At 51.5% G+C, this 71147-nt stretch overlaps 1 protein-coding gene across 1 annotated transcript; it reads left to right on the forward strand.

The window, feature by feature from the left end:
* The first annotated feature begins 20940 nt into the window (after positions 1–20940).
* LOC100192965 (Queuine tRNA-ribosyltransferase subunit qtrtd1) lies at positions 20941–33445 on the forward strand. The gene is made up of 10 exons (NM_001358514.1): positions 20941–21414; positions 21594–21768; positions 21858–22016; positions 22281–22377; positions 22570–22640; positions 23218–23269; positions 23630–23678; positions 32015–32152; positions 32961–33080; positions 33164–33445. Exons 1-10 carry the CDS (start codon positions 21209–21211, stop codon positions 33291–33293), a joined length of 1197 nt encoding a protein of 398 aa, NP_001345443.1. The 5' UTR covers positions 20941–21208; the 3' UTR covers positions 33294–33445.
* Positions 33446–71147: the final 37702 nt, after the last annotated feature.

The raw sequence follows: 71147 nt of genomic DNA on the forward strand, positions 1-71147 counted from the left end.
CATAGCACAAAGGCCAGCTTCGAGCTTCGGGAAACCCATACTTCTGGCCATCTCCCGGCAGATGGATAATTCTTTGTTGTAAGGGAGACAATACAAGAAATCATCTTCATCTGTACCATTAAATACTAAGGCCCCCTTTGGGTACTTCAGTTCTCGAGCATAGTGTTTAGCTTCAAAATTTTCTTCCTCAGATAATCTTTTTCCCGAAGCATGTCGAATGACATAATCAAGGTCCTCGAAAGGTACTTCGGGAGTAAGGGATTCGGCTTCTTTGGCCGCACTTCTCTCAAAAGCTATATCAGTATTTGGAGGTGCTTCTTCGGCTCCTCGCTCGGTTGTGGCAAGCTTCGTCTCAACAGGCACTATGGGCTCGACCTCGGCTCTAGCCTCAATTATTGCAACTTTACCTTTTATTTGCCTAGTATCAGCTTCAGTCTGCGCTTTGGCAGTTTTGACAACCTTCTCTATGGAAGAGCGGCGTTTGGAATCTGTTGTTTCTACGGAAGCTTCAGTTTCGGTTGGCTTTGTCTCAGCTTCGGCTTGCATTTTTGAAGCCTCGGGAATCTTCCCTGAAGGAGTAGAGCTTAAAGCCTTTATTGTCTCTAGCACGTCCAGTACATTTACCATCCTTTTTCTTTTCGGGGTTGCCGCAAGACTTTTTTGTGTCTTCGGTACTGTTATTTCCGCCGAAGGACTTAAAATTTCTAACTTTTTTGTTTCTTCAGTTTTTGGCTCTTCGGCCTTATCTCTATCAGCCTTTGACTCAGCTAGCTCGGCTGAGGACGTCTTCGGCATGGCAGTCGGTTCTTCAGCCTTTTGCGTAGGATGAATGGGCTCCTTTGGTTTAGCAACTAAAGAGGTCTCTCCACCAAACTCACGCACCACGGCCGGCTCAATATAGCATGGCCGATGGGTAAGAACCTTCAACTTCTTGCTCTTCGGCGCAGGTTCATCTAAAGTGGCCAAAGCAGCAGTCTTGGCCGGAGCAGCAGCCTTGGTACAAGCAGCAGTTTTCCTCTTCTTTCCCCGTCCCCGCAGCGGATAGGAGTAGTCAGGGTACACAAATCCAATAGCATCAAAAACCCTATTTAATCTTTTCTTTTTTCGGCTCCCGAAGGCCGCAGATAGTGTGTTATCTTCGGACTTGGAATATGCTCCAAGTAACTCATCGCTAGTATTTTCAATACACTTCAGCCAGTCATCATCTGGTTCGACAAACTTGTCCCCAAACCTGAAGGTGTATTTTAATCGAACCAGGCCGCCTTCGCTAGGGTTAGTGATGGTTTCCTTCGGCATTTCCCAGCTATCTATAAGTGGCCATATCTTGTAGGCTATATGTTCTTGAAGTAGGTCTCTTGTCCCAATAAAGGAGCAAAACGTGTTGAAGGCCCTTCAGCATGCTTCGGCTGCCTCATCAATTTCTACCTTCAGCTTTCGGAGGCCGAAGCGGGACCAGATGGGGCGCATGATGATCTCTTTAATGTCTTCTCTCGCTTTCAAATCATTTTTCACATAAAACCACTCCTCCATCCAAGCCTTAGGCCATCTCTTCCGAAACGTTGGCACTGGGTAGCTTGCGCCAGAGCGAGCAACAAAGCTATAGCAACCAAAATTGTTATGATATTGTTCTTTCCCCCAGGGCTTCGTCTCATACAAAAGTTCGTGCATACTGCAAAAACATCTTGCACTTGGCTCTAGACCTTGATTTCTCACATCCCAGACGAAGATCCCCATTCTAATAACTGCTTCGGGAGTGATCTGGTGAAGGAAAATCTGGTATGCCTTTAAAACTTGAACAACAAATCTGCTCAACGGAAACCGAAGTCCAGCTTTGAAAAAGCTTCGGAAGATCACAACTTCGTTTTCTTCGAGAGCAGGAACGACCCTGTCTACGTCAACCCTCACAATAGACATATCTCGAAAATACCTTCCTCTCATATTATCAAGATGACTCTGTTTGATAGTCGATTTCCCGAAGATTGCATGACTTGGTCGCCAAGGCCGATCTTCAGAGTCTTCGCCTCCACTCTCCACATCATAGCTGTCGCTATCATCAGTATCTTCAGACAAGCCTTCCAGTATCTCTTTAGTAATCTTCTCTGTATTTGTTTTTGCTATTGACTCAACAAATCCAGCAGTCTTCTCCTCAAGGAGCTTCTCCTCTTTGGTTAGTGTCGGTGTTTCGACCCCGGGGGGTCCCTGGACCGACGAGTAAATTGTCGCTGCGTGTCCCAGCCCAGATGGGTCGGCGCGAGACGGAACACAAAGGGGGGGAAAACAATAAGGGGAAACCGTGGCCTTCGTGTTGTCCTGCGCCCAGGGCGGATGCGCTTGAAGTAGGGGGTTACAAGCGTTCGCGTGGGAGAGAGAGAGAGCGAGAGCCTTGTGCGTCGGCCCGTTCTCCCGCGCGGCCAACCTTCCCGTACGAGAGCCCTTGACCTTACTTTTATAGGCGTAAGGAGAGGGCCCAGGTGTACAATGGGGGGTGTAGCAATGTGCTATCGTGTCTAGCAGAGAGGAGCCAGAGCCCTAAGTACATGCCGTCGTGGCTGTCGGAGAGGTTTTGGCGCCCTGTTCATGTGATGTCGTGGCCGTCGGAGGAGCGCTTGAGCCCCATGGAAGTACAGCTGTCGGGGTTGTCGGATCCTTGCTGACGTCTCCTTGCTTCCGTAAGGGGCTGAGAGCCACCGTCGTCATGGAGCACACGGGGTGCCATCATTACTTGTTTACCGGGGCGAGCCAGATGGGACGTCGGTCTTGTTCTCCGTAGCCTGAGCTAGCTGGGAGTAGGGTAATGATGGCTCCCCCTGTGTCGCGGTCGGTCCGAGCCCGAGGTCGGGCGAGGCGGAGGCTCCTCCGAGGTCGAGGCTGAGTACGGGCCCGGGGGTCGGGCGAGGCGGAGACCGTCTTCCGAGGTCGAGGTTGAGTCCGAGCCCTGGGGTCGGGCGAGGCGGAGTCTGTCATCCGAGGTCGAGGTTGAGTCCGAGCCCTAGGGTCGGGTGAGGCGGAGTCTATCGTCCGAGGTCGATGCTGAGTCCAAGCCCTGGGGTCGGGCGAGGCGGAGTCCGTCGTCCGGCGTCGAGGTTGAGCCCGAGGTATGGGGTCGGGCGAGGCGGAGCTTCCTATAGCGCCCGAGGCTGGACTTAGCTGCTGTCAGCCTCACTCTGTCAAGTGGCACAGCAGTCATAGCAGGGCAGGCGGCGCTGTTTTCTGTTAGGTCGGTCAGTGGAGCGACGAAGTGACTGCGGTCACTTTGGCCCTGTCGACTGAGGAGCGCGCGTCAGGATAAGGTGTCAGTCGATCCTTGCATTAAATGCTCCTGCGATACGGTCGGTTGGCGTGGCGATCTGACCAAGGTTGCTTCTCCGCGAAGCCTGGGCCTCGGGCGAGCCGAAGGTGCATCTGTTGCTTAAGGGGACCCTCGGGCGAGACGTGAATCCTCCTGGGTCGGCTGCCTTTTCCCGAGGCTGGGCTCTGGCGAGGCGGGATTGTGTCCCTTGAGTGGACAGAGTCTTGACCTGAATCGCGCCCATCAGGCCTTTGCAGCTTTGTGCTGATGGGGGTTACCAGCTGAGATTAGGAGTCTTGGGGGTACCCCTAATTATGGTCCCCGACAGTAGCCCCTGAGCCTCGAAGGGAGTGTTGGTACTCGCTTGGAGGCTTTTGTCGCACTTTTTTGCAAGGGGACCGGCCTTTCTCAGTTGCGTTTCGTTCCGGTGGGTGCGCGCGAGCGCACCCGCCGGGTGTAGCCCCCCGAGGCCTCGGAGGAGTGGTTTGACTCCTTCGAGGTCTAAGCGCGTTTCGTGATGCTTCGGCCGGTCTGGTTGTTCCCTCATGCGAACTGGCCGTAGCCCGGGTGCATAGTCAGGTTCCAAGTTCTCGGGCTGGTATGTTGACGCTGTCAACGGTTTGGCTGGAGCCAGGTTTGTGAGAGCAGCCCCCGAGCCTCCGCACAGAGCGAGAGGACGGTCAAGGACTGACTCGGCTTTTTTTCATACGCCTCTGCGTCGCCTTTCCGCAAGGAGGAGGGGGGAAAGCGCCATGTTTCCCTCGGAGGGCGCCGAACATGGTGTCTCCAGTGAGTTGCTAACGGGTGATCCGAGTGGACGCCCGTGCCCCGTTCGATAAGGGTCGGCTAGTGGCCCAGAGGCGCGCTCCAAAAGTACCTGCAGGTGATTTGCTGGACCCGGTCCCGTTTGATAGGGTCCGAGGGCTCGATGCCTCCCTCTGATGGGATTCCATTACAGAATCGCTCCTGCTGGTCTCGGAAATGTCCTAGGGTACCTCGGGAGCGTAGCCCGAGCCTCGGCCATGTATCGGACGTACCCAGAGTCATCCCTCGGCGTGCTCTGAGGTGGCTGTCGAACCCTTCGGGGGCCAACCTACGAACCCCTGATCAGTAGTGGGCGCGAAGCCCGAGTGGCCTGAGGCGGCTGTCGAACCCTTCCGAGGGGCCAGCCTTTAAACCTCTGACCAGTAGTGGGTGTGGAGCCTGAGTGCTTTAAGGCGGCTGTCGAACCCTTCTGAGGGGCCAGCCTTCGAACCTCTGATCAGTAGGGGGGCTCGGGGCCCGCTTCCTTCGTGGAGAAGGATCCCTTTCGGAGTATCCCCTTTCCCGGTCACTGTAGCAAGAGAGAGAAAGGGGAAGAAAAGGGATATGAAATCGAACGACGTGGCGTACCTTTTTTGACGCGGTCATCACGGCGGAGGTGAAGCGTCGCCTGCTTCGCCTGCCAAAGGTGCCACCTGTCCTGCCGCAGAGTTAATGCGACGGGACGAGTGGTTCGCGGGGCAACCGTTGTGCGTGTGCGAGCCGTTCGAGGAACGGGCGTCTCGCCTTCGAGTTTTGAATTTCGCGGTGGGTTCGGGCGAAGTGTTGAACGGGTCTCGCCTGGGCCTTTATATATTCGGGAGAGGGACCGGTGACGGTTCTTTACTCCGCTGCTCGTCTCCCGCTTAGGTTTTCGCAACCTGAGGGAATAGCCAGAGAAAGAAAACCGCGCACCTTGTCCGCTCCGCCGCCACCTTCTTTGCTTGGTGATGGCTGACCGGGTGGCCGTTATTCCGTCGCGCGACCCGTGGCCTTTCTCTACCGTCACGGTGGACGATTTGGAGGCCCTTGTTGTCGATGGCTTGCTTCGTCCCCTCTCTGGTGACCCGCAACCGGAGTGGATTGCTCCCCCGAGCAGAGCCGCCCCATCCCCGCCGCCAGGGCATGTGCTGAGTTTCGTCTCTTTCCACGAGCGGGGGTTCGGAGTGCCGGCGAGTCGTTTCATGCGGGCGATCCTGCATTTCTACGGGGTGGAGCTGTGTTTCTTCCTCATTTCGAGCACTAGGACTCGCCTGTCGTCTAGCTGAACCGCTTAACCAAGTGTGAGTTGCCTCGTGCGGAAGGTGACGAGTGAGGTATCCGTATCCTGGAGGCGTAGGAGTCCCTCGGCTCGGTCGGCCTTGCCGCCCGAGGCTTCTCTTGCCTAGTTAAAGAAACCTTCGGGCGCTCTGCGATGAGCTAGAGCCGGAGGCAGCGGTGCCAGCACGGACAAAGGCAGAGTTGGCTCGAAAAGAAGCTTCGTCGGCTGGAGCCTGGTCGGGCCGTCCACTGGCGGGACCGACGCCGGAGTCGGGTTGCCGAGGCCATGAGTCGGGCTGATGTCCTCTAGGGACAGCTGGCTGAGGCTTCGGAGCGGCCAGTCGAGCCATCTGCTCGGGCCGGGTTCCCGGAGGAGACCCTAGCGGCGATGGCCCAGGCGTGGTGCCGACAGGTTCCTTCGAGGTGGAGATCCTCCGACCGTGTTGCCGTCCGAGGCCGGGTTGGATTCCGCCGAAGGTGGAGTCGACGCCGAGGGTGTTGCTGCTCCCCCACTGATGTTTGATCCTGCAGGAACAGTTTATCTGTAGTGTGCGTATGTTTTTTGCGACCGCCGAGGCCCAAACATATCGTCGTCGTGTTGTAAAGCTGCATTTCTTTTCCCCTTGTCTCTAGTATCAGGACTTATTTGCCGGTAATAGAATTATTTGTCCGAGCGAGAGTTACTTTTCACGGAAGGTGATGAGTGAGGTATCCGTATCCCGGAGGCGTAGGAGTCCCTCGGCTCGGTCGGCCTTGCCGCTTACGTGTACTCTTACTCGTCCGTAGGATTCTGTTATCGATATAGTCGAGAAGGCACGAAAAATCATTTCGGCAGAAAAGTTTTCGAGCATTAAGACTTGTTCAATCAGCGGAATCACTTATCCGAGCGTGAGTTACTTATCGCAGAAGGTGATGAGTGAGGTATCCGTATCCCGGAGGCGTAGGAGTCCCTCGGCTCGGTCGGCCTTGCCTGCTTACGTGTACTCCATCGTTTTCAGGATCCCACTTTCGAAGTAGTCGAAAAGCACGAAAGATGTTCTGGCAGAAAGACTTTTTCCGAGGAAAATTTTGACGTAGAGGGGGTGCCCCCATTCTAGCCCCCGAGGGAGGGTCGGGCTTTGCCGAGGCAAGGCTGACCCTTCCTTGATGGTTAGACTTTGTTGGCGTATGTGGACGAGGTATGTGAACGACTTGAAAACATCTTAAGGGTAGAAGCGACGTAGCTATCGGATGTTCCAAGCGTTGCTGTAGACCTCGCCTTGACTGTTGGCCAGCTTGTATGTTCCGGGCTTCAAAATCTTGGCGATGATGAATGGCCCTTCCCAGGGAGGCGTGAGCTTGTGGCGCCCTCGGGCGTCTTGTCGTAGCCGAAGCACCAAGTCGCCCACCTGGAGGTCTCAGGACCGAACCCCTCGGGCGTGGTAGCGTCGTAGGGAGTGCTGATACCGCGCCGAGTGTAGTAAGGCCATGTCCCGAGCCTCTTCCAGCTGGTCTAGTGAGTCTTCTCGGTTGGTTTGATTGCTTCGGTCGTCGTACGCCCTCGTCCTCGGGGATCCGTATTCCAAATCTGTGGGCAAGATGGCTTCGACCCCATAGACTAGAAAAAAACGGCGTGAAGCCCGTGGCTCGGCTTGGCGTCGTTCTCAGACTCTAGACCACCGAGGGGAGTTCCTTCATCCACCGCCTGCTGAACTTGTTGAGGTCGTTGTAGATCCGTGGCTTGAGTCCTTGCAGAATCATGTCGTTGGCACGCTCTACTTGCCCATTCATCATGGGGTGAGCTACGGTGGCCCAGTCCACCCGGATGTGGTGATCCTCGCAGAAGTCCAGGAACTTTCTGCCGGTGAACTGGGTGCCGTTGTCGGTGATGATGGAGTTCGGGACCCCAAAGCGATGGATGATGTTGGTGAAGAACGCCACCGCCTGTTCGGACCTGATGTTGTTTAGGGGTCGGACCTCGATCCACTTGGAGAATTTGTCGATAGCGACCAGCAGGTGCGTGTAGCCCCCGGGTGCCTTCTGCAAGGGACCGACGAGGTCCAGACCCCACACAGCAAACGACCAGACGATGGGTATTGTTTGCAGAGCCTGAGCGGGCAGGTGGGTCTGCTTTGCGTAGAATTGACACCCTTGGCAGGTGCGTACAATCCTAGTGGCGTCGGCCACCGCGATTGGCTAGTAGAAACCCTGTCGGAAGGCATTTCCAACGAGGGCTCGAGATGCTGTGTGGTGACCGCAAGCCCTCGAGTGTATTTCTTGTAATAACTCCTGACCTTCGGCGGTGGATATGCATCACTGGAGGATGCCTGAGGGACTGCGGTGGTAGAGCTCCTTCCCGTCACCCATCAAGACGAACGACTTGGCGCGCCGCGCCAGTCGCCGAGCTTCGGCTCTGTCGAGGGGTAGCTCTCCTCGGTGGAGATATTGCAGGTACGGGGTCTGCCAGTTTCGATTAGGCGGGACCCCATTCTGCTCTTCCTCGACGCGCAGTGCCTCACCCTCGGGGGCCAAGGGTGCCTCGGGCTGAGCCGAGGGTGCCTTAGGCTGAGCGGAGGGCGCCTCGGGCAGGGCCGAGGCCTTCTCGGGCTCGGGCGTGTCGTCGGTCTTGACTGAGGGTTGATGTAGGTCTCGGGAGAGGACGTCCGGGGGAACCGTTGTCCGCCCTAAGGCTATCTTAGCCAGCTCGTCCGCAGTCTCGTTGTATCGTCAGGCGATGTGGTTGAGCTCGAGCCCGTAGAACTTGTCCTCCAGGCGCCGAACCTCATCGCAGTAGGCTTCCATCTTCGGGTCGCGGCAATGGGAGTTCTTCATGACTTGGTCGATGACAAGTTGTGAGTCGCCACGAGCGCCGAGGCGTCGGACCCCTAGCTCGATGGCGATGCGCAACCCGTTAACTAGAGCCTCGTACTCGGCCACGTTGTTGGACGCTGGGAAATGGAGGCGCAGCACGTAGCGGAGGTGCTTCCCGAGGGGTGAGATGAAGAGCAAGCCCGCACCCGCTCCTGTTTTCATCAATGACCCGTCGAAAAACATGGTCCAGAGTTCCGGTTGGATCGGAGCTGCTAGAAGCTGGGTGTCGACCCATTCAGCCACAAAGTCCGCCAAGACTTGGGACTTGATGGCCTTCCGAGGGGCGAACGAGATTGTCTCGCCCATGATCTCCACCGCCCACTTCGCGATCCTACCCGAGGCCTCTCGGCACTGGATGATCTCTCCCAGGGGGAAGGATGACACCACAGTCACCGGATGAGACTCGAAGTAGTGTTTGAACTTTTGTCGCGTCAGAATTACCGCGTACAGTAGCTTCTGGATTTGCGGGTAGCGGATTTTGGTCTCGGACAGTACTTCACTGATGAAGTAGACCGGCCTCTGGACGGGCAATGCTTGCCCCTCTTCTCGTCTCTCGACCACGATCGCGGCGCTGACCACCTGAGTGGTAGCGGCGACGTAGATCAAGAGGGCTTCTCCGGCAGCGGGGGGCACCAGGATGGGCGCGCTGTTAAGGAGCGCCTTTAGGTTCCCGAGGGCTTCCTCGGCCTCAGGGGTCCAAGTGAAGCGCTCAGTCTTCCTTAAGAGGTGGTACAGAGGTAGGCCTCTTTCGCCGAGGCGTGAGATGAAATGGCTCAGAGCCGCAAGGCATCCCATGAGCCTCTGTACCCCTTTCAAGTCCTTGATGGGCCCCATGTTGGTGATGGCCGTGATTTTCTCCGGGTTGGCCTCGATGCCCCGCTCGGAGACGATGAACCCCAGGAGCATGCCTTGGGGGACTCCGAAGACACACTTCTCAGGATTGAGTTTTACGCCTTTCGCCTTGAGACACTTGAATGTCGTTTCAAGGTCGGAGAGGAGGTCAGAGGCTTTCCTCATCTTGACTACGATGTCATCGACGTAAGCCTCGACCATCCGGCCAATGTGTTCTCTGAACACGTGGTTCATGCACCTTTGGTATGTCGCACCCGCATTCCTCAAACCGAATGGCATAGTAACGTAGCAGTATATGCCAAAGGGTGTGATGAAAGAAGTCGCGAGCTAGTTGGACTCTTTCATCCTGATTTGGTGATACCCTGAGTAGGCATCGAGGAAAGACAGGGTTTCGCACCTAGCAGTGGAATCCACGATTTGATCGATTCGAGGCAGAGGGTAGGGAACTTTCGGACATGCTTTGTTTAGACCAGTATAGTCTACACACATCCGCCATTTCTCTCCTTTCTTTCTCACAAGCACAGGGTTGGCAAGCCATTCGGGATGGAATACCTCTTTGATGAACCCTGCAACCATCAGCTTGTGGATCTCCTCGCCTATGGCTCTGCGCTTTTCTTCGTCGAATCGGCGCAGAGGCTGCTTCACGGGTCGGGCTCCAGCTCGGGTATCTAGCGAGTGCTCGGCGACATCCCTCGGTATGCCAGGCATGTCCGAGGGACTCAACGCAAAAACCTCGACGTTCGCACGGAGAAAGTCGACGAGCACTGCTTCCTATTTGGGGTCGAGCTCGGAGCCGATCCGGATCTGCTTGGAGGCATCGTTGCTGGGGTCGAGAGGGACAGACTTAACCGTCTCAGCTGGCTCGAAGTTGCCGGCGTGGCGCTTCGCATCTAGCGCCTCCTTGGAGAGGCTCTCCAGGTCGGCGATGAGGGCCTTGGATTCGGCGAGGGCCTCGGCGTACTCCACGCACTCCACGTCGCATTCGTACGCGTGTCGGTACGTGGAGCCGACGGTGATGACCCCGTTGGGGCCCGACATCTTGAGCTTGAGGTAGGTGTAGTTGAGGACGGCCATGAACTTGGCGTAGCATGGTCTCCCCAGTACTGCGTGGTAGGTTCCTCGGAACCCGACCACCTCGAACGTGAGGGTTTCCTTTCAGAAGTTGGAGGGAGTCCCGAAGCAGACGGGTAGATCGAGTTGTCCGAGGGGTTGGACGCGTTTACCGGGGATGATCCCGTGAAAGGGTGTCGCGCCGGCCCGGATCGAGGACATATCGATCTACAGAGCCCGAGGGTCTCGGCGTAGATGATGTTGAGGCTGCTGCCTCCATCCATGAGGACCTTGGTAAGCCTGATGTTGCCGATGACGGGATCGACAACGAGCGGGTACTTTCCCGGGCTCAGCACGCGGTCGGGGTGGTCACCCTGGTCGAAGGTGATGGGCTTGTCGGACCAGTCTAGGTAGACTGGCGCCGCCACCTTTACCGAGCAGACCTCCCGGCGCTCTTGCTTGTGGTGCCGAGCCGAGGCATTCACCACATGCCCACCGTAGATCATGAAGCAGTCGTGGACCTTGGGGAACTCCTCTGCCTTGTGGCCCTCCTTCTTGTCGTTGTCGTGGGCTCTACCACCTTCCGCCGGTGGCCCGGCCTTGTGGAAGTAGCGCCGAAGCATGACGCATTCCTCAAGGGTGTGCTTGATGGGACCCTGATGACAGGGGCACGACTCCTTGAGCATCTTGTCGAACAGGTTGGCGCCTCCGGGAGGCTTCCGAGGGTTCCTATGCTCGGCGGCGGTGACAAGGTTCGCGTCGGCGGCGTCGCGTTTCGCTTGCGACTTCTTCTTGCCCTTCTTCTTGGTGCCGCGCTGAGCGGACGCCTCGGGGATGTCTTCCGTCTGGCGCCCCTGAGACTGCTTGTCCTTCCGGAAGATGGCCTCGACCGCCTCCTGACCAGAGGCGAACTTGGTGGCAATGTCCATCAGCTCGCTCGCCCTGGTGGGAGTCTTGCGACCCAGCTTGCTCATCAGGTCGCGGCAAGTGGTGCCGGCGAGGAAAGCGTCGATGACATCCGAGTCGGTGATGTTGGGCAGCTCGGTGCGCTGCTTTGAAAATCGCCGGATGTAGTCCCGGAGGGATTCTCCCGGCTGCTGGCGACAGCTTCGGAGATCCTAGGAGTTCCTAGGGCGCATGTATGTGCCCTGGAAGTTGCCGGCGAAAGCTTTGACCAGGTCATCCCAGTTGGAGATCTGCGCAGGAGGCAGATGCTCCAGCCAGGCTCGGTTGGCGTCGGAGAGGAACAGGGGAAGGTTGCGGATGATGAGATTGTCATCGTCCGTCCCACCCAGCTGGCAGGCCAGCCGGTAGTCCGTGAGCCACAGTTCCGACTTTGACTCCCCCGAGTACTTGGTGATGGTAGTCGGGGTTCGGAACCAAGTCGAGAACGGTGCCCGTCGTATGGCCTGGCTGAAAGCTCGTGGACCCGGTGGTTCGGGCGAGGGGCTCCGATCCTCCCCGCTGTCGTAGCGTCCCCCACGCTTGGGGTGGTAGCCTCGGCGCACCTTCTCGTCGAGGTGGGCTCGACGGTCGCGACGGTGGTGCTCGTTGCCGAGGCGACCCGGGCCTGCAGGCGCTGTGTTCCGCGTTCGCCCGGTGTGGACCGAGGCTTCCCGCACGAATCGGGAAGTCGCGGCGCGATGCTCCGGGGGGTACCCCTGCCTTCGGGAGGCAGAGCTCTCGGCCCGTCGGACCGCGGCATCCTCCAGGAGATTCTTGAGCTCTCCTTGGATACGTCGCCCCTCAGTGGTGGATGGTTCCGGCATTGCTCGGAGTAGTATCGCTGTTGCTGCCATGTTCTGGCCGACCCCACTGGAGGCTGGGGGCAGCCTTGCCCTGGCATCATCGGCGATGCGGTGTAGGTCATCCTGGGCCAGATGACGCGCTTCTCCGGCCGGTGCTCGACCTCCCCACTCCTGCCCGATATTTTGCCGAAGCTGCACAAGTTGTCCTGCTTCCTCGTCGAGCCTGGCATGTACCTCGCGGATTTGCTCGAGCTGTGCGTCCTGACCCCCCGCAGGGACTGGGACCACAGCTAGCTCCCGAAGGATGTCAACGCGAGGCGCATGCCTAGGGGGATCACCGTCCTCCAACATACCAAGATGGTTGCCTTCGTCGAGACCCCCTAGATCGACGTGGAAGCATTCGCGACTTGGGCCACAGTCCTCGTCGCCGAGGCTGTGGCTGCTATCGGAGCAATCAGAGAGGCAGTAGTCACATGCGGTCATGAAGTCCCGCATGGCACTGGGGTTATCGAGCCCGGAGAAATCCCAACCAGAGTCGGGCTCGTCATCTTCCTCGGAACCATGAGGCCCGTAGGTCGAGACGGCCGTCAGTCGGTCCTAGGTTGACCGCATATGTTACCTCGGCGGGTTTGGATATGCCTTTATGAAAGCATCCACCGAAGCGAGGTCGCTTGGTGGGTCGCAGCTGAATCTAAAAGGCATGGAACGGGAAACGGATGGTACCTCGTGATCGACGGGCGGTGACGAAGTCGCGTCGGGGACGGACTGCACCGTTGTCCCAGGTACGAGGCTAACGCCCAGCAAGTCTTTCGCGAGCGTGCTGGCGTCGTCCGTCTGCTTGGGGTTGGCGTATTGCGGGGAAACGACGCTCGTCTTCGTCTCAGACGCGAGGTCAACGCCCGACGTGTCCCCCATTGAGGCACCGACGCCGTCGACTCGCTCGACAGCCGACGAGGTGCCGCCTCCTGCTTGGCCATGCCTGCCCCGCCTCCTCCTCCGTCGGCGGGGAAGGTGACGGGACAGACCCGGATGTTGCTCTTCCGTCACGTGGGGAAGACGTCGTCGATTCCGCCGCCGGCGGGCGGGCTGACGGCCGCCATTGTCGTTGTCGCGCGACGGAGGGAGTATCATGTCGTAGCTGCCGTCGAGGGACATGAACTCAAGACTCCCGAAATGGAGCACCGTCCCGGGTTGGAGAGGTTGCTGGAGACTACCCATCTGGAGCTTGACGGGAAGCTGTTCGTCAACAAGCAGCAGGCCCCTACCTGGCGCGCCAACTGTCGGCGTTTCGACCCCGGGGGGTCCCTGGACCGACGAGTAAATTGTCGCTGCGTGTCCCAGCCCAGATGGGTCGGCGTGAGACGGAACACAAAGGGGGGAAAACAGTAAGGGGAAACTGTGGCCTTCGTGTTGTCCTGCGCCCAGGGCGGATGCGCTTGCAGTAGGGGGTTACAAGCGTTCGCGTGGGAGAGAGAGAGAGCAAGAGCCTTGTGCGTCGGCCCGTTCTCCCGCTCGGCCAACCTTCCCGTTCAAGAGCCCTAGACCTTCCTTTTATAGGCGTAAGGAGAGGGTCCAGGTGTACAATGGGGGTGTAGCAATGTGCTAACGTGTCTAGCAGAGAGGAGCCAGAGCCCTAAGTACATGTCGTCATGGCTGTCGGAGAGGTTTTGGCGCCCTGTTCATGTGATGTCGTTGCCGTCGGAGGAGCGCTTGAGCCCTGTGGAAGTACAGCTGTCGGGGCTGTTGGATCCTTGCTGACGTCTCCTTGCTTCCGTAAGGGGCTGAGAGCCGTCGTCGTCATGGAGCACGCGGGGTGCCATCATTACTTGTTTACCGGGGCGAGCCAGATGGGACGCCGGTCTTGTTCCCCGTAGCCTGAGCTAACTGGGAGTAGGGTAATGATGGCTCCCTCTACGTCGCGGTCGGTCCGAGCCCGAGGTCGGGCGAGGCGGAGGCTCCTCCGAGGTTGAGGCTGAGTCCGAGCCCGGGGGTCGGGCGAGGTAGAGACCGTCTTCCGAGGTCGAGGTTGAGTCCGAGCCCTAGGGTCGGGCGAGGCGGAGTCCGTCGTCCGAGGTCGAGGTTGAGTCCAAGCCCTGGGGTCGGGCGAGGCAGAGTCCGTCGTCCGAGGTCGAGGCTGAGTCCGAGCACTGGGGTCGGGCGAGGCGGAGTCCGTCGTCCGGCGTCGAGGTTGAGCCTGAGCTATGGGGTCGGGCGAGGCGGAGCTTCCTATAGCGCCCAAGGCTGGACTTAGCTTATGTCATCCTCACTCTGTCGAGTGGCACAGCAGTCGGAGCAGGGAAGGCGGCGCTGTTTTCCTGTCAGGTCGGTCAGTGGAGCGGCGAAGTGACTGCGGTCACTTCGGCCCTGTCGACTGAGGAGCGCGCGTCAGGATAAGGTGTCAGTCGATCCTTGCATTAAATGCTCCTGCGATACGGTCGGTTGGCGTGGCGATCTGGTCAAGGTTGCTTCTCCGCGAAGCCTGGGTATCGGGCGAGCCAAAGGTGCGTCCGTTGCTTGAGGGGACCCTCGGGCGAGACGTGAATCCTCCTGGGTCGGCTGCCTTTGCCCGAGGCTGGGCTCGGGCGAGGCGGGATCGTGTCCCTTGAGTGGACGGAGCCTTGACCTGAATCACGCCCATCAGGCCTTTGCAGCTTTGTGCTGATGGGGGTTACCAGCTGAGATTAGGAGTCTTGGGGGTACCCCTAATTATGGTCCCCGACAGTTAGCTTCGTCTCAGCAACTGTCTTCTTATCTTGAGACATCTTCTCTTCGGAAGCAACAAAAACATGTCCTTCAAACCGAAGCTCAAAAGCTTGAAAGCTATCAAGCGCTAGTAAGCACAAGTTATAAAATTGAGAAAATAAGGCAAATGGCACAAGCAGTGTATCAAGTGCAGTCGGTGTGAGTTCCTATTTATACGCCCAGTGCGCTCCAAGTTGGAGGGCCCCGTCTGTCATTGACTGTTGCTATTCTAGCAAAGGGAAGGTGTTTTTTTGGACCTTCGGCTTAGGGCCTTCATCGATGTCGCAATCTGAATTCGTCATTCTAACAAACTAATATTGCGAGGGGCTACTGTTGGGGGCCTTCGTCTTCCGAAGGTCCTCAAAAACATGATTTAACAATGTTTTCCGAGTGTAATATATGAACAGGTGCCTTCGGACTTGGATCAGAACCACACAGTATGAAAAGCACGAACGATACGAAGATTGACGCAGCGTCGAAGCTACGCGCAAGAGAGCTTCGGCATAACGGCAAAAAAGGGAACCGACTTAAAAGGGAAAAGGCTATTTAGTCCTCGATAGATTGTTCTAATGTCAATAGTATACATAAAGGGCATGAATGTAATTCTAGACAGGTTACGTCCTGTGCCTATAAATAGATGAACAGTACCCCCGTACTGTTCACGCTGACTTGTACTCGCTTGTGCGTCACACTTGTACTTTTTTCCTTCTATCAAGCCGAAGGTACTTTTAAAATTTAATATTTTACATGTTTTCCCATGATTATATAACGAGAAATATGATGATAATGCCATATGATTATTTATGTTGTTCTCCATATGTAATATTCTTCTTCTTTCATTTATCATATACCATGATGATGAAGGTATGTCCTTCATGACCTTTGTCTGAAGATCATTATATCCTAAGGGAAATAATATTTCGAAGGACGAAGGATATTAACATTTAATATTTTTGTGTTGCCTTGTTCTCAACTCAAAGCATTTGAGAGCAAGTCCCCAACAGACCCAATTTACACTTTACTTTGTACAAAATAACACAAAGCGAAGGAAGAAAACTCATTAAACTGTAGTGACCCATGTAGCCACATGCAGTTATGTTTAACGAGGAACATGAGGGTTTCTAAGACAGACCATGCAGACCTACTGAAGGGCATAGCAGTACACTACATCTCATTTAGACAAGCACACTGGTGCAATAATTTAAACTGACAACTAAAATAATAGGGAGGCAATTTAATACCATCTACAATTTGTTTCTCTAATCACATCTGCAAGTTCAGCAGGTATGCAATCATCACAGCACACCAATGCTCACATGGGAATATGTACCCACATATAAAGTTTTATTAAAAACAAATGGCTAAGATATTACATGTTCTCAAAGAATATACCTGAATATTGACATCAACTTTATTATCCCCAATTATCATTCCTTTTCCAACAACAACTACCTCTCCACCCTGAGGTCTGGACTGAGAAGTTGTAGGGAGCAAAATTCCACCAGTTGTCTTCTCCTCGAAAGAGTTAACCTTTACAAGCACTCTATCAGCCAATGGCTTAAGTATTGTATACTTCAATAGATAACAAGACATAATGTGTATTCCTGCAAAGCATTAATAACAGTCTCTGGAAAACAAATGAAGTTATTTGTGCCAAGTGAGGAGGTAGAAAGATAGAGCCCAATGTCCTAGCCAACAAAATGTTAAGTCTCCATTCCAAACTATAAGATGTTTCTGTTTTTTCTAGTCATATAGCTTTTGCTATGCATTTCGATAAAATATCAGTCATAGCAAGGGAACTGCTCTTCCATCAACTTAAGTAGTTTCATACTGGTTCCTATGTTCACCTCTTAGGCTCTCACAACTTGGATTCATACTCATTGCACGTGTAGTATAAAAATGATTAAATTATGGTTTGGACTGATGTGACATAATAGAAAGCTACCTTTTCTAGCTTTCAAAGACAAACACCTTTTATCTTTCCAGAAGAAAAGACACAGTTCCTTATTTCTTCTTAACATGGTTCCTCCTAGGTGGTTCATGTTCACATTTAAGGAATAGGGTAAAAAACAATATGACCACAATTTATAATTTCCATATCAAAAAACTATTGAAGGATATGATGCCCACTTATTCAAAGAAATCAACTTTTTGACAAAAAACACAGTCCAATTACCAAATCTTATTCAACCAAATTTCAAGTAATCAATTTGCTCATCCTTTCATGCCACTACTTTTAATTTTAAAAATACATATGACTTTAAGATTTCCTTTCATGGTGAGAATGGTACCCTGCTCTGTTTAGAGTAAAATCAGTATTTCCTCGAGGCCTTAGTTATCGATATTAGAAGTTTCGAACATAACATCATTGGGCAAAAATCATAAACTGATTTTTTCATCTGCTTCTACAAGGTATGATCAACATTATGCAATTATGGGCATGTTGCTCTCATGGTTGGATAGGTGGAAATCAATCAGAACGAATACGCCTATGAAATTAGAGTGAGTCGATATGCCGAGACACAGATCTGCAGTCATTCCAGTAGTAATAAATTCGTACCCATTTCTAGCAAACACAAAGGTGGTAAAATAGTTTTCCCATGGCCCATTGGAGCATCAAAGGGATCACATGACAAATAGTCGCATCCAGAAATAAGTATATAGCAAAAAATAATTAAAACAAGAGGTGGTGAAAAGTCACATCTCACATGAACACGTAGAAAACATCTAGAGATATCTTGGGCCTGCTGGGGTCCTTGCCAACCTTCCCCTTCCTTCCCTTTGTGGGCTTCTCCGCCCCCTTGATATTCACCGCCAACTTGTAGAAACCAAAGTAATGGGCCCACCGCCAACAGAGACAGCGAGGGAAAAGCAACAACGATGAAAAGTCAAATTCAACGTGTGACGGTGGATGATATAAAAGCAGAACTCGATTAAAGAGCTGAAAGTACTACCTCGCAAGCAAATCCACCTTGCAAATGTTGGCCAACGAAAAGCATAACCGATCAACAATGAACAAAGGCATCCTATACATATGGTACCAACATCCATCTACCATTTAAATTGAAGAGTCTTATCTTCAAGAAAAGCAGACAAAAAACTGCAAGATATTTCTAAACAAAATCAAATCTACCACATCTGACAGAACAAGTAAAAAGATAAGTGACTTAGTTAACAACTATCCTAATAACCAATAATAAACCCAAAATTTTGAACTCTTTTTTTGTATGCATAGCTAGTTAGGATAAGCACTTGATCAAGAAGACACAATCTGCAAGCTGAATTGCCATAGGTTATTGGCCAACTCAACATCTGAACATATAGCTAGATTTTTTAGTTCAATCGAGTTGTGTAGTCTGGCATAGATTGTGGTTGAACTATTCCTTTTAGAATACTACAACACTGTATTAAGAAAATCCACACCCAAACTTTGATTAATATTATGTAAAATAGCAGTGTTAGACAATTATTGTGGATCTAACTAAGCCCTCTAGGTTCTATCCATTCTCAAATATATTTATGACTGAGTGATTGACATTTGGTGGGATAGACAAGTGAACCATTTATAGGTTAAAAAAGCATACAAATCTATTATCAGATAAACACGGATAAGGGAAAAGACCGATTGCGACAAAAAAGAGACAAGCATCAATATAATAGTTCATGACTTTATCCAATTAAGTATGGAAGTTTTGTGATCAGTAAGCCCCAGTAGAGCTTAGCAAAAACTTGATGGAAAAATTGATTGTAAACAAACAGGTTATATCACCATTCAAGAAAACTTACTTGATTTGTTAGAGTCGCAGCAGTATGAGCTCCAACTTCAACAGCTTGTGCTACAACCTATAGGAAAATGATTCACTTGAAGTCCATTATGGAAGAGCTAGAGAAGTTTATTATTCTTTTCTTCTCTTTTATGGAGGCTACCCGGGTATATGGATATGTGGAATCATTTGTGCTCTTTAAGCAATAGCGAAATTCTGCTTGATGGTTAAAAAAAGGAAAGAGAAAGGTGTATGCTAGTCACACACCATTTTTTAACGCTTAATTGCTTGGTCAGTTTGGTGATACAATGTATCTCATAGCTGTCATATGAATTTGATTTACCAATATGCTATTTACTCAACATTTATCTGGATGAAGCACTCTCTCTAAAAGTTTACATTCTCAATAGTGTGCAGCAAACATGTCTGTTCTTTTCATGAGTTATTAGCCATCCTCATGTTTTAGGGTTTAGGGTAATCACTCCATTTGGTTCTATTTTGCAGATGTTTCTAGATGTCTAGCATTACACATTTTAGTTTGATCTAGAATGTTATGTCTCATGTTGATAACGTGCACTGATCAACATCCATGTTTCTACAGAATATATAAGAGGATCCATCTATTACTCCATTAGTACATATATTACTCCATTAGTACACGCAATTACATGTTCTGAACCCTAATAGTTGTAATGTATGTTCATCATTTTATTGAACCGCAGTGGACAGGCCAGGCAGAACTGGTTGAAGAATGTGTAATGAACCTGCAACATTAAGGATCCCTGTTAAGGTCCTATTTGATTCAGTTGTTGCTTATTCCATGGATGAAATTGACATGGTATTTATTGGTGTATAAAATTCAATCAACAATATCATACCTTAAATAATTATTGGTGTGTGAATTGAGATATTCATTTGAGTACTAACCTGTCTTTTTTTGTCTCGTTAAGGTATGGCCAAGGTGCTAATACCCTATCTTCCGTACCATGTGCGTGCTTGTTCACTTCTGAAGTATCTTGGTCAGGAGGACATAGGAGCACTCTTTTTCCCTTCACCCTCAATTGTGCTCATCTCAACAGCGATAATTATTGTCCGAGCAACAACATATTTACTGCCACCAGTGTCTGCCATGCATGGTGTTCATACTGCAGTTGAGCAGGGTAGCATTATGTACGAATCTTCTTTTAGAATGCAGAAAACACTGCTTACCAAAGCATTTCTTCCCTCATCTTTATGTAATCCAACCAGCCTTTCGCACAGGCAGCAGATTTGGTCGCTGTTCGTCAGACGTCAAGGACCCCAGCGAGGAGTCACAACTGCTGGACGCCGACACCGACACAGAGGAGGATGCAGACGCGGACGATAGCGGCGTCGATAAGAACGTTGGGCATGGGTGCGAGAGCCTGATAACCTCCCATGCCGCCGTAGGTGGCTGTTTGTTCCCGTAGATGCCCTTGGCTCGCTCAAGCGTGGCCGGTGACCGGGCGCAGAGGGCGATGGGCGGTGCTCTCTGCCTCCGTCACCATTTCTCCATGCCCCAACGATATGGGAGTCGGAGCTAGGGTTTCATCTAGGAGGCCACGGCGGGGGCCGAGCTCACCGGGGAAGTCGTGCGGCGAGAATCGGATGCAAACAGAGACAGAGGGTGAGGGTTTAGGGTTTGATCAATGGATGTGGTCGGGGAAGGGATGGGGCGGGAGGGTGCCCACCTATGTAGACACGGCACGCCGGCGCTGGGGCCGAGCGATGGCGCGCCAATGCGTCGGGAGGCGGGCCCACGGGGTTGGAGCTAGGGCGGGACGAGAGGGGTTGGATGGCGCCCACCTCTGCAGGCACGGCGCGCCGGTGCATCGAGAGGCGGGCTCGGGGGAGCAGGCGTGAGGTGCACCGGGGGAGGCGGCATCAGGTTTGGCAATCTGACATGCCCTCCTCTTGGCCCCATCCTCCTCGCCCCTCACCGGCCCCGTGGGCTCATCGTCTCTCTCCCATAGGAGGATGACATCATCGAATCCAGCAGCTGCGAACTGGAGGTCGGGTCGCGCCCAGCCACAGTCGAGCAGATCGTCGTGGCGTTCGAGTGGGCGCTAGCCGTGGCAGCGGAAGTGGAGGCGGAGGGATCATCGTTGTTGGAGGCGAGGCCGAGGTGGTGGAGATGCAGTCAATGGACGTGGTCGGGGATGGGACGAGGGCCAAAGCTGCGGCGAGACGTGAGGGTCGGAGACTCGGAGGGCGTCGTGAGGCGGGTTCGGGGGAGCAGGCACAAGTGCGCGCGGGAGATGCGGTGAGAGAGAGAGGAGGCGAGCGGTCGAGTGGGCGGTTCCGTGGAGGACGCGCTGCACAGCTTGAGCCCGTGGCAGTCGGACGGTATAGATTGATCCGAGACAGTCCGTGCGAGTCGGACGGTTGAGATCGCATAACAGCAGAACGGCAGACTACCCTTGGAGTTTTAATAAGTAGTAGAGATTTTATAATCTGAAAAGAAAAAAAATTGTTTATTCTCATTTTATGGGCCTGGCCCAACCCACGTACGGATTGGAACGCGCAATTAGACTGTGGTCAATCTTCCCCGCTAGTCCTTGTTCACCTTCTCCGGCGGCAGCCTCCAAACCACCCTCGCGCTCTACCACTCCGGTCGTGTAGCTCCCCAGCAGGCAACCACCATCGCGCACCCACCGGCCACCGCGTCTACATTTGCCAATCTCTGCTTGAAGCGTTCTGCCCACTCTTTCAACCGAGAAGTTCACTATTATCCTGCGCATGTTCCCTTTCCCCCTTTCGTCGTGGCACGCACGTTAGGAGTTCGACCGATTGCCGGAACGTCTTCCGCCGTCTTCTGCGCCATCGAAAGAGCGATGAGGTTTGTGGTGACGAAAGTTTGCAGCGGCGGAGGGAAGGCGCGGGCGGGTGCGCTCCATATAGCCGGCGCCGGCATTGGCATTGAGACGCCGGCGCTGCTGCTGTCCACTCGTAAGGGGCTGCCGGCATTCTTGTCCTGTGACCTCCTTGCCTCCTTGCCACTCCCGGACTCCCTCCTTCTCCATGTCTGTCCTACCCATTTGTAAGTCTCCTCCACCTGATCCAGTTTCCCTCCACTCTGACCGTATATGCTTTTGTTTAAAAACAAAACCCTCAAATAACTAGAACTAGCCCCTCTTGGTTGGAACCGTACGGTCATGTTCTTGTGAGTTGTAGCCATTTAACTGAAAGAGTTTGATCACCTTTCCTTTATTTTCTCAGTATAGAAGGCCCTCCAGTGAAGACAATATCAGCTATTAGGGGTTTGCACGGTATGCTGGGTTTACCTGATCACATTCTTGTAGCGGCGGCAAGCGATTCTATTGAGAGTCTGCCATCATGTGAAGCCACCAACAAATTTGGTGCCTCCTTTGAAACTCCTTCGGGTCGTAGACTGGTCGGTAACTTAGTCCTTTCATTTTTCAGCTTTCAAGGGTGCATGTTTGTTTACATATATAGATTTGATTTTTTTTTTAATTCTTTCAGGTAAAACCATCAGACTATATGGAGTTGATTTCCTGTATGAAGCCTAATATATGGGCCAGTTTGGCGGATGAGGTACCAGCTTGGGTGACTGAGAAACGAAACAAAGTCTCTGTTGACAGGACATTGCGGTGGCTTGATGCATGTATTGCTTTGGATGTGGTAGGATAAGCTGTTTTCATCAAACTGTGTTTGATGACTTTAATGTATACATCTTTCTCTACTTTTCAAAGAGTTGTCACTATTGGAATGTCTGAAATAGAGCGAAAATGAATGGCTAAGTGACACTTCTAATTTGTTATCAAATTTGCTACAAGTTTGGAGGCCTCTGGTGCAAGCTTCTTAAAATCTGCCAACTTTTTTTACAGATGGAATCAACCTCAGGCTTGCCTTCTCTTATTGTTTTTTTTACAACTCTTACTTCAGGCTTCTGGGACTAATAGTTTTGGTGTAATTGTGGGAGGATCTAGCTTAGAACAGCGAAAGCTATGTGCCACTGAAGTGTCGAAGCGGAATGTTTCAGGTTATTTTATATTTCTTTTGATATTAGTAATTTTCAGTAGTTTTATTTTGTAAGTACCCATCTCGAGGGAAGAGGGATGTACCTATGATTTTTTCTTAAGCTTGCACTAGCTCTTTAGGAATTCACTTGATGGTGATGTTTTTAATTAATTTGGGAAAAATACTGATCCTTTTGTTGCCAAATTTGGTGCAGGCTTTTGGATTGCAGGATTTGGCTTTGGAGAGAGTATTGAAGAACGTTGCACTTTGCTCAATGCCACAACAGTGAGATAAAAATGCTTTTTATTTCAAATATGAAAGTGCATTGATGATGATTTGCTGGGCTATGCTTAAAATTCTATTGCCACACTATGTTAGGGCGGCATTTACATTAAAATAATGTGCCGAATGTGAACCTGTCAAAATGAGAGAATTTTATGAAGTACCACTCCTGCAGATCAACAATTCATTATTGTGATCCTGCTGACGTATCTGTGACACACCACCCCACATGTTAGTGAGATGGTGGCATGCCAGTTTTAAGAACGGCAAATTTTCAAATGTGTTCGAGTTGTAATAGAAGATTTCAACTGTCATATTAAAGTACCGTATTCAGATTGTCTTATGATTTTTGATTTTTGACGTAGCATTTAATGGTTATATTCTGCATTTGTAATATTCGCTTGAAACAATAATTTACACGTTTTAGATTACCATACAGCCCCCTGCCCTGTGTAACCTTCGATTGTGATTAAGCTGAAGCCACGGTTCATGCTTTTTAGATGTTGTCTTTTAATGTATTTAGAAGTGATCTTTATTTTTGTTCACAATGTGACTAATTATTTGCTTTTCTTTCTTTCAGGATTGCTTGCCACGGGAAAAACCTCGGCTCGTATCTAGGCTTGGTCTTCCAGGTGCCTGTGCTGTATTTTCCCCAGTAACTTTGGATTTTGTTATGCTGTTTCCACAGGGGCAATGGCTTAGGAAGCTTCACTTTCTTTTTTGTCTGATCTGTGACTTCTTACATTTTAACCTCATCATCATAATTAACAAGCTACAGCCTAGCTGTTAAACTTATCCAAAATTTAGCCTGTCACTTAATGGTGGTTTATAAATACATTGGTTAGTAATTTTTTTTCCTTTTCCATATGAGAAGCTTTACATAGATCTTTTTGACAATTTTCCGAAAGTTAATTCTGAGATATCTTTGTATTAAAAACTTTTTTTTTACAATTATCACACATTGATAACTCAGTACATTTTGTGACTTCTAGAGGAGGTCTTGGAGGGTGTGGCTGCTGGTATCGACCTTTTTGACTCCACGTATGCTCATAAATCTTTGTCCTATAGCTTTTGTGATAAACAAATTCCTCAATGGCATTATAAATTATATTGGTTCCCTGAGTGAAATCAAAATTGTGTTTCCCTTGTGTGCCACTATTTGACTTTTGTGTGCCACTTCCGTCGTTGAATTGTTAAGTTGCAGTTATGTTGATATGGAAATGATGATTTTGCCCCTCTGAACAGAGTTTTAGCCCCTTCCCTTACATGCGATTTTACAGATCAATGATGTTGACTTGTTTATCAAATTAAATCAAGTAGCACACCCCGCCAGCAATGTAACATATATTGCACAATCATCTAACATATATATGTAAAATGTTACATTGAGGATCTTTACCAACGTTGAGTACAAAAGGAAAGGACATATATAGGATGGTTAGGGGCCGTGAGAGAAAGCGAAAGGGCCTCTAGTTGAGTTGGTTAGGTGGTCAGAGTAGTACTCCTCAGGTCCTGAGTTTGTCTCCCCATGGAAGCGAATTTCATGCTGTGGTTAAAAAAATCCCCTCGTCTGTCCCACACAAAACACAGGTCTAAGGCCTAGCCTAGGTCGCGATCCTTCTCACATGGCCTACAGTGCCACTGTGGATGGGTGGGGCAATGGTTCAAGGGTTTTCTCGACCTACGTGAAAAGGTCTTCTTTTTAATATAATGTCGTGGGGGCCAGTGTTCTTAAGGCGCCTAGGCGAGCACGTGGACCAGACAGGCGCCTTAGCGCCTAGGCGGCGCCTAGGCGACGCCTAGGCGGGAATGGCGAGCAAGGCGACCAGTTCTGCCCGGGCGCCTGGACGCCTAGGCGTCGCCTAGGCGACGCCTAGGCGACGCCATAAGAACACTGGTGGGGGCGGTCTTACCCCTATAGGTCGAGTTTTAGGGTCCACAGGAGAAATACAAGGGAATTTAATCAAATTAACTGCATTAAGGATGAAATGGAGCACCTCTCGATGGAGGATGCGATCAGACATAGATGACAAGTGTATTTTGACAAATTGTTTAATAGGAAGAATGGGGACATAGCCTTTCAGTTGGATGACTCGTTTGCTGACACCAATAGACGCCAATGATTTCAAGCTGCCTGGTCGCCTGGTCAATTCCCAGGACCGACCAGGTGTCACGTCCAGACGTTACGACCAGACATAAACTATATATTCTTGTAAAGCACACATGGAGGAGGCAAGCAATAAACTATTTCCTAATCCCTTCTTTCCTCTCAAGCCTGCGGTTGAGAAGTCTATCCTCACCGGAGAAGACGGACGGCGGCTACGAGCTATGTAGCCGAGGTCCAGCCAGTCAGGGGTTCGACGCTCTTGATAACCTGGTATCACGATCCCGACGATCCTCGCCTGTGCCACCCACTTCGCCATCATCAGCCGTCGGCCCTTCTTCACCAGGCTCTGCTACTTCCTGCGCCGCACCTGCCATGGGGGACGACCTCAAGACCACCGTCGAGAACCTCGCCAAGGCCGTACAAACCCTCCTAGCCATCGCCGAGGCCAACGCCAAGGCGATCCAAGCCTTGACCACCGAGCCGTCGTCGTCCGCAGGCCACCGCCAACCACCCGGCGAGCACCACAATGATTACCCATCTAGGTTCCAGAAGATGGATTTCTTGCGCTACGATGGCAAGTCTGATCCGCTGATCTTCATCAATTGTAGTGAGTCCTATTTCCATCAACAGTGAACCATGCCGGAGGAGAGGGTATGGATGGCTTCCTACAACCTCGAGGACGTGGCCCAGCTGTGGTACATCCAGCTGCAGGAGGATGAAGGAACACCGTGCTGGGGCCGCTTCAAGGACCTCCTCAACATGCGATTTGGGCCACCCCTCCGCTCGGCGCCGCTGTTTGAGCTCGCCGAGTGCCGACGCTCTAGGACCGTGGAGGACTACTCGAACCGCTTCTAGGCCCTCCTTACTCGTGCGGGTCGGCTTGATGAGATCCAGCGTGTCCAGCTGTACACTGGTGGTCTGCTTCCGCCGCTGAGCCACGTGGTCCGCATCCACAACTCGGAGTCACTCGCGGTGGCGATGAGCCTGTCGCGCCAGGTTGAATTGATGGAGATCACCAGGCCAGCGCCGACACCGGCTCTAGCTCGCCCAGCCTCGCGCGGTCTTCTCCCGACCCCGGCACCGCGCCCAGCACTCGTCGCGCCCCCTCAGCAGCTTGCGCTCATGGCACCACCGATCGACACCCCTGGCCCTCGGCGCGGGCAACCAGCGGCAGCTGACTCCGGAGGAACAGGCGGAGCGGCGTCGTCTTGGCTCTGTTTTAACTGTGACGAGAAATACTCCCGTGGCCACAACAGATTTTGCAGGCGCGTTTTCTTCGTTGACGGGGTGGAGATCGACAATGGCGAAGACGTCGTGGCCGGGGCTGACAAAGTGGCACCTTGCTTCTCCCTGCATGCCCTGGCAGGGGTGCCCATGGCGGACACCATGCAGCTCGTCGTGACGCTTGGGGCCACATCCCTCGTCGTGCTCCTCGATTTCGGCAGCACGCATAACTTCATCTCCGAAGAGGCGGCGCTCCGACTTGTCGTTACGACATCGGCCATGTCTCGCGGCCATGGTCGCCGATGGCGAGCGGGTCACCTGCGAGGGCGTCATTCGCGCCGTGCCCCTCCTCATCGTTGGTGCCCTGTTCTCGGTGGACCTCTTCGTCATGCCACTGGCCGGGTACGACGTTGTCCTCGGCACCAAGTGGCTCGGCGCACGGGGACCCATCGTTTGGGACTTCACTTGCCGGCGCATGTCGTTCCAGCACGAGGGCCACACCGTATGCTGGCAAGGCGTGGCGCCGCTAACTGCGCCGCGCCTCCAAGCGACTGTGGCCGTGGCCACGGACGTCCTCCTCGACAGGCTGTTGGGCTCCTTCGCTGACATATTCGCTGAGCCGACCGGTCTACCACCAGCCCGGGGTCACGACCACCGCATCATCCTCAAGCCCAATGCTTCCCCGGTGGCGGTGCGCCTGTACAGGTACCCGGTCGCCCACAAGAACGAACTCGAGCGACAGTGTGCCGCCATGATCGAGCAGGGCACCGCAGCGACTCATCGTTCTCTTCGCCGATACTCCTCGTCAAGAAACTGGACGGGTCGTGGCTATTCTACGTGGATTACCGCGCCCTGAATGCGCTCACCGTCAAGGACACTTTTCCCATTCATGTGGTGGACGAGCTCCTCGACGAGCTCCACGGCGCGCGCTTCTTCACCAAGGTCGACTTACGGTCGGGTTACCATCAAGTGCGGATGCGGCCCGAGGATGTGCACAAGACCGCTTTCCGTACTCATGATGGCCTGTACGAGTTCCTGGTGATGGTGTTCGGCCTCTGCAACGCTCCGGCCACATTTCAGGTGCTCAAGAGCAATGTTCACTGGCCGTTCCACCGCTGATTTGTCCTCATCTTCTTTGATGACATTTTAATCTACAACAATACATGGGTCGACCACCTGCGCCATCTTCTCCGAGCTTCGACACCAACAACTCTTCGTCAAGCGCACCAAGTGTGCTTTCGGTGCCACCTCGGTCGCGTACCTCGGCCACGTCATCTCCGAGGCGGGCGTTGCCATGGATCCGACCAAGGTGCAGGCCATCCATGAGTGGCTGGCTCCACGTTCAGTTCGAGCGGTCCGCAGCTTCCTCGGCTTAGCAGGGTACTATTGCAAATTCGTCCACAACTTCAGGACCATCGCCGCGCCCCTGACTGCCCTCCTTAAGAAGGATGGTTTCGAGTGGTCCGACGCGGTAGCAGCAGCCTTCGACGCCCTCAAGGCGGCCGTCTCCTCTGCTCCGATCCTCGCCATGCCGGACTTCACCAAGTCGTTCATCGTCGAATGCGACGCTTCGTCGCACGGCTTCGACGCGGTCCTCATCCAGGAGGGCCACCCGGTGGCGTTCTTTAGTAGGCCGATAGCGAACGACACCGCGCCCTCGCTGCCTATGAGCGCAAGCTCATCGGCCTTGTCCAAGCCATCTGCAACTGGTGGCCGTACCTCTAGGGCCATCGCTTCCTCGTCCAGACCGATCACTACAACTTGAAGTACCTGCTCGATCAGCGCCTCGCGACGATCCCTCAACATCATTGGGTGGGCAAGCTTTTGGGCTTCGACTTCACCGTGGAGTACAAGAACGGGGCGGCGAACGTGGTGGCCGACTTGCTCTCCCGTCGTGACACATCGGAGGAAGGGACTGTATTGGTCCTGTCGGGCCTGCGTTTCGACTTCATCACGCGTCTTCGGCAAGCACAGCCCACCGACCCGGCCCTCACCGCCATCTACAATGAAGTGCGCGCGGGCTCCCGTGGGGCGCCATGGGCGGTGATCGACGACATGGTGCAGTACGCAGGCCGCCTCTACATCGCGCCTGCGTCTCCCCTCCTACAAGAGATCTTGCGGGCGGTGCATGAAGAGGGACATGAAGGGGTGCAACGAACTCTCCACCGTCTTCGGTGCGATTTTCATTTCCTTAACATGAAGCAGGTGGTAGAAGACTTTGTTCGCGAGTGTGTCACATGCCAGCGCTACAGGTTGGAGCACCTGCATCCTGCCAGCCTACTTCTCCCTCTGCCAGTACCGCAGGGCGTGTGGTTGGACATCACTGTCGACTTCATCGAGGCGCTCCCTCGCGTGCGGGGCAAGTCGGTCATCCTCACCGTGGTCGACCGGTTCAACAAGTATTCCCACTTCATCCCACTCGCTCACCCGTACTCTACCGAGTCCGTCGCCCAAGCTTTCTTAGCCGACATTGTCCGTCTTCATGGAGTGCCGCAATCCATTGTGTTAGACCGCGACCCGATCTTCACGTCGACATTCTGGCGCGAGCTTATGCGCTTGGTGGGCACCAAGTTACACATGACGACTGCCTTCCACCCGCAGTCTAATGGGTAGTACGAGGCGGCTAACAGAGGCATCATCATGTACCTTCGCTGTCTCACGGGCGATCGACCACGTCACTGGTTGCATTGGCTCCCATGTGCGGAGTTCGTCTTCAATACGGCGTACCAGAGCTTGCTTCGGGACACCCTGTTTCAGGTCGCCTACGGGCGCGACCCACCGACCATCCGGTCCTATGAGCCAGGAGACACATGGGTGGCGGTCGTTGCCAAGAACATGGAAGAACGTCAGGAATTTCTCGCCGACATCCACACTCGTCTCGAGCAAGCTCAGGCGTTTCAGAAGCATCACTATGACAAGGCCCATCGTGCTGTTTCGTACAAGGTCGATGATTGGGTGCTGTTACGACTTCGTCAACGCCCGGTTGCATTGCTGCCCTAGGCCACTTCCGGCAAGCTCAAGCCACGCTACTTCGGGCCCTACCACATCACCGAGATGATCAACGAGGTTGCCATCCGCCTTGCTCTCCCACCTCAGGCTCGCCTGCACGACGTGTTCCATGTGGGCCTCCTGAAGAAGTTCCATGGCGCTCCGCTAGAGGCTCCCGACCACTTCTGCCGGTCCACAACGGCGCCATCACTCCAGAGCTGGAACACGCTGTCTGTCGGCGCGTCGCTCGTGGCGTCGAGCAGGTCCTGGTCCATTGGAAGGGTCCGTCCTCTGCATCGGCCACCTGCCACCTGGGAAGATATTGAGTTGTTTCGTGCCAAGTATCCAACATTTCAGCTCGGGGACGAGCTGCCTCTCGAGGAGGGGAGAGATGTCACGTCCAGGCGGTTACGGTTAGACATACACTAGGCGTCGAGCACAGGATGTGCGACGCGCAGCGGAGCGCGCGACACGCACAACAGGCGCCCGTGAAGAGGAAGGCAAGGAAAGTGGCTAAACTGGGAAAGAGAGATAGCTTCCTATTATTAGCTCCTAAATTAGTGGGCTGATTCCTTCCTATTATTATCTCTTAGATTAGGGGGTTGTTCCTTCCTATTATTAGTTACAAAATTAGTAGGTCCTTCATATTATTAGCTCCTAAATTAGTGGGCTGAGGGCTATATATTCTTGTAAACCACACATGGAGGAATCAAGCAATAAACTATTTCCTAATCCCTCCTTTCCTCTCAAGTCTGCGGTTGAGGAGTTTATCCTCACCGGAGAAGACGGTCGGCGGCTACGAGCTACGTAGCCGAGGTCCGGCCAGTCAGGGGTTCGACGCTCTTGACACCAGGTGACTAGTTGCAATTAGGCAATGACCAGGGCGACTAGTCGACCCCTAGTCGGTCTCTGCTCGTCCTAGACCTTTTAGACTAGCAGCTGTACTTATATAGGTATATATATAAATATACCTTGAAAGGCAAGTTCTACAGGACAACGATTAGGCCTGCTATGTTATATGGGGCTGAGTGTTGGCTGACTAAGAGACGACATATCCAACAACTAAGTGTCGCAGAGATGCGTATGTTTCGTTGGATATGTGGTCACACAAGATTGGACCGAGTGAGAAACGATGACATACGCGATCGTATAGGAGTAGCACCAATTGAAGAAAAGCTTATTCAACACCGGTTGAGATGGTTTGGGCATGTCCACCGGAGACCCCCAGAGGCACCGGTGCATAGAGGCATCATAAGACGGGACAATAATATGGAGAGAGGTAGAGGTCGATCAAACTTGACATGGGAGGAGGCAATCAAAAGGGACTTGAAGGAATGTAATATCCTAATGGAGCTGTGTTTGGATACAAGTGCTTGGAAAGAAGCTATCCACGTGCCCAAACCGTGATTAGGCCTTTTTCCTTTTAGTACTCTCAAAAGCTTTCCCCCTCCCTTTTCTCTCTCTCTTTTTGGTGATATCTTGTTGGGTTTCAACTCTAGCTTACCCCAACTTGCTTGGGACTAAAAGGCTATATTGTTGATGATGATATTATATAAATTAGAACAAACAACCATGATATACAAAATAACATATTGCTTTATTGTGAGCTGTGACTGGCCTGAACCTGATCCCGACCTAAACCAGAACCTGACCGGAAGGGAATGCTGGATTAGGGGCGTGGGCACGCTCGCCATAAGCCTGCTGAAGATGGCCAGCCGGCAGCAGAAAAGGAGGGGCAGCTCGAGGCAGATAAGCACCAGAGGCCGTCGAGGTTGTGCAGAGGATGTCGGGCTCTGGACTCTGGAGTCTAGATGGCCGGCTGCCGGCCGGAGAGGAGGTGGCTGTGTCACGAGCATAGAGACGGCGGGAGGTGGTGGCAAAACAAGGTGGCGGGCAGAAAAACTGAGCGGGCGGGCGCAAAAAGGATCGGGCAGCACCTGTATGCTGTAGTAGAAACCCTAATGGGCCATTGGCCGCCAACCCATTAACACCCTGCAACCCAGCCACGAGATCCCACTCCTGGTTGCCCAATTAGTCGTGATTAGGCGACGATTAATCGAATGACTGGACGACTAGACCTCCTAGTCGCGTCGCTACCCCTAATCGGGCATAACAGATTGATCAGGGCAGCTGCTCCTCTGCCCCACCCTCAGGGCCGCCACTGTATATGGGCCTCTATACTAGAAGGGCCTTTATACGCTTAACAGAGGGAATTGCCATGACAATATAGAGGCAGGTATACGGATGATCAGATGACACGTTGATGAGGACATGGCAATGAACCACTGGTGCCACTGTGAGCTCAAGGAAAGTGGACGGAGCAACGGTGGCCCGATTCTAGCCGATGACTAGCATCACAGTCGCGCTCTGGTGGTGGATGAGGCCCCCCCAAGCGACACTGAGTGATGCTCTCCATAGCGCGCATGCAGAGAGCTCGCCCACATGCCGGTTGTGGGTGCTCACATAATGGCGTTGGGTTAGATAAAATTGCAGTGCTCACCTACGCTAGCTTGTGGGCTGTACTCAACAACCACACATGTCTAGGCTCGTACACGCGGCTCGCCTGAATCCTTCGCAGACGTGCGTGTGCGCATGGCCCTCCCACGTCCACTGTTAGGAGCACAATTGCCCAAGTGCGGCAACGACCTCCCACTGCTTCTGATTCCGCGGAAGTTGGATCCTGGTGCTGCCAATTCTGTCAAGGATGGGGTCAATTTGGGTGGTGGTGGACAGGTGGAGTTGGAGTTGGGTGGATAAGTTGGAGAGGAGGACAGCTGTGGGCCTCATTTGTCTTAAGAGGGACATTTTCTGCACTAGAAATATATGGAAATAGCTCTGCAGGTAGTGGAACCATCGTGTATGTGACTTATACATAACGGAATTTGGTGGAAGTGGCAACCAAGGAAATGCAAATTTCAATAGTGACAGTGAAGGAAAGTGACCATTTTTATGGTATACAGGCAATCCATATAATTCCTAATGTCTCTGAGGGAATTTGCTCATATATGTTTCATAAATGTGCTTAAAAAATTTAATTTTTCGTATTTTGGAACAACAGATACATTTACCAACTTACTATGGGTGGTTTCGCACTGATCTTCCCTGTTGACATGGTTGAAAGAGAAATGCAGAATGGTGTACTCAACACTACTGATGGCGATTCAACAAAGATTAACCTGCGTGCTACAACATATCGGTAGGTGATGTGATCTATGTAGATATTGTCTTTGTGCCAATGTTTGTGTGTAGTATTTGAGAAGACATGGTTCTATGTATGTGTACTGGTGATTTTAAAAGAAGTCGCAGCTAAATTTTCTCAGTTGTATATTGGGCATGCAACAATTTTGTTGGTAACAGTTTGGAAGTATTTTTAGTTTCGAGTAGATAAATGAGCGCATTTGAGCGTTTTGATCAATTAATGCTGCCCCATTTGAGCATTTTGATCAATGCATGACTTTAATTCTCTCCGCAGATGTCTATTGGCTGCATTTAATCTTGTGGGTAAATACATAATCTATTAACCTAGTAGGCATACCTAATACACACAGAAAATAGTTAGTATTCAATTTCAACCACGATGGCTGCATTTTTTTTGTTCCTAACACAATGGCTATTGTCTGCTACTGGTGCTCATTTTTAAAAGGGAGAATGGTGGCATATCAAATTCTTCGTGATGTCTTAAAAGGTTACATATCATATTGTTCTTGATGCCTTTTCAAGTTTCATTTCAGTATATTGCCTATAAAAGTTGAATATATGTTTAACTTAGGGTGGGCTGGGGAAGTGGAAGTGATAAATTACATGATGAAGTGTGACAATTATAAAGATCTAAGATTTGTTAGATCTAAATACTGAATCCATTGGCTATTGATTATGGTTAAAATGGAGGTTTATCACCATACCAGACACTCCAAATCGTTCACTGTACCCGTCAACAGATCCATGTTGGATCTGTTGATTTTCTGCTATATGACTTCATGATTTTTGGGTGTTTGTTCCTACAGGAAGGATACGTCACGGCTAGTTGATAGCTGTAATTGCTTCACATGCCAAAATCACACCCGTGCGTACCTCAATCATTTGCTCAATGTCCATGAGATGTTGGCTCAAATTCTTCTGGAGATGTAAGCAAACTCGGATTCCCAGTTATGGTTCATTAGGGAATATATTGAGTGAACGATGTTTATCTTTTCTGTTTATCCTGCAGACACAATACCCATCATTATCTTCGTTTCTTCCATTCCATACGGGAGGCGATCAAGGTTGGAGAGTTTGATCTTTTCCGACAGGAGTTCGTTAAGAAGAGACGCACCCATTTCGCTGCTGTTGTGGTCTAGACGTGACCAAGAGTTCATCTGGCTGTCCTCACAAGATTAACTTATCAATTAATCAGACTTGTGTACACCTGAATCCTTACTAGTCAACTTTCACGTCTATGATTGACAAGTCTGAAAAGATTCATACATTAAGTGATAGAAGTTGTGTGCTAAACAACTGATGCATTTTCTTCATTGGAAAATTAATTACCATTCCTTGTTACCTGATTTATTCAAACAAGTTTTCTGATGCTTAGCCTTGCTTTAGAAAACAAAATGTTTTATTTTAAAACAAAAGGTGATGCTTCATATTGGATAGGAATTTTTATAAAGAAAATACTTATGATGGTGAATGCATCGTGGCCATGATGGATTCAACATCTAAAAAGGTACCTTTGTCAGGTACCAAACTTTAGGTTTTAAATAATAAAAATAAGACCGGGCGGTTGACTTGCACGAGAAAGGAGTCTCGATGTAATGTCTTCGTCTGAGTTGTTTAAGGACCGAGTCGATGTAGGCCTGCTGACCGAGGACCTTTTAACTAGTCATATGTCTCGTCATGGGTAAGCTTTGCCTCGGTCGGACCAATACCAGAAAGGCCACCACGTAATGGGAGTGGAGAGATGGCGAGAGTAACGTGTACCCTCCATGGCAAGAGGATGGACGGTGGAGTATCTGTGCTCTCGGTTGGCGTGAACCCATTCTGGTCCTGAGAAACCCGGGTGCGAGTTGACATATGTAAGGAGTGAGTGCTACATATGTCGTGTGGTTGGAGATCCCCATCTGAGTATTAATCGATTCAGATCGCTGTTACTTCTCGAACATGAAGACTTGGTCACTGACTTACACGTAGCATCAAGTGAACTGAAGGGATGATAAAAGACTTGGTCACTGACTTACATATAGGCCAAGTGCTTGATCTAGAATAGAAAGAAATCTAGATGCAGGTAACTACTTAACCTGATAAGTAAAAATGGATTTTTAAGGATCCACTCATAATAAGCTTTTCTGCAAAGAGAGTCTTTGAATCTTGATGAGCTTTACCTTGATTCCTAAAGGCCAGCATATCCTTGAAAGTCTTTTTCCTTTGACAGGTAAGACTTGCTAAAGTACACTCCGTACTCAGGGTTTTCAAACTCATGTTGTTGTAGGTGATGAAACGACTGAGTTCTATTGTTTCTGTTCCAAGGTGGTTCCCAAGCAGGAGGATGAAAACTAAGTTTTATTTGGGGAAGGTGTTTTGTCTTCCTGTGATGTAATAATAAGTTACACACTCAAGTACTCGGATATGTAATAACCACTCTTTCTATATTTTTCTTATGAATGTAAATTATGTTATTGTAATCCTTTCCGCTTACTCCTTACTCCGATGATGTGTAATGTCTGCGTGATGGGTTAAGCGCTCTTGAGCGATATGATGAAGATACAGATAACCAAACTTGCTGAGTCATTATGCACACCCGCATGACTGTCTGAGGTCCTTAGGACAAGGACATCTGTAGGTGGGCCTACTTCCTTGGGAAGTTCTGTCACAGGTAACCACTCAATTTTGTCGCCCGGTCCGCGCCCTGCAATGTGACAATGACCGCGAGTTCAACGACCATGCCTCCTATTCTTTCTTTCTCACTCATGGCGTTCAGTTGCGTCTCTCGTGCCCTTACACCTCTACCCAAAACGGTCGCGACGAACGCATGATTTGCACCACCACCAATATGATTCGCTGCCTTCTCTTCCAAGTGTCTCTCCCTACCAGCTACTGGGCAGAGGTGCTGCACACCGTCACACACCTCCTCAACCGCCTTCGCTCGAAGGCAGTGAGGCACCCTACTCCCCACCATGCCCTGTATGGCACAGCCCCCTCCAATGACCACATTCGTGTGTTTGGCTATGCCTGCTATCCTAACACTTCCGCCACCGCTCCCCATAAGCTATCTCCTCGCTCCACTCGTTGCCTCTTCCTTGGCTACTCTCCTGACCACAAGGGGTACCGCTGCCTTGACCTCGTCTCCCACCGCATAATTATCTCTCTTCATGTTGTATTTGATGAGGATGTGTTTCCCCTTGCTAGCTCGTCCCCACCCACCGATCTCGACTCTCTCCTTGAGTCCGATCAGGTTCCCCCTCCATTCCAGGCGCCCGCCTTGCACCGTTGCTCACACCACGTGTGGCCTCGACACCTCCACTTGCATCTATTCCCGCGCCACGTGTGGCCCCGTCGACACCGCCTCCACCACGCGTGGCCCCAACGATCACACCTATGCCCTTCACCGACCCCCACCCTTGTCTACCACCACCATGGGCGCGCCACTCCCTCGGTGCCCATAGACTTGAGCACGTCGACGTGCGCGACTCATTTCGTGGACCCCGCTGTCGTCTATCACCGCCGCGAGTCGGCCACGACCGCAACCCCCGACGTCCTGGTGGCCCACTCTGAGACGCCTTTGTACCACCCGGTCGCCATCCACCGCGACCCCGGGCACGTCCACCCGATGGTGACTCGGCGCACCATCGTCGTTCTCCGTTCTGTCGAACGACTGATTATGGCTACTGATATGACCAACACTCCTCTAGACGCCTCCTCGGCCCCCTCCTCCGTTTGCACCACCCTCGTTGACCCACACTATTATCGTGATATAAAGGAGGAGTACGCGGCCCTACTGGCCAACCATGCCTGGGACCTGGTGCTGTGTCCACTAGACACCAACGTGGTCACCAACAAGTGTCTCTTTCGCCACAAGCAGACCTCAGACAGCTCCCTTGACCGCTGCAAGGCCCATTGGGTCCTTCGGGGCTTCACCCAGCGCCCTAGAGTGGACTACAACGAGACCTTCAGCCTTGTCATCAAGTTTGCCACTGTTCATGCCATCCTCTCCCTCGCCCTCTTCTGGGACTGGGCGATCCACCAGCTCGACGTCAAGAATTTCTTCCTCCATGGCACTCTAATAGAGAATGTCTATTACAGCCAGCCCATCGATTTCGTCGACACCACTTGCCCGGATCTGGTTTTGCCGATTGAACCGCTCCCTATACTGCTTCAAGCAGGTGCCACGAGCATGGTATAGTTGCTTCACCTCCTACGTGGCCTACATGGGCTTCGTCGAGGCCAAGTTGGACAAGTCCATTTAACGGCGCGGCAACGACACCGTCTACCTCCTACTCTACGTTGATGATATTGTGCTCATGGCATCGACCGCCGACCTTCTATAGTGCACGATCGTCGCCCTTCAGCGGGAGTTCGCGATGAAGGACCTGGGGCCCCACCATCACTTCCTCGACATCACCGCCGAACGTCGGTCCCAGGGTCTCTTCCTTCACTAGCGCCAGTACGCCATCGACATCCTGGAGCAGCTGTCATGTCCGAGCAGCTATCATGTCCAACTGCGGGCCCTGCTCCATGTCTGTCGACACTCAGGCGAAGCTCTCTAAGGACGACGGGACCCCGGTCGCCAACACAACGTCTTACCAGAGCCTGATCGACGCGCTCCAGTACCTCACCTTCTTCAGGCCCGACATCGCCTACGCCGTCCAGTAGGTGTGCTTGCATATGCACACCCCGCGGGGAGCCCCATCTCACCGCTCACAAGCGGATCCTGCGCTACCTCTGTGGCTCCCTCGATTATGGCCTCCTACTCCGACCATCTTGACGTCGGAGCTCGTGGTCTACACTGACGCTAACTGGGCCAGATGTCCCGAAACGCGTCGGTCCACCTTCGGTTATGTCGTGTTCCTGGGCACCAACCTCGTCTTCTGGGCCGCCAAGCGACAACCCGACGTCTCCCGCTCCAACGCAGAGGCCGAGTACCGCGTTGTGGCCAATGGCGTGGCACAGGCCTCCTGTAAGCGCCAGCTACTACACGAGCTCCACAACCGTCGTGTACTGCGACAACGTCAACACAGTCTACCTCTCCACCAACCCCGTGCAGCATCAGCGCACAAAGCACATGGAGATCGATCTGCACTTCGTCTGAGAACGTGTCGCTGCCGGTGATGTTCGGGTTCTCAGCGTCCCCACCACGCTGCAGTTCGCCGACATCTTCACCAAGTGGTTACCGTCGAGTGTATTTTTAGACTTTCAATCCAGTCTCAACATTTGTATAGGATAGAGTTGCGATTGCGGGGGTGCCCGTTTAGGGTTTGGGGTTTACCCCATGTATTTACTTTCTCACCCCTATATAATGGGCCAAGCCTAACTAACTCAGTCTATTAATACATCACCCAACCCCTTGTTAGGGTTAGGATTTTGCCACACCCGGATTTATGGGGCAAACCCGGGTGCGTCTCATATGTGCGCCAAACAAGATCAACACATATAATGACTCGATGTATAGAGACGAATGCCACTAACTTTATTACATAATGAAAATGTCTTACAATATAACTGATAATAAATAAGACAAACTAATATTATTATTCCATGGCGCCATCAAGCTGACTGGGAGACGACACCTAGACCTCATCGAAGTAGTCCTCCACCAGTGACACTTGCTCTTCACCTCGAGGGGGGGGGGGGGTTATCTGTTACACCCGAATTTAAGGGGTAAAGTTGGGTGCGTCTCATATGTGCGCTAAAGAAGAACAACACATATAATAACAGAGTGCATAGAGATAAATGTCATAAATACCATAAATGCACTTATTACATAGCGGAAGTCTTACAAAATAAATGATAAAAATAAAGCGAACTAAATATTATTTCCCTCGCGCCACAAAGCTAACTGGGAGACGCCACCTAGATCAAGTCGAACTCCTCGTTAGGCGGCTCCTCTTCGACCACTTGTTCTTCTCCTGTGAGGGGTGTGAGACAGCAAGGGTGAGCTCACACATGTTCATCGCTCAACAAGTTGTGGGGAATAATGTGCATGAACTCACCAAAGGTGGGAGTTCATGTGAAGTGTAAGGCTGATCAATAAATAAAGGTTAAAGCTGAGCATTGCTTTTATAAGTTGGTCAAAATTTTATTAGCAATTACTAAATGTAAGTGAATACCAAACCATAGTAATAGTAAGTCAAAAAATAATAAATCCCAATGCGATGCAAATGACAAATTGAATTTAATTCCATAAATTAATCATGTGAGTGTCTGAGCTGCTCATGACCGTGAGCACGGCTAATATACCAATTTTACACTCTGCAGAGGTTGCACATCTTTACCCACAAGTCGTGTTACCCATTTTCCACGGGGTTGATCGGACCCCATACACCTCTACCAAGGAAGCGAGGCAGGGTACCACTACGAGGCCTTTACAAAGTTCCACTAGCTTCAGAAAACCCGCTACAGTTTCTAGGAAGCTCAGTGCAGAGATTCCTCGCCTGACCGCCATCGTAGCAAAATCAACCCAAGGACCTCCCTACACTGACCACTCCCCTACTGCCCTTGCCCCTTTTGGGTAAGGTAGTCATCCACTATCTTTCCTAATTAGTCAGCCAAGGACGTCCCATACCACCCTTGTGGTTGCACTGTTTTCCCGGGTGGTTCTCCATGTTCCCATTAACATAATGATCTTAGCATGAACAGTAAATAATAAACTGATAATAAAAGTGTGAACATGAGTAATGTATATCTCCAGACCCAGAACCACATAAAGCAATAGCATATACTACCCAAAAATTCAGTGGTAAAACAAGGTATAAATATAGCCAAACTAGGGTAACCTATTGGGTCCCATCAAAATTAACCTACGCAGATCATTATGATTAATAAGAACATGACTAGGTAAAAAGAAGTGATCAAGGGCACAACTTGCCTTCAACGAGCTCCTGCTCCGTAGTCTCCACCTGCTGAACCCCTGGATCCTCTGTGGCTTGCTCGTCTACTCGCATCAATACAAACATACATAGTATAGCAAAAATTAACATCACACCAAACAATAGAATAGAATGCATGATAATATTCTACGCTGCGTAACGAGATCGTAGAAACAAGAATCACTAAATTTGGAGTTATAGTTATTTAATTATGAATTTCCGAAGTGATTTAATACCTAGAACAGCACAATTCATGTGAATAATTTTAGTTCAAGTTTCATGGCTAAACAAAGTTACTAGGTGATAAACAATATTAAAACAAAATTAATGCCACTGGAATGGGTCAATTTGGAGTTAAAATGAATTTAATATGATTTAAACAAGTTTCTAGATTTATTTTTGTATTAGAAATCAATTTCCATAATTAATTATCTGTTTTTACTTTTCTCTGGACTATGCGTCAAATCCTGAGAAACGCAGGGTTTATAGCGCAAAATACTCCAGACATAGGTTACTGTTACGGTGGACGACAGGTTGATTTATAAAGACTAACGAGTCTCTTTTGCAAATGGTGCCGACCGAAGGGCTATCGAGGGTTTCTGACCGTCCGATCGGGAACGAGGCGCCCTGATTAGATCAACCCTCACCCCAAACCGATAAGTAACAGGATCCACATGATTCACGATCAACGGCGCAGATTTAAATAACCCAGAGTCGCTCTGATCTGTCCGATCAGATCTCTACCTCCTAGATTCAATCACGTGAAAGGTTATCGTGGCATCTAATCTGAGTCGACCAGCGCAAGATCAACGGCCCAGGCGTGTCCACCCATACCCGACCCTAGGCAGAGGCGGCACGCCAGCTCCAGCACGGCGGCGCCATTGCCGCACAGATCGCCCCCACGCTATTCTACCCTATACATCGATTCGGTGGGACAAAACATAGAGAAGGAGACGAACGCATTAAGCGCTTACTTGGGGTAATCCGCGACGGGGTTGTGTCCTACCACGGTGCTTGGCGGTCCGGTGTGGTTGAAGGAAATTCGACGGGCAATTGTCGGAGTTGTGGTGTCCTTCTGCTCCCCCGATGACCACCCATACTTCCACGATGACCAACAGAACACTCCGAAGCCACACGCCGTGACCAGTCGGTGGCGCAGGCGTGATCCCTCCGACGGCCGTGCGCGATCTACTTCTACTGAGCGCTGTGCTGCTAGGGTTCTGGCGTCGGGAGCATTTGACAAGGAATGGATTCGCAGGCGCATTACGGTCAAAAGAGGGAAAGGAACTCCCGAGCTTATAGGCTCGACGAGGTGGAGCGTGCGCGGGTGCATCGCCACAGTCTTTGCGGATCCGTTGCAACAACGATGATGCAGCTTACACGTGGGGTCACTTGCCAGCGGCTGACCAGCAGAAGCACGCGCAGACTCAGCGAAGGGAACGGTGCGGAAGTGGCCGACGGTGGGGGCCCACCTGCCAGCGCGAGTATTCCGCAGCCAGCGCGCGCGTAGGACACTGCCCGTGGGACTGCGGGGAGAGAAAGGTTAGATGGGCCGAGCAGTGGAAACCCAGGCTGGGCCGATTTGAGCGCTTTTAGGGCCCAAACGAGTTCTTTCCTTTTCTCTTTATTCTTTTCTTAGTTTGTTATTTTTTTCTTTTTATTTTAGATTCTAAATTTTGAATTCAACTTTGTGATGAATTTGTCCTCAGTTTTAAATGTACAGTTTGATAATATCAGTGTGAAAGATATTTATTTTTATTTTTATTTTATTTTATGTAGTATTTTCTCATTTCTTTCCTTCTCTTATTTTCCAATTCTAGAATTTAATTCAGGCTAAATCCCAAATTCTCATTATTAATGTATCCCTATTAATTTTATCATTATTAAATGCACAAACACTTAAAATCCGGCATGATGCACAAATTATCTTTGGTGTCTTTAACTACTTATTCTCTCTAAGTATGGTTATTCCCAAGTGATGATAAGTAGAAAACAAAACAACTAATGAGATCATCCCTTTCTCTTATTATTTCCAAACTAGGTATTACATTATCACAAGAGTGAACTCACAAAAGTTCATCGCTCAACAAGTGTAGGGAATAATGTGCATGAGCTCACTTACGGTGGGGGCTCATGTATAGTGTAAGGTTGATCAACGAATATTGGTTAAACTGAGCATTGCTTTTAACATGATAGTCAAAAGTTTATTAGCAGTTACTAAGTATAAGTGTATACTAGCCCAAATAAATAAGAGATCATCATTATAATAAAACCCACAATGTAGTACATATGACAAATTAAGTTTAATTCCATCAGTTACTCATGTGAGGGTCCGAGCCACTCGTGACCGTGAGCACGGCTGATATACCAGTTTTACACTCTACAGAGGTTGCACATCTTTACCCACAAGTCATGTTACCCATTTTCTAAGGGATCGCGACTTCCCATTCATCTCTACCGAGGAGACGAGGCAGGGTAGCACTACGAGGCCTTTACAAAGTTCCACTAGCTTCAAAAAACCTACTACAGTTTCTGAGGAGAGCGGTATAGGAATCCCCCGTCCAAAAAGCCATCGTAGCATGATCAACCCGAGAACCTCCCTATACCGGCAGCTCCCCTACCGCCCTTGCCCCTTTCGGGTAAGGTAGTCATCCACTAGCTTTGCTAATTAGTCAGCCAAGGACGTCCCATACCACCGTTGTGGTAGCACTGTTTTCCCAGGTGGTCGCTCCATGTTCCAATTAACATAATGATCTTATCATGAACAGAGTATAACCCATTGACAATAGATAGCAAGATCATGAATAATGTGTATCTTGACTCCCAAAACTACATAGAGCAATAGCAAATACTACAAAAAACTTTAGTGGTAAGCAAGGTGTGAGGTAAACCAAACTAGGGTAACCTATTAGGTTCCATCAAAATTAGCCTGAGCATGCCACAGTGATTAACAGGAACATTATTGGCTAAAGAAGAGTGATCAATGACACAACTTGCCTTCAACGAGCTCCTGTTCAGAGTTTTCTACCTGCTGTGCTCCTGGCTCCTCGGTCACTTGCTCGCCTACTCGAAACAATGCAAACAAACATAGTATAGGAGAAATTAACATCACACCAAACATGAGTACAAACTGCATAATAATGTTCTATGCATTGCTACGAGATTGGAGGTTCGAGAACCACTAAAGTTGGAGTTAAAATGAATGCGACATGATTTTTCCAAAGTTTTAGGTTATTAAATAGTAAAATAATTTCCATGTTAATATAAATCATGTAAGAAATATATTAAACATAAGTAACTGATTTATTCCAGGTCAACCCTTGATTATAAATCTTATCCTAGTCAAGTTATAATTATGAGCAATTCAACCTTTATTAAAAGTTAGTCAATTAAACATAAGCTATATAAATTTCTGATTGTACAAGTATGTGAGATGTCATAATTAGTACTATTATTGCGTAGGTAATTTTATTACGAAGCTAACGCAACTGGAACGGGTCAAAAAGAAGTTAAAATGAATTAATTATGAATTTCTAAGTCCTCTGAATTATTTTTAAACTTAAAATTCAATTTCAGATTTCTTTTATTATCCTCTAGAATACCCCTGGATGACGGCTAGCATTTTCTAGAAGCACAGGGACCAAAACGCAAAGGCCAAGGACTTATTTGGGAATATTTTATAACAACGTGTGAACGGCAGGTTGAATACCAAAAACTAGAGGGTTTATTTAGAAACTGAAAGGAAAATAAGGTCAAACCTTTTCCTAAATGATTTTGGTGGTTGAATTGCCCAACACAAATAATTGGACGAACTAGTTTGCTCTAGATTACATGTTCTACAGGTGCCATAGGTTCAACACAAACCAATAAAAAGTTAAAGTTAGGGTTCCAAAGGAAAGGAGCAAAACCAACCGAAGGCTACCCTGGTCTGGCGCACCGGACTGTCCGGTGTACCACCGGACAGTGTCCGGTGCACCAGGGAGATCAACTCTGAACTGCTCAGCTTCGGTTTTTGGAGAGCCACTCCGCTATAATTCAACGGACTGTCCGGTGTAGCACCGGACTGTCCGGTGTGCCATGCGGAGCAACGGCTACTGTGCCAATGGTCGTCTGCAAAAGTGAACAGTGAACGTGAACAACGCGCGGACAGCGCGTGCATAATCAGAGCAGCGCCAGAAGGCGCACCGGACAGTGAACAATGACTGTTCGGTGCACCACCGGACTATCCGGTGGTCCCAGTTGTTAGAGCTCCAACGGTCGAACCCTAACGGTTGGGTGACGTGGCTGGCGCACCGGACTGTCCGGTGCGCCCATCGACAGACAGCCTCCCCAACAACCATTTTGGTGGTTGGGGCTATAAATACCCCCCAACCACCACACTTTAAGGCATCCAAGTTTTCAGACTTCACATTCAATACAAGAGCTAGTGCAATCAATACAAGACACAAATTCAATAGAATCAAAGCCTCTCCAAGTCTCATTTCCACTCCAAGCAAATAGTGACTAGAGAGAGAGTTTTTGCTCGTGTTCTTTGAGCTCTTGTTCTTGGATTGCTTTTCTTCTTCCCCATTTCTTGTTCTCAACACATTTGTAATCAAAGCAAGAGACACCAAGGTGTGGTGGTCCTTGTGGGGTCTAAGTGACCCAATTGATTGAGGAGAAAAGCTCACTCGGTCTAGGTGACCATTTGAGAGAGGGAAAGGGTTGAAAGAGACCCGGTCTTTGTGACCACCTCAACGGGGAGTAGGTTTGCAAGAACTGAACCTCGGTAAAACAAATCACCGTGTCATCCGCTCTATTTTCTTTGGTTGACTTATTTTCGTCCTCTCTTTCGGACTCGATTATATTTCTAGCGCTAACCCGGCTTGTAGTTGTGCTTAAAGTTTGTAAATTTCAGATTTGCCTATTCACCCCCCTCTAGGCGACTTTCAATTGGTATCAGAGCCCGGTACTTCATTAGAGTCTAACCACTCGAAGTGATGTCGGGAGCATCCGCCAAGAGGGAGATCTGGACCGGCAGCGACAAGTCCGCAAGCTCGGGGAGAACCCATTCGAGGGAGTCCGCCCATAGCACAAGGAGGAATACTCTTCCTCCATCAAGACACAATGGAGAGGTGACAAGAAGAAGAAGATGAAGAAAGTGGTCTACTACGAGACCGACTCTTCGTCACCCTCCACCTCCGGCTCCGAATCAGCATCTGCCACTTCTAAGCTCCATGAGCGCAAGAAGTATAGTAAGATGCCCGTCCGCTATCCTCGCATTTCCAAATGCACTCCATTACTTTCTGTCCTATTAGGCAAACCACCGGTTGTTGAGTATGGAGCGTAGGTACCGAAGGTAGGGGACAAGGATTACAATTCGGAGGAGGTCGACCAAATCCAGCACTTCAACTCCCAAGCCACTACTATAATACTCGTCTCTCTAAGTCAAGAGGAGTATAATAAGGTGCAAGGGTTGAAGAGTGCCAAAGAGATTTGGGACGTGCTCAAAACCACGCATGAAGGAAATGAGGTGACCAAGATAACCAAGCGGGAAACGATTGAGGGGAAGCCCGGTCGATTCATGCTCAACCAAGGGGAGGAACCACAAGCCATGTACAACCGACTCAAGACCTTGGTGAACCAAGTGCGCAACCTCGGGAGCACAAAATGGGATGACCATGAAATGGTCAAGGTTATTCTAAGATCACTCATTTTTATTAATCCTACACAAGTTCAATTAATTCGTGGTGATCCTAGATACAAGCTAATGTCTTCCGAGGAGGTTATAGGAAAGTTTGTGAGCTTTGAATTAATGATCAAAGGCTCCAAACAAATCATCGAGCGAGGCATCACCCCCACACCCGAGGTGCAACCCGTCGCATTCAAAGCGACGGAAGAAAAGAAAGAAGAGTCTACATCAAGTAGGCTCCCCATCGACGCTTCCAAGCTCGACAATGAGGAGATGGCGCTAATCATCAAAAGCTTTCGCCAAATCCTTAAGCAAAGGAAGGAGAGAGACTACAAACCCCGTTCCAAAAAAGGTTTGCTACAAGTGTGGTAAGCCTGGTCATTTTATTGCTAAATATCCATTATCAAGTGATAGTGACAGGGGCGATGACAAGAAGGGTAAGAGGAAGGAGAAGAAGAGATACTACAAGAAGAAGGGCGGCGATGCCCATGTATGCCGGGAGTGGGACTCCGATGAGAGCTCCACCGACTCCTCCTCCGATGAGGACGCCACAAACATCGCCGTCAACAAGGGTCTACTCTTCCCCAACGTCGGCCACAAGTGCCTCATGGCAAAGGACGGCAAAAAGAAGAAGGTAAAATCTAGAGCTTCCACTAAATATGCAACATCTAGTGATGAGGCTAGCTCTAGTGATGATGAGGATGATGTGCTCACACTTTTTGTCAATCTTAACATGCAACAAAAAGAAAAATTGAATGAATTAATTAGTGCTATTCATGAGAAGGATGAACTTTTGGATAGCCAAGAGGACTTCCTTATTAAGGAAAATAAGAAGCATGTTAAGGTGAAAAATGCTTATGCTCAGGAGTTAGAAAAATGTGAAAAATTAACTAGTGAGCTTAGCACTTGCCATGACACTATCTCTAACCTTAGAATTGAAAATGCCAAATTAATTGCTAAGGTTGAGAAATTAGATGTTTGTGATGATTCTCTTGTCAAACTTAAAAATGATAATGCTAGTTTGATTGCTAAAATGACAAGTTGAATGAATCACTTTCTAGCCTTAAGATTGAGAATGATAAATTAATATCTAAGGCTAAATATTTAAATGTTTGCAATATTTCTATTTCCAATCTTAAAAATGAGAATGCTATTTTACATGCTAAGATTGATGAATTAAATGCATGCAAACCCTCTACATCTACTATTGATCATGTTTCTGTTGGGGACTTGTTCTCAAATGCTATGAGTTAAGAACAAGGCAACACAAAAAATATTAATCGATAGAGTCCTTCGTCCTTCGAAGCATTATTTCCCTTAGGATATAATGATTTTCGGACGAAGGTTATGAAGGACGTACCTTCATAAACATAGCATACGGTTACGAAGAACGAATCATAAAGAATATGAAGGATTACATAGATAATTATATATCATTATAAACTTATCATTATTGCAGAGAAACAGAAATAATATCGAATTACAAATGTACCTTCAGCTTGGAAGGGAATGAAAGTACAGGTGTGACGCAAAAGCGAATGTCAAAATCAGCGTGCACAGTACGGGGGTACTGTTCATCTATTTATAGGCACGGGACACAGCCCATACAAAATTACATTCATGCCCTTTACATTCGATAATAATTCTATAGTAATCTATCGAGGTCTGAATAGCCTTTTTCATCTTTAAGTCGGTTTCATTTTCTGCTACCATGCCGAAGCTTTCCTGTTCACATCTTCGGCGCTGTATCAACCTTCGTATTATTCTGGTCTTCTCCTGCTGTGATACCGACTTGAGTCCGAAGATACCTGCTCACACATTATACTCCAGAAATATTGTTAAATCCTGTTTTTGAGGACCTTCGTAAGCCGAAGGCCCCCAACAGTAGCCCCTCGCAATATTAATTTATTTTAAAATAATAAATTTAGATTGCGACATGGACGAAGGCTTTACGCCGAAGGTCCGAAAAAACACCTTCCCTTTGCTAGAATAGCAACATTCACTGACAAGCGGGGTCTTTCAATTTTCAACGCACTGGGCGTATAAATAAGATCATATCGCAAACTTATTTGGCACGCTCTCTTGCCATCTGCTCCCGCTCACTCAATTTTTAGCTCTTGCGCACCAAGATTTGCTGAGCTTTTATGTTTTGAAGCTTCGGCATTGAAAACAGTTTTTTAGTATTCCCGAAGATGTCTGAAGATAAAAAGGCTGCTACCGAGATGAAGCTGAGTCTCGATGAAGAGAAGAATCTGGGGTTTCTTATAGCAATGTCGAAGACCAATACAGAAAAAATCACCAAGGAGATTCTGGAAGGTTTGTCTGAAGATACTGGTGACAGCGACAGTTATGATGTGGACAGTGGTGGTGAAGACTCCGAAGATCGCCCCTAGCGACCAAGCCATGCGGTTTTCGGCAAATCAACTATCAAAGAAAATCATCTTGTCAACATGAGAGGAAGGTATTTCCGGGATTTGTCCGTTGTGAGGGCCGACGAAGGGGAAAAGACTTGTCCACACCCTGAAGAGAATGAAGTCGTAGTGTACCGAAGCTTTTTGAAAGCTGGACTACGATTTCCCCTGAGCAGCTTCGTCGTAGAGGTGCTGAAAATGTTTGAAGTCTATCTTCATCAACTTACCCCCGAAGCAATTATAAGGCTGAATATCTTCGTATGGGCCGTGAGAAGCCAAGGTCTGGAGCCTGATGCGAAAAGTTTCTGCAATATACACGAATTATCATACGAAACAAAACCTTGGGGTAAAGAACAGTATCACAATAATTTTGGCTGCTACAGTTTCGTTTCTCGGTCTGGGTCAAGCTGTCCCGTACCAACCTTTCGGAAGAGATGGCCCGGCGACTGGATGACAGAATGGTTTTATGTGAAGAATGACCTGGCAGTACGGGAAGATATTAAAGGTATAATTATGCGTCCTATTTGGCAAAGCTTCGGCCTGCGGAGGCCGAAGGTTGAAATGAATGAAGCTGCCGAAGAATGCCAGAGAGCCTTCGGTGTTATTTGTTCTTTTATTGGAACGAGGGATTTGGTACAAGAACATATTGCCTTCAGAGTATGGCCGCTCGCGGAGAAATGGGAAATGCCGCAAGAAACCATAAAGGAGGCCGACGAAGGTGGACTTATCAGGCTGAAGTATACTTTCAAGTTCGGAGATAAATTCGTTGAGCCAGATGATGACTGGTTAAAGAGTATTGAAAATTTAAGTGATGAACTGCTTGGGGCTTATTCGAAGGCCGAAGATACTGCACTGTCAGCAGCCTTCGGAGGCCGAAAAAAGAAAAGGCTGAACCGGGTGTTTGATGCAATCGGGTTCGTCTACCCTGACTATCGTTATCCCATTCGAGGACAGAAAAGAAAAAACACAACCTCTGCGAAAGAAGAAGCTGCAACTGCTTCTAGCGAGCCAGAACCGAAAAGAAAGAGGATAAAGGTCCTCACACATCGGCCACGCTATATTGAACCAGCTTCGGTGCCTGAGTTCACCGGAAAAACTTCTTCGGCCACCGAAGCTGAAAAGCCAACCAAGCCAACCTTGCTGCCAGAAGTCGCAGAAATGGCCGAAGCGCCAACAAGGATAGAATTGAAAGAACCGAAGATTTTGTTACCAGAAACCAAAGAGATGGTCGAAGCGCCATCCACAGAAAAAATGGAAGAAGTGAAAAAACCAACTGAAGAAAAAATATCAGAAGTTTTGAGTCCTGCAGCAAATGTTGAGGCAGTAAAAAATCAAAAGGTGCCAGCAGTGACTCCGAAAAGAAAGAGAATGGTCAATGTGCTAGATGTTCTGGAAACAATTAAATCTTCAAGCACACCTCCGAAGAAGACTGTTGCCACTCCCGAAGCGAAAATTGAAATTTCTGATACTAAAGCTCCAGAGCAAGAAACTGAAGCCGAAGCTGGGTCCTCAGAGCCCACGAAGATAAAATCCTTGGAAACCGAGGAAGAAAAAATAACAGAGCCAACTTTTGTTGAAGAAATCAGCGTCATTGCCCCCGAAGCATCCCCCAAAGTCCTTGATTATATTGTTCGTCATGCTTCGGGGAAACAATTATCTGAAAAAGAAAAACAAGAGGCCCAGCTTTACGCCCAAAAACTGAAGTATCCAAAGGGGGCGTTAATATTCAATGGCAGTGGAGAAGAAGACTTTTTGTATTGTCTCCCTGACAGCAAGGAGATTTCTGTCTGTCGGGAGATGAGCAAGAGCTTCGGATTCCCAACACTAGAAGACGGGCTCTCGGTGCTGTCGAAAAACGATCTGGCCGACAGCCTGGCATACAATAGCTTAAAGGTACAAAAAATGAGATCTGTGTACTTTTTCTTTGAAACCAAAATGTTTCATTTACTTAAATCTATTAACGCACACATATCCTTCCCTGCAGGGCCTTATACTTAGCAATGCCCTCAGGGCCCAAAAAGATACCGAAGACGAAGGGTGCGCTATTGCCCTGAGCAACCTTCGTTCCGAAGTAATTGAACTAAGGAACGAAGGTCTCGAAAAAGATAAAATATTACATTCATTGATAAATAGAATAAAAGAAGACGAGGCTACTTTTAAGGGTCAAGCCGAGGCTCAGAAACTTGAAATTGAAGATCTTCGAAAACAACTGGCCAGAGCCAAAGAAGAACGCATACTTGAAGAAACGAAGCGAGAACTTAGCGACTAATGGGCAAATCATTTAGAGGGAACTGTTGAAGAGCTTCGTTCGTCCAAGAAAAGATGCTACAACAAATCTATGGAGTGTGTCAAGAAGTTGAAAGCTAGCTTCGCCAGCGTCGGCGCATTCTCAAGCGAAGAAAACTTTACAAGAGGCAACCCCGAAGGTCCCATTGAATGGATCGATCACGAAGCTGAGGCCTTCGAGGAAATTTTAAATAGCCGCGGAGACATATGTGCTTTCTCGGGTGCCAGGGGAATTGCCACCATTTTAGAGAAAAAGGGCTGCGAGCATGTAAAGATTTTAGCGCAATCCGAAGCTGCCTTGTCCTTCAAAGATGCAAAAGATCCTTCGGCCGAAGCTAGCATGGTTGGTGGAAAATTTTTCACCGATGTCTGGGATAATGGTGGCCGAGAAATGGCCCGAGAAATTATTCGAAAAAGCGAAAAGGGCATTCACGATGCTAGAGAAGTAGCTGAGGCTGCTGAGAAGAGCGCAGAGCCCGAAGGGCAACTAGGTATTAACTAATGGTTTTTATTGTGTTGTAATTTTTGGTTTTAAACTTCGTTTGCAATTTGTAATAGCAATGTAGCTGTATCCTGTCCTCCTTCAGATCCTGCTAAAGCGTCTCCGGGCTCTCAGCCGAAAGGAGACGACGAAATTAAAAAGATGGCTGAAGCTATTATGGACGAAGTTGTCAATCGGCTCCTGAATGAGGCTGCAGAAATTGTTCTGAGAGAAGATTGAATACTATAAAAAAAACTTCTGAAATGTAATATGTGTGACATCCTGTAGCCCTGAATGTAATATACCTGCTTTTATTGTTTAATTCTTTACGATGCATGAAATTTTACATACGTACCGTTTTTGAGTCTTTGACGAAAAAACACCTTCCCTTCTTTTCATGCTTCGTGAAGAATAATTTTCATTTGTCACAACAATATTCGTAGTGTTCTGATGAATAATATCCAAGCTTCGTGAAGATGTTCTCCGAAGCTACACTTCCGAAGATCAATAGTGTATCTGCTTGCAACTTAGCATGATTTTCCCCTTTCAAAAACATTCTTCCGAAGATCGATGTCATGTGCCCTTCTTGTGCCATATGCAGCATGATGTATGATGCTTATGCTATGCGAAATGATGCGATGATGTTATGTTGTGTAAGATGGTGTTTATTCCGAAGATACACACACATTCCTGCGATAAAACACATAATCTTTTTGAATCAGCGTTATCTTTTTTCTATAAGCCTCCCTTAGGAGCTTCTTCGCCTTTTACTTCAGCGGAATCAGCGTTTATTTTTCGCTGTAAGCCTCCCTTAGGAGCTTCTTCGCCTTTTACTTTCAGCGGTATTCGCGTTGACTTTTCGCGCTTCGCCTTTTACTTAGGCGGTATCAGCGTTGACTTTTTGCTGTATGCTCTGCATTCCCTTTGGAACGACTTTGGAGCAGAAAACTTACACTGCGCTCCCTTTGGAACGGCTTTTGTGACTTCGGCAAACTTACTCTGCGTTCCTTAGAACGACTTTTTGTTGCTTCGAAGAATTTTCGATAATTCGAAGGTCCTCTTTGTTATCACAAATCTTTAAACTTCAACAACTTAAGCCTGTGAAGAAAATATATTTTCCTTGTGGGAATCAACGAAACTATTTACATGAAACCTAAACAATGTCCTTTATTACACAGAAAATAAAACTGAATGAAAAAGATTGCTATTAAGGTAGGATATTTGTTAATAGATGTGCTTTGACTCTGGCACAGTGCTGTTGACTGTGCGAGCTTCGGACTGTTCTCTGAAGTCCCTTTGGTGTGGAGCATATTGGCTCCCTTCTGGCTGCTGGCCTTGTTGCAGCGGTGGTGGAGGCGGAGGCTGTTGCCAGGAAGCTTGAGGTTGACTCGCCGAAGCAACAGAAACTGCAGGGTGATTGCCTACATACTCTGGGATGTAAGGCGAATGATACGAAGCAGTGTGCATGACCTGCTTCGGCTGAGCCTGTTGTGCTGTAGCTTCGGCTATTTCCTTTTGCTTCTGGATGGTAACATGGCACATCCTGGTGGTATGGCCTTTGTTCTCACCACAGAACAAGCAAAAAATTCTTCTTGGTTGATCGCCAAATCTTCCGCCGAAGCCCCTGGCACCTCTGCCTCTCGGAGCTGGTGGTCGGAAAGAGCCTTGCTGTTGCCCCGAAGCCTGTGAGGAACACTGTGGCCTTTGCTGTTGGCTCCCTCTATCATCATTTTGGGTAGAGTTATGAATTGATCTAACGTGCCTCGGTTAGAACCTCCCTCCGAAGCCCCTGGTCATTTCAGAAAACCTGAAAGCCTCCTCCCTTCTTTGGCGAAAATCATTATCGGCCCGAATGTACTCGTCCATCTTCTGGAGCAGCTTCTCCAAAGTTTGAGGAGGCTTCCTAGCGAAGTACTGAGCTGACGGTCCTGGCCGAAGCCCCTTGATCATGGCCTCAATGACAATTTCATTGGGCACCGTTGGTGCCTGTGCCCTCAAACGCAAGAACCTCCGGACGTACGCCTGAAGGTATTCTTCGTGATCCTGGGTGCACTGGAATAGAGCTTGAGCAGTGACCGGCTTCGTCTGAAACCCTTGGAAGCTGGTTAACAACAAGTCCTTCAGCTTCTGCCATGAAGTGATCGTTCCTGGTCGAAGGGAGGAATACCAGGTTTGAGCAACACTCCTGACAGCCATAACAAAAGATTTGGCCATGACTGCAGCATTGCCACCATATGAAGATACTGTTGCTTCGTAGCTCATCAAAAACTGCTTCGGGTCTGAGTGGCCATCGAATATGGGAAGCTGAGGCGGCTTGTAAGACGGAGGCCAAGGTGTAGCCTGCAGCTCAGCGGACAGAGGAGAAGCATCATCAAAAACAAAATTCCCATGATGGAAATTGTCATACCAGTCATCTTCGTTGGGGAAACCCTCCTGATGAAGGTCTTGGTGCTGAGGCCTTCGGTGTTGCTCATCCTGAGTAAGATGACGAACTTCTTCAGAGGCTTCGTCTATCTGCCTTTGCAGTTCAGCTAGCCTGGCCATCTTTTCTTTCTTCCTCTGCACCTGTTGATGAAGCATCTCCATGTCTCTGATTTATTGATCTATCTCATCCTCTGGTGGTGTCGGGCTAACAGCCTTCCTCTTCTGGCTTCGGGCCTCCCGAAGAGAGACTGTCTCCTGGTTATGGTCCAGAGGCTGCAGAGCTGCAACCCCAGTTGCTGAAGCTTTCTTCGGCGCCATAGCGAAGGTTTATGATCGCCGAAGGTGTTCAAAAACTCAAAGAGTGGAAGTGAGTTCACCGGAGGTGGGCGCCAATGTTGGGGACTTGTTCTCAAATGCTATGAGTTAAGAACAAGGCAACACAAAAAATATTAATCGATAGAGTCCTTCGTCCTTCGAAGCATTATTTCCCTTAGGATATAATGATTTTCGGACGAAGGTTATGAAGGACGTACCTTCATAAACATAGCATACGGTGACGAAGAACGAATCATAAAGAATATGAAGGATTACATAGATAATTATATATCATTATCAACTTATCATTATTGCAGAGAAACAGAAATAATATCGAATTACAAATGTACCTTCAGCTTGGAAGGGAATGAAAGTACAGGTGTGACGCAAAAGCGAATGTCAAAATCAACGTGCACAGTACGGGGGTACTGTTCATCTATTTATAGGCACGGGACACAGCCCATACAAAATTACATTCATGCCCTTTACATTTGATAATAATTCTATAGTAATCTATCGAGGTCTGAATAGCCTTTTCATCTTTAAGTCGGTTTCATTTTCTGCTACCATGCCGAAGCTTTCCTGTTCACATCTTCGGCGTTGTATCAACCTTCGTATTATTCTGGTCTTCTCCTGCTGTGATACCGACTTGAGTCCGAAGATACCTGCTCACACATTATACTCCAGAAATATTGTTAAATCCTGTTTTTGAGGACCTTCGTAAGCCGAAGGCCCCCAACAGTTTCCATTTGTACTAGATGTAGAGACATTAATGTTGATGCTATTAATGATCACCTAGCTTTAATTAAACAACAAAATGATCACATAGCTCAACTTAGTGCTAAAATTAATGAGCATGAGATAGAAAATGAAAAATTTAAATTTGCTAGAAGCATGCTCTATAGTGGGAGATGCCCTGACATTAAGGATGGCATTGGCTTCCAACAGGAAGGCAATGTTAAACTTAATGCCCCTAAGAGATTGTCCAATTTTGTTAAGGGCAAGGCTCCCATGGTTCAGGATAACGAGGGATATATTTTATATCCTGCTGGTTATCCCGAACATAAGATTAGGAGAATTCATTCTAGGAAGTCTCACTCTGGCTCTCATCATGCTTTTATGTATAAGAGTGAGGCATCTAGTTCTAGGCAATCCACTCATGTTAAATTGCCTAAAAAGAAAACTCCTATTGCATCAAATGAGCCTATTGTTTCATTTAAGACTTTTGATGCTTCATATGTTTTAATTAACAAATCAGGTAAAGTAGTTGCCAAATATGTTGGGGCCAAACACAAGGGCTCAAAGACTTGTGTTTGGGTACCCAAGGTGCTTGTTTCTAATGTCAAAGGACCCAAGACCATTTGGGTACCTAAGAATAAAGCCTAAACTTGTTTTGTAGGTTTATGCATCCGGGGGCTCAAGTTGGATCATTGATAGCGGGTGCACAAACCACATGACAGGGGAGAAAAGGATGTTCTCCTCCTACGAGAAAAATGATGATCCCCAAAGAGCTATCACATTCGGGGATGGAAATCAAGGTTTGGTCAAAGGACTTGGTAAAATTGCTATATCACCTGACCATTCTATTTCCAATGTTTTTCTTGTAGATTCTTTAGATTACAATTTGCTTTCTGTTTCTCAATTATGTAATATGGGCTACAACTGTCTATTTACTGATGTAGGTGTTACTGTCTTTAGAAGAAGTGATGATTCAATAGCATTTAAGGGAGTGTTAGAGGGTCAGCTATACTTAGTTGTTTTCAGTAGAGCTGAACTCGACACTTGCTTAATTGCTAAGACTAATATGGGTTGGCTCTGGCATCGCCGACTAGCCCATGTTGGGATGAAGAATCTTCACAAGCTTCTAAAGGGACAACACATTTTAGGACTAACCAATGTTCATTTTGAGAAAGACAGGGTTTGTAGCGCATGCCAAGTAGGGAAGCAAGTTGGTGTTCATCATCCACACAAGAACATCATGACGACCGACAGGCCGCTTGAACTACTCCACATGGATCTATTCGGCCCGATCGCTTACATAAGCATCGACGGGAGTAAGTATTATCTTGTAATTGTGGATGATTATTCTCGCTTCACTTGGGTGTTCTTTTTGCAGGAAAAATCTCAAACCCAAGAGACCTTAAAGGGATTTTTGAGACGGGCTCAAAATGAGTTCGGATTAAGGATCAAGAAGATAAGAAGCAACAATGGGACGGAGTTCAAGAACTCTCAAATAGAAGGCTTTCTTGAGGAGGAGGGCATCAAGCATGAGTTCTCTTCTCCCTACACACCATAACAAAATGGTGTAGTGGAGAGGAAGAATAGAACTCTACTTGACATGGCGAGGACCATGCTTGATGAGTACAAGACTTCGGACCGGTTTTGGGCGGAAGCAATCAACACCGCTTGCTACGCCATCAACTGTCTCTACCTTCACTGAGTCCTCAAGAAGACATCCTATGAACTCCTCACCGGTAAAAAGCCCAATGTTTCATATTTTAGAGTCTTTGGTAGCAAATGTTTATTCTTGTTAAAAGAGGAAGAAAATCTAAATTTGCTCCTAAGGCTGTAGAAGGCTTTTTACTTGGTTATGACTCAAACACAAGGGCATATAGAGTCTTCAACAAATGCACTGGATTAGTTGAGGTTTCTTGTGACATTGTGTTTGATGAGACTAACGGCTCTCAAGTAGAGCAAGTTGATCTTGATGAGCTAGATGATGAAGAGGCTCCATGCGTCGCGATAAGGAACATGTCCATTGGGGATGTGTGTCCTAAGGAATCCGAAGAGCCCACACGAGCACAAGATCAACCATCATCTTCCATGCAAGCATCTCCACCAACCCAAGATATGGATCAAGCTCAAGATGATGAAAATGAAGATCAAGAGGATGAGCCACCTCAAGAGGAGGACAATGATCAAGGGGGAGATGCCAATGATCAAGACAAGAAAGATGATCAAGGTCAAAGACCGCCTCACCCAAGAGTCCACCAAGCGATACAAAGAGATCACCCCGTGAACTCCATCCTCGGTGATATTCATAAGGGGGTAACCACTCGATCTCGTGTCGCTCATTTTTGTGAACATTACTCTTTTGTGTCTTCTATTGAGCCATATAGGGTGGAAGATGCATTAAGAGATTCGGATTGGGTGTTGGCGATGCAAGAGGAACTCAACAACTTCACAAGGAATGAGGTATGGCATCTTGTTCCACGTCCTAATCAAAATGTTGTAGGAACCAAGTGGGTCTTCCACAACAAGCAAGATGAACATGGTGTGGTGACAAGGAACAAAGCCCGACTTGTGGCCAAGGGATATTCACAAGTTGAAGGTTTGGATCTTGGTGAAACCTATGCACCCGTAGCTAGGCTAGAGTCAATTCGCATATTACTTGCCTATGCTACTTACCATGGCTTTAAGCTCTATCAAATGGACGTAAAAAGTGCCTTCCTCAATGGACCAATCAAGGAAGAGGTCTATGTTGAGCAACCTCCCGGCTTTGAAGATAGTGAGTACCCTAACCACGTGTATAAACTCTCTAAGGCGCTTTATGGGCTCAAGCAAGCCCCAAGAGCATGGTATGAATGCCTAAGAGATTTTCTTATCACTAATGGCTTCAAAGTCGGAAAAGCCGATCCTACTCTCTTTACTAAAACAATTGCAAATGATTTGTTTGTATGCCAAATTTATGTTGATGATATTATATTTGGGTCTACTAACAAATCTACTTGTGAAGAGTTTAGTAGGATTATGATTCAAAAATTCGAGATGTCTATGATGGGGGAGTTGAAGTATTTCTTAGGATTTCAAGTGAAACAACTCCAAGAGGGCACCTTCATCAGCCAAACTAAGTACATTCAAGATATTCTCACCAAGTTTGGAATGAAGGATGCCAAGCCCATCAAGACACCCATGGGAACCAATGGGCATCTCGACCTCGAAACAGGAGGTAAATCCATAGATCAAAAGGTATACCGGTCGATGATAGGATCTTTACTCTATTTATGTGCATCTCGACCGGATATTATGCTTTCCGTATGCATGTGTGCAAGATTCCAAGCCGATCCTAAGGAAGTTCACCTTAGGGCCGTAAAAAGAATCTTGAGATATTTAGTACTGTCAGTGTTTCGACCCTGGGGGGTCCCTGGACCGACGAGTAAATTGTCGCCGCGTGCCCCAGCCCAGATGGGTCGGCGCGAGACGGAACACAAAGGGGGGAGAAACAGCAAAAGGGAAACCCGCGGCCTTCGTGTTGTCCTGCGCCCAGGTCGGGTGCGCTTGCAATAGGGGGTTACAAGCGCCCGCGAGGGAGAGTGAGAGAGAGAGAGAGACTGTCCGCCAGCCCGTTCTCCCGCGCGGTCAACCTTCTCGTACGAGAGCTCAGGACCTTCCTTTTATAGGCGTAAGGAGAGGGCCCAGGTGTACAATGGGGGGTGTAGCAGTGTGCTAACGTGTCTAGCAGAGAGGAGCTAGAGCCCTAAGTACATGCCGTCGTGGCTGTCGGAGAGGTTTTGGCGCCCTGTTCATGTGATGTCGTGGCCATCGGAGGAGCGCTTGAGCCCTATGGAAGTACAGCTATCGGGGCTGTCGGATTCTTGCTGACGTCTCCTTGCTTCCGTAAGGGGCTGAGAGCCGCCGTCGTCATGGAGCACGCGGGGTGCCATCATTACTTGTTTACCGGGGCGAGCCAGATGGGACGCCGGTCTTGTTCCCCGTAGCCTGAGCTAGCTAGGGGTAGGGTAATGATGCCCCCCTGTGACGTGGTCGGTCCGAGCCCGAGGTCGGGCGAGGTGGAGGCTCCTTCGAGGTCGAGGTCGAGTCTGGGCCCGAGGGTCGGGCGAGGCGGAGACCGTCGTCCGAGGTCGAGGCTGAGTCCGAGCCCTGGGGTCGAGCGAGGCGGAGTCCGTCGTCCGAGGTCGAGATTGAGTCCGAGCCCTGGGGTCGGGCGAGGCGGAGTCCGTCGTCCGAGGTCGAGGCTGAGTCCGAGCCCTGGGGTCGGGCGAGGCGGAGTCTGTCGTCCGGCATCGTGGTTGAGTCCGAGCCATGGGGTCGGGCGAGGCGGAGTCCATCGTCCGGCGTCGAGGTTGAGCCCGAGCTCTAGGGTCGGGCGAGGCGGAGCTTCCTGTGGTGCCCGAGGCTGGACTTAGCTGCTGTCAGCCTCACTCTGTCGAGTGGCACAGCAGTCGGAGCAGTGCAGGCGGCGCTGTTTTCCTGTCAGTTCGGTCAGTGGAGCGGCGAAGTGACTGTGGTCACTTCGGCTCTGTCGACTAAGTAGCGCGCGTCAGGATAAGGTGTCAGTCGATCCTTGCATTAAATGCTCCTGCGATACGGTCGGTTGGCGTGGCGATCTGGCCAAGGTTGCTTCTCCACAAAGCCTGGGCCTCGGGCGAGCCGAAGGTGCGTCCGTTGTTTGAGGGGACCCTCGGGCGAGAAGTAAATCCTCCTGGGTCGGCTGCCTTTGCCCGAGGCTGGGCTCGGGTGAGGCGAGATCGTGTCCCTCGAGCGGACTGAGCCTTGACCTTAATCACGCCCATCAGGCCTTTGCAGCTTTGTGCTGATGGAGGTTACTAGCTGAGATTAGGAGTCTTGGGGGTACCCCTAATTATGGTCCCCGACAGTAGCCCCCGAGCCTCGAAGGGAGTGTTAGTACTCGCTTGGAGGCTTTTGTCGCACTTTTTTGCAAGGGGACCGGCCTTTCTCGGTTGCGTTTCGTTCCGGTGGGTGCGCGCGAGCGCACCCGCCGGGTGTAGCCCCCGAGGCCTCGGAGGAGTGGTTTGACTCCTTCGAGGTCTTAGCGCGTTTCATGATGCTTCGGCCGGTCTGGTTGTTCCCTCATGCGAACTGGCCTCCCTCTGATGGGATTCCGTTACAGAATCGCTCCTGCTGGTCTCAGAAATGTCCTAGGGTACCTCGGGAGCGTAGCTTGAGCCTCGGCCATGTATCGGACGTACCTAGAGTCATCCCTCGCTCTGCGTGCTCTGAGGCGGCTGTCGAACCCTTCGGGGGCCAGCCTACGAACCCCTGATCAGTAGTGGGCGCGGAGCCCGAGTGGCCTGAGGCGGCTGTCGAACCCATCCGAGGGGCCAGCCTTCGAACCTCTAACCAGTGGTGGGCGCGGAGCCCGAGTGCTCTGAGGCGGCTGTCGAACCCTTCCGAGGGGCCAGCCTTCGAACCTCTGATCAGTACGAGGGCTCGGAGCCCGAGTGCTCTGAGGCGGCTGTCGAACCCTTCCGAGGGGCTAGCCTTCGAACCTCTGATCAGTAGGGGGGCTCGGGGCCCGCTTCCTTCACGGAGAAGGATCCCTTTCGGAGTATCCCCTTTCCCGGTCCCTGTAGCAAGAGAGAGAAAGAGGAAGAGGAAAAGGATACGAAATCGAACGACGTGGCGTACCTTTTTGATGCGGTCATCATGGCGGAGGTGAAGCGTCGCCTGCTTCGCCTGCCAAAGGTGCCGCCTGTCCTGCCGCAGAGTTAATGCGACGGGACGAGTGGTTGGCGGGGCAGCCGTTGTGCGTGCGCGAGCCTCTCGAGGAACGGAACACGGGCGCGTCGTCTTCACTCCATGGGAGAGGGCTCTCTCGCTGTCCCAGGAGGGGACGTGAGCCTGCAGACGACTTGACCGCTGCTTCTGCCCGCCTGCCGTCGCCATTACTGTCAGCCCATTTCTGGTCGTATCGACCGTCGCGCCTTTCCCCGCGGCTGACTGACCTGTGACCGATGTGCTCGGCTGGCACTGTTGGGCCATGCGCAGGGTTGCCTCGAGTCGCGGCACGGTTCCACAGTCGAGAAGGCGCGGTACTGGCACAAGTGGCGGTGTAGTTTCTCGCATGTAGTAGCCGGTGCGCCGGTTACATGACGTGTGGGCCTGGGCCTCCATGCTGGACGCGTTGAAGTCGAAAGGGTGCGCCCCCTTGGTGCGGTTGCATGCCGCCTTCATGGCGGTCCGCCCTTTCACCTGCTGGTTTGGGCGAAAGTGGAGGAGTGCTTGTAATCGCTGGACTGTTGTGCGCTCCGCGCGCGGCGGTTTGGCTCATTCTGTCCTGGGCCAGCTTGCATGACGCGTGGGACCCAGCCCCCATGCAAGTGGGGAGAGTCGCATTTAAAAGGAGGGTGACCCCCTTGGGTGGCAACCATGTCTTCGCACTCCCTTCATGCATCGCGCCCTTCCACCTTCCGAGCCCCCGGATGGGGAGCGCCCGCGGTTCTTTCGTCGTTGGAGGAACGCAACTTCGTGGAAGTTGGTACCTTTCACCATCGCTTGGCTTCAAGGATTTTCATCAGGCAGCCCGGCTGCATCCCCTCGTCGATGGTCACCCAAGACGGTGACCACCAGTTCGATGGTGGGGAGAAGCGAGCCGGGCTGCAGCCTCTGCCCCGCCCTCAGCTTCAAGGATCTTCGTCATCCTTGCTGGGGCGGAGAGCGAGGCGAGCCGAAGCTCTACCTTTCGCACGGGTCGGCGGGCCACCTGGGGTTTTGTCGCCCCGCAGGCCCTCTGATGTGGGGGGTTGTTCGTACATGCGGGGGCGGAACTAGAGTTCCGTTTGTAATGGCACCTTGAGTGCCGGTGTCTGTTCATTGCGGTTGTCGGGGCCTGAACATGTGTGTATTTTGGCGTGAAGCCGTGTTTCTTCCTCATTTCGAGCACTAGGACTCGCCTGTCGGCTAGCTGAACCGCATAACCAAGTGTGAGTTGCCTCGTGCGGAAGGTGACGAGTGAGGTATCCGTATCCCGGAGGCGTAGGAGTCCCTCGGCTCGGTCGGCCTTGCCGCCCGAGGCTTCTCTTGCTTAGTTAAAGGAACCCTCGGCCGCTCTGCGATGAGCCAGAGCCGGAGGCAGCGGTGCCAGCACGGACAGAGCCAGAGTTGGCTCGAAAAGAGGCTTCGTCGGTCGGAGCCTGGCCGGGCCGTCCACTGGCGGGGCCGACGCTGGAGTCGGGTTGCCGAGGCCATGAGCCGGGCTGACGTCCTCGGGGGACAGCTGGCTGAGGCTACGGAGCGGCCGGTTGAGCCGTCTGCTCGGGCCGGGTTCCCGGAGGAGACCCTAGCGGCGATGGCCCAGGCGTGGTGCCGATAGGTTCCTTCGAGGTGGAGATCCTCCGACCGTGTTGCCGTTCGAGGCCGGGTCGGATTCCACCGAAGGTGGAGTCGACGCCGAGGGTGCTGCTGCTCCCCCACTGATGTCTGATCCTGCAGGAACAATTTATCTTGTAGTGTGTGTATGTTTTTTGCGGCCGCCGAGGCCCAAACATATCGTCGTCGTGTTGTAAAGCTGCGTTTCTTTTCCCCTTGTTTCGAGTATCTGGACTTATTTGTCGGTAACAGAATTGTTTGTCCGAGCGAGAGTTAGTTTTCACGGAAGGTGATGAGTGAGGTATCCGTATCCCGGAGGCGTAGGAGTCCCTCGGCTCAATCGGCCTTGCCGCTTACGTGTACTCTTACTCGTCCGTTGGATTCTGTTATCGATATAGTCGAGAAGGCACGAAAAATCGTTTCGGCAGAAAAGTTTTCGAGCATTAAGACTTGTTCGGTCAGCGGAATCGCTTATCCGAGCGTGAGTTACTTATCGCAGAAGGTGATGAGTGAGGTATCCGTATCCCGGAGGCGTAGGAGTCCCTCGGCTTGGTCGACCTTGCCTGCTTACGTGTACTCCATCGTTTTCAGGATCCCACTTTCGAAGTAGTCGAAAAGCACGAAAGATGTTCTGGCAGAAAGACTTTTTCCGAGGAAAATTTTGACGCAGAGGGGGTTCCCCCTTCTAGCCCCCGAGGGAGGGTCGGGCTTTGCCGAGGCAAGGCTTACCCTTCCTTGATGGTTAGACTTTATTGGCGTATGTGAACGAGGTGTATGAACGACTTGAAAACATCTTAAGGGTAGAAGCGACGTAGCTGTCGGATGTTCCAAGCGTTGTTGTAGACCTCGCCTTGACTGTTGGCCAGCTTGTACGTTCCGGGCTTCAAAATCTTGGCGATGATGAATGGCCCTTCCCAGGGAGGCGTGAGCTTGTGACGCCCTCGGGCGTCTTGTCGTAGCCAAAGCACCAAGTCGCCCACCTGGAGGTCTCGGGACCAAACCCCTCGGGCGTGGTAGCGTCGCAGGGACTGCTGATACCACGCCGAGTGTAGTAAGGCCATGTCCCGAGCCTCCTCCAGCTGGTCCAGTGAGTCTTCTCGGTTGGTTCGATTGCTTCGGTCGTCGTACGCCTTCGTCCTCAGGGATCCGTATTCTAAGTCTATGGGCAAGATGGCCTATGCCCCATAGACTAGAAAGAACGGCGTGAAGCCCGTGGCTTGGCTTGGCGTCGTCCTCAGGCTCCAGACCACCGAGGGGAGCTCCTTCATTCATCGCCCGCCAAACTTGTTGTGGTCGTTGTAGATCCGTGGCTTGAGTCCTTGCAAAATCATGCCGTTGGCACGCTCTACTTGCCCATTCGTCATGGGGTGAGCTACGGCGGCCCAGTCCACCCGGATGTGGTGATCCTCGCAGAAGTTCAGGAACTTTCTGCCGGTGAACTGGGTGCCGTTGTCGGTGATGATGGAGTTCGGGACCCCAAAGCGATGGATGATGTTGGTGAAGAACGCCACCGCCTGTTCGGACCTGATGCTGTTTAGGGGTCGGACCTCGATCCACTTGGAGAATTTGTCGATAGCGACCGGCAGGTGCGTGTAGCCCCCGGGTGCCTTCTGCAAGGGACCGACGAGGTCCAGACCCCACACAGCAAACGACCAGGTGATGGGTATTGTTTGCGGAGCCTTAGCGGGCAGGTGGGTCTGCTTTGCGTAGAATTGACACCCTTGGCAGGTGCGTACAATCCTAGTGGCGTCGGCCACCGCAGTTGGCCAGTAGAAACCCTGTCGGAAGGCATTTCCAACGAGGGCTCGAGGTGCTGCGTGGTGACCGCAAGCCCCCAAGTGTATTTCTTGTAATAACTCCTAACCTTCGGCGATGGATATGCATCGCTGGAGGATGCCTGAGGGGCTGCGGTGGTAGAGCTCCTTCCCGTCACCCAGCAAGACGAACGACTTGGCACGTCGCGCCAGTCACCGAGCTTCGGCACTGTCGAGGGGTAGCTCTCCTCGGTGGAGATATTGCAGGTACGGGGTCTGCCAGTTTCGATTAGGCAGGACCCCATTCCGCTCTTCCTCGACGCGTAGTGCCTCACCCTCGGGGGTCGAGGGTGCCCCGGACTGAGCCGAGGGTGCCTCGGGCTGAGTCGAGGGCACATCGGGCAGGGCCGAGACCTTCTCGGGCTCGGGCGTGTCGTCGGTCTTGACTGAGGGTTGATGTAGGTCTCGGGAGAAGACGTCCGGGGGAACCGTTGTCCGCCCCGAGGCTATCTTAGCCAGCTCGTCTGCAGTCTCGTTGTACCGTCGGGCGATGTGGTTGAGCTCGAGCCCGTAGAACTTGTCCTCCAGGCGCCGAACCTCATCGCAGTAGGCTTCCATCTTCGGGTCGCGGCAGTGGGAGTTCTTCATGACTTGGTCGATGACAAGCTACGAGTCGCCACGAGCGTCGAGGCGTCGGACCCCTAGCTCGATGGCGATGCGCAACCCGTTAACCAGAGCCTCGTACTCGGCCACGTTGTTGGACGCCGGGAAATGGAGGCGCAGCACGTAGCGGAGGTGCTTCCCGAGGGGTGAGATGAAGAGCAGGCCCGCGCCCGCTCCTGTTTTCATCAACGACCCGTCGAAAAACATGGTCCAGAGTTCTGGTTGGATCAGAGCTGCTGGAAGCTGGGTGTCGACCCATTCAGCCACAAAGTCTGCCAAGACTTGGGACTTGATGACCTTCCGAGGGGCGAACGAGATTGTCTCGCCCATGATTTCCACCGCCCACTTTGCAATCCTACCCGAGGCCTCTCGGCACTGGATGATCTCTCCCAGGGGGAAGGATGACACCACAGTCACCGGATGAGACTCGAAGTAGTGTCGCAACTTACGCCGCGTCAGAATTACTGCCTACAGTAGCTTCTGGATTTGCGGGTAGCGGATTTTGGTCTCGGACAGTACTTCACTGATGAAGTAGACTGGCCTCTGGACGGGCAATGCGTGCCCCTCTTCTCGTCACTCGACCACGATCGCGGCGCTGACCACCTGAGTGGTAGCGGCGACATAGATCAAGAGGGCTCCTCCGGCAGCGGGGGGCACCAAGATGGGCACGCTTGTGAGGAGCGCCTTTAGGTTCCCGAGGGCTTCCTCGGCCTCGGGGGTCCAAGTAAAGCGCTCGGTCTTCCTTAAGAGGCGGTACAGAGGTAGGCCTCTTTCATCGAGGCGTGAGATGAAACGGCTCAGAGCCGCAAGGCATCCCATGACCCTCTGTACTCCTTTCAAGTCCTTGACGGGGCCCATGTTGGTGATGGCCGCGATTTTCTCCGGGTTGGCCTCGATGCCCCGCTCGGAGATGATGAACCCCAGGAGCATGCCTCGGGGGACTCCAAAGACACACTTCTCGGGATTGAGTTTTACGCCTTTCGCCTTGAGACACTGGAATGTCGTTTCAAGGTCGGAAAGAAGGTCGGAGGCTTTCCTTGTCTTGACTACGATGTCATCGACGTAAGCCTCGACCGTTCGACCAATGTGTTCTCCGAACACGTGGTTCATGAACCTTTGGTATGTCGCACCCGCATTCCTCAAACCGAATGGCATAGTAACGTAGCAGTACATGCCAAAGGGTGTGATGAAAGAAGTCGCGAGCTGGTCGGACTCCTTCATCCTGATTTGGTGATACCCTGAGTAGGCATCGAGGAAAGACAGGGTTTCGCACCCAGCAGTGGAATCCACGATTTGATCGATGGGAGGCAGAGGGTAGGGAACCTTCGGACATGCTTTGTTTAGACCAGTGTAGTCTACACACATCCGCCATTTCCCTCCTTTCTTTCTCACAAGCACAGGGTTGGCAAGCCATTCGGGATGGAATACCACTTTGATGAACCCTACAACCATCAGCTTGTGGATCTCCTCGCCTATGGCTCTGCGCTTTTCTTCGTCGAATCGGCACAGAGGCTGCTTCACATGTCGGGCTCCAGCTCGGATATTCAGCGAGTGCTCGGCGACATCCCTCGGTATGCCAGGCATGTCCGAGGGACTCCACGCAAAAACCTCGGCGTTCGCGCGGAGAAAGTCAACGAGCACTGCTTCCTATTTGGGGTCGAGCTTGGAGCCGATCCGGATCTGCTTGGAGGCGTCGTTGCTGGGGTCGAGAGGGACGGACTTAACCGTCTCAGCTGGCTTGAAGTTGCCAGCGTGGCGCTTCACATCTGGCGCCTCCTTGGAGAGGCTCTCCAGGTCGGCGATGAGGGCCTCGGCGTACTCCACGCACTCCACGTCGCATTCGTACGCGTGTCGGTACGTGGAGCCGACGGTGATGACCCCGTTGGGGCCCGGCATCTTGAGCTTGAGGTAGGTGTAGTTGGGGACGGCCATGAACTTAGCGTAGCATGGTCTCCCCAGCACTACGTGGTAGGTTCCTCGGAACCTGACCACCTCGAACGTGAGGGTTTCCTTTCGGAAGTTGGAGGGAGTCCCGAAGCAGACGGGCAGATCGAGTTGTCCGAGGGGTTGGACGCGTTTCCCGGGGATGATCCCGTGAAAAGGCGCCGCGCTGGCCCGAATCGAAAATAGATCGATCTACAGGAGCCCGAGGGTCTCGGCGTAGATGATGTTGAGGTTGCTGCCTCCGTCCATGAGGACCTTGGTAAGCCTGATGTTGCCGATGACAGGATCGACAACGAGCGGGTACTTTCCTGGGCTCGGCACGCGGTCGGGGTGGTCGCCCTGGTCGAAGGTGATGGGCTTGTCGGACCAGTCTAGGTAGACTGGCGCCACCACCTTTACCGAGCAGACCTCCCGACGCTCTTGCTTGCGGTGTCGAGCCGAGGCGTTCGCCACATGCCCACCGTAGATCATGAAGCAGTCGTGGACCTCGGGGAACTCCTCTGCCTTGTGATCCTCCTTCTTGTCGTTGTTGTGGGCTCTGCCACCTTCCGCCGGTGGCCCAGCCCTGTGGAAGTAGTGCCGAAGCATGACGCATTCCTCAAGGGTGTGCTTGACGGGACCCTGATGATAGGGGCACGACTCCTTGAGCATCTTGTCGAACAGGTTGGCGCCTCCGGGAGGCTTCTGAGGGTTCCTATGCTCGGCGGCGGCGACAAGATCCGTGTCGGCGGCGTCGCGTTTCGCTTGCGACTTCTTCTTGCCCTTCTTCCTAGCGCCGCGCTGAGCGGACGCCTCGGGGACGTCTTCTGGCTGGCGCCCCTGAGGCTGCTTGTCCTTTCGGAAGATGGACTCGACCGCCTCCTGCCCAGAGGCGAACTTGGTGGCGATGTCCATCAGCTCGCTCGCCCTGGTGGGAGTCTTGCGACCCAGCTTGCTCACCAGGTCGCGGCAAGTGGTGCCAGCGAGGAAAGCGCCGATGACATCCGAGTCGGTGATGTTGGGCAGCTCGGTGCGCTGCTTCGAAAAACGCCGGATGTAGTCCCGCAGGGACTCTCCCGGCTGCTGGCGGCAGCTTCGGAGATCCCAGGAGTTCCCAGGGCGCACGTATGTGCCCTGGAAGTTGCTGGCGAAGGCTTTGACCAGGTCATCCCAGTTGGAGATCTGCGCAGGAGGCAGATGCTCCAGCTAGGCTCGGGCGGCGTCGGAGAGGAACAGGGGAAGGTTGCGGATGATGAGGTTGTCATCGTCCGTCCCACCCAGCTGGCAGGCCAGCCGGTAGTCCACGAGCCACAGTTCCGGTTTTGACTCCCCCGAGTACTTGGTGATGGTAGTCGGGGTTCGGAACCGGGTCGGGAACGGCGCCCGTCGTATGGCCCGGCTGAAAGCTTGCGGACCAGGTGGTTCGGGCGAGGGGCTCCGATCCTCCCTGTTGTCGTAGCATCTCCCACGCCTAGGGTGGTAGCCTCGGGGCAACTTCTCGTCGAGGTGGGCTCGACGGTCGTGGCGGTGGTGCTCGTTGCCGAGGCGACCCGGGGCCGCAGGCGCTGAGTTTCGCGTTCGCCCGGTGTGGACCGAGGCTTCCCGCATGAATCGTGAAGTCGCGGCGCGATGCTCCGGGGGGGTACCCCTGCCTTCGGGAGGCAGAGCTCTTGGCCCATCGGACCGCGACATCTTCCAGGAGATTCTTGAGCTCTCCCTGGATACGCCGCCCCTCGGTGGTGGATGGTTTCGGCATCGCTCGAAGTAGTATCGCTGTTGCAGCCAGGTTCTGGCCGACCCCACTGGAAGCTGGGGGCAGCCTTGTCCTGGCATCGTCGGCAATGCGGTGCTGGACGTCCTGGGCTAGGTGACGCGCTTCTCCGGCCGGTGCTCGGCCTGCCCACTCCTGCTCGATATTTTGCCGAAGCTGCACAAGTTGTCCTGCTTCCTCGTCGAGCCTGGCCTGTACCTCGCGGATTTGCTCGAGCTGTGCGTCCTAACCTCCCGCAGGGACTGGGACCACAGCTAGCTCCCGAAGGATGTCAACGCGAGGCGCAGGCCTAGGGGGATCACCATCCTCCGGCATACCAAGATGGTTGCCTTCGTCGAGACCCCCTAGATCGACGTGGAAGCATTCGCGACTTGGGCCACAGTCCTTGTCGCCGAGGCTGTGGCTGCTATCGGAGCAATCGGAGAGGAAGTAGTCACATGCGGTCATGAAGTCCCGCATGGCACTGGGGTTATCGAGCCCGGAGAAATCCCAACCAGAGTCGGGCTCGTCATCTTCCTCGAAACCCAGAGGCCCGTAGGTCGAGACGGCCATCAGCCGGTCCCAGGGTGACCGCATATGATACCCCGGAGGGTTTGGATATGCCTTTATGAAAGCGTCCACCGAAGCGGGGTCGCTTGGTGGGTCGCAGCTGAATCTAATAGGCATGGAACGGGAAACGGACGGTACCTCTTGATCGACGGGTGGTGACGAAGTCGCGTTAGGGACGTACTGCACCGTTGTCTCAGGTACGAGGCTAACGCCCAGCAAGTCCTTCGCGAGCGTGCTGGCTTCGTCTGTCTGCTTGGAGTTGGTGTGTTGCGGGAAAACGACGCTCATCTTCGTCTCAGACGCGAGGTCAACGCCCGACGTGTCCCCCGTTGGGGCGCCGGCGTTGTCGACTCGCTCGACAGCTGACGAGGTGTCGCCTCCTGCTTGGCCATGCCTGCCCCGCCTCCTCCTCCGTCGGCGGGGAAGGTGACGGGACAGACCCGGGTGTTGCTCTTCCGCCACGTGGGGAAGACATCGTCGATTTCGCCGCCGGCGGGCGGGCTGACGGTCGCCATTGTCGTTGTCGCGTGGCGGAGGAAGGAGTATCATGTCGTAGCTGCCGTCGAGGGACATGAACTCAAGACTCCCGAAACGGAGCATTGTCCCGGGTTGGAGAGGTTGCTGGAGACTACCCATCTGGAGCTTGACGGGAAGCTGTTCATCAACACGCAGCAGGCCCCTACCTGGCACGCCAACTGTCGGCGTTTCGACCCCGGGGGGTCCCTGGACCGTCGAGTAAATTGTCACCGCGTGCCCCAGCCTAGATGGGTCGGCGCGAGACAGAACACAAAGGGGGGAGAAACAGCAAAGGGGAAACCTGCGGCCTTCGTGTTGTCCTGCGCCCAGGTCGGGTGCGCTTGCAGTAGGGGGTTACAAGCGTCCGCGAGGGAGAGTGAGAGAGAGAGAGACTGTCCGCTAGCCCGTTCTCCCGCGCGGCCAACCTTCTCGTACGAGAGCCCTGGACCTTCCTTTTATAGGCGTAAGGAGAGGGCCCAGGTGTACAATGGGGGTGTAGCAGTGTGCTAACGTGTCTAGCAGAGAGGAGCTAGAGCCCTAAGTACATGCCGTCGTGGCTGTCGGAGAGGTTTTGGCGCCCTGTTCATGTGATGTCGTGGCCGTCAGAGGAGCGCTTCAGCCCTGTGGAAGTACAGCTGTCAGGGCTGTCGGATCCTTGCTGACGTCTCCTTGCTTCCGTAAGGGGCTGAGAGCCGCCGTCGTCATGGAGCACGCGGGGTGCCATCATTACTTGTTTACCAGGGCGAGCCAGATGGGACACCGGTCTTGTTCCCCATAGCCTGAGCTAGCTAGGGGTAGGGTAATGATGGGCCCCCTGTGACGTGGTCGGTCCGAGCCCGAGGTCGGGCGAGGCAGAGGCTCCTCCGATGTCGAGGTCGAGTCTGGGCCCGAGGGTCGGGCGAGGCGGAAACCGTCGTCCGAGGTCGAGGCTGAGTCCGAGCCCTACGGTCGGGCGAGGCGGAGTCCGTCGTCCGAGGTCGAGATTGAGTCCGAGCCCTGGGGTCGGGCGAGGCGGAGTCCGTCGTCCGAGGTCGAGGCTGAGTCCGAGCCCTGGGGTCGGGCGAGGCGGAGTCTGTCGTCCGGCGTCGTGGTTGAGTCCGAGCCCTGGGGTCGGGCAAGGCGGAGTCCGTCGTCCGGCATCGAGGTTGAGCCCGAGCTCTGGGGTCGGGCGAGGCGGAGCTTCCTATGGCGCCCGAGGCTGGACTTAGCTGCTGTCAGCCTCACTCTGTCGAGTGGCACAACAGTCGGAGCAGGGCAGGCGACGCTGTTTTCCTGTCAGTTCGGTCAGTGGAGCGGCGAAGTGACTGCGGTCATGTCGGCGTTTCGAGACCGGGGGGTCCCCGAGCCGACGAGTGAGTGTGCCGCGTGCCCCAGCCCAGATGGGTCGAGCGCGTGGGCGAGCGCGAAGGGGGGAGAGCGAGGTGGCCGGAGACGGGCGTGAGAGAGGTGGAAATCCCGCGGCCTTCGTGTTCGTCCCGCGCCCAGGTCGGGTGCGCTTGCAGTAGGGGGTTACAAGCGTCCACGCGGGTGAGGGAAGCGAGCGGCCCCAAGAGAGCGCCTGTCCCGCCCTCGTCCCGCGCGGCCAACCTCCTCTAAGAAGGCCCTGGTCCTTCCTTTTATAGGCGTAAGGAGAGGATCCAGGTGTACAATGGGGATGTAGCAGAGTGCTACGTGTCTAGCGGAGGGAGAGCTAGCGCCCTAAGTACATGCCAATGTGGCAGCCGGAGAGATCTTGGCGCCCTGCTGGTATGATGTCGTGGCTGTCGGAGGAGCAACGGAGCCTGGCGGAGGGACAGCTGTTGGAGCGGTCGAGTCCTTGCTGACGTCCCCCTGCTTCCGTAAGGGAGCTGAGAGCCGCCGTCGTCATAGGGCACGCGGGGCGCCATCATTGCCTATCTGGCGGAGCTAGCCAGATGGGACATCGGTCTTGTTCTCTGCGGCCCGAGTCGGCTCGGGGTAGGGTGACGATGACGCTCCCTGTTGACGTGGTGGGCCCGCGCCCGAGGCCGGGCGACGTGGGGGCTCCTCCGAAGCTGGGGTCGAGTCTGTCTTCCGTTGCTGAGGCCGAGCCCGAGCCCCTGGGTCGGGCGAGGCGGAGGTTGTTCGGCAGAGGCCAGAGCGGAGTCCGAGCCCTGGGGTCGGGCGAAGCGGAGTTCGTCGTCTTCTGGGGCTGAGCCCGAGTCCGAGCCCTGGGTCGGGCGGAGCGGAGTTCGCCGTCTTCCGGGGCTAAGCCCGAGTCCGAGCCCTGGGTCGGGCGGAGCGGAGTTCGCTGTCTTCCGGGTCTTAGCCCGAGTCCGAGCCCTGGGTTGGGCGGAGCGGAGTTTCCTATGGCGCCTTTGGCAAGGCCTGACTGCCTGTCAGACTCACTCTGTCGAGTGGCACTGCAGTCGGAGTGGCGCAGGCGGCGCTGTCCTTCTGTCAGACCGGTCAGTGGAGCGGCGAAGTGACGGCGGTCACTTCGGCTCTGCCGGGGGGCGCGCGTCAGGATAAAGGTGTCAGGCCACCTTTGCGTTAAATGTTCCTGCGACTCGGTCAGTTGGTGCGGCGATTTAGTCAGGGTTGCTTCTCAACGAAGGCAAGGCCTCGGGCGAGCCGGAGATGTGTCCGCCGTTAAAGGGGGGCCTCGGGCGAGACGGAAATCTCTCGGGGTCGGCTGCCCTTGTCCGAGGCTAGGCTCGGGCGAGGCGTGATCAAGTCGCTCGTATGGACTGATCCCTGACTTAATCGCACCCATCAGGCCTCTGCAGCTTTATGCTGATGGGGGTTACCAGCTGAGAATTAGGCGTCTTGAGGGTACCCCTAATTATGGTCCCCGACAGTAGCCCCCGAGCCTCGAAGGGAGTGTTAGCACTCGCTTGGAGGCTTTCGTCGCACTTTTTTGCAAGGGGACCAGCCTTTCTCGGTTGCATTTTGTTCCGGTGGGTGCGCGCGAGCGCACCCGCTGGGTGTAGCCCCCGAGGCCTCGGAGGAGTGGTTTCACTCCCCCGAGGTCTTAATGCCTTGCGTAATGCTTTGGCTGGTCTGGTCGTTCCCTCATGCGAACTGGCCGTAGCCCGGGTGCACGGTCGGGGCTCAAGCTCTCGGGCTGGTATGTTGACGCTGTCAACGGTTCGGCCGGAGCCGGGTTCGCGAGAGCAGCCCCCGAGCCTCCGCACAGGGCGAGAGGGCGATCAGGGACAGACTCGGCTTTTTTACATACGCCCCTACGTCGCCTTTCCTCAAGGAGGAGGGGGGGAGAGCGCCATGTTACCCTCGATGGGCACCGAACATGGTGTCTCCGGTGAGCTGCAGGCGGG

Source organism: Zea mays, chromosome 1, assembly GCF_902167145.1.
Source record: "Zea mays cultivar B73 chromosome 1, Zm-B73-REFERENCE-NAM-5.0, whole genome shotgun sequence".
In the NCBI taxonomy this organism is placed as follows: Eukaryota; Viridiplantae; Streptophyta; class Magnoliopsida; order Poales; family Poaceae; genus Zea; species Zea mays.

Bases quoted from the DNA above. Each gene is read 5' to 3' on its own strand.
- LOC100192965 (NM_001358514.1), top strand. From the start codon at position 21,209: ATGAGGTTTGTGGTGACGAAAGTTTGCAGCGGCGGAGGGAAGGCGCGG. The intron at 21,415-21,593 runs GTAAGTCTCCTC...TTATTTTCTCAG, and splicing joins CATGTCTGTCCTACCCATTT to TATAGAAGGCCCTCCAGTGA. The intron at 23,270-23,629 runs GTGCCTGTGCTG...TGTGACTTCTAG, and splicing joins ATCTAGGCTTGGTCTTCCAG to AGGAGGTCTTGGAGGGTGTG.